Genomic DNA, 72089 nt, shown 5'->3' on the forward strand with positions numbered 1-72089 from the left:
AACAGACAGACTGCTTGTTCAAGTGGGTCCCTGACCCCTGAGTAGCCTAACTGGGAGACAACCCCCACTAGGTACAGACCGACACCTCACACCTCACTCAGCAGGTACACCCCTGAGATGAAGCTTCCAGAGGGAGAATCAGACAGCAACACTCGCTGTTCAGCAATATTCTATCTTCTGCAGCCTCCACTGCTGAAACCCAAGCAAACAGGGTCTGGAGTGGACCTCGAGCAAACTCAAACAGACCTACAGCTGAGGGTATTGACTATTAGAAGGAAAACTAACAAACAGAAAGGACACCTACACCAAAACCCCATGAGTACGTCACCATCACCAAGACCAAAGGCAGATAAAACCACAAAGATGGGGAAAAAGCAGTGCAGAAAACCTGGAAATTAAAAAAAAATCAGAACACATCTCCCCCTCCGAAGGAACACAGCTCATCATGAGCAACGGAACAAAGCTTCACAGAGAATGATTTTGACGAGTTGAGAGAAGGCTTCAGTCCATCAAACTTCTCAGAGCTAAAGGAGGAAATATGTAACCAGTGCAAAGAAACTAAAAACCTTGAAAAAAGAATGGAGGAATGAATAACTAGAATAATCAATGCAGAGAAGACCTTAAAAGAACGGATAGAGATGAAAACCATAACATGAGAAATATGTGACAAATGCACAAGCTTCAGTGACCGACTCGATCAACTGGAAGAAAGAGTATCAGCAATTGAAGATCAAATGAATGAAATGAAGCGAGAAGAGAAGTGTGGAGAAAAAAGAGTAAAAAGAAATGAACAAAGCCTCCAAGAAGTATGGGATTATGTGAAAAGACTGAATCTACGTCTGATTGATGTGCCTGAAAGTGATGAGGAAAATGGAACCAAGATGGAAAACACTCTGCAGGATATCATCCAGGAGAATTTCTGCAACCTGGTAAGGCAGGCCAACATTCAAATTCAGGAAATACAGATAATGCCACAAAGATACTCCTTGAGAAGAGCAACTCCAAGGCACGTAATTGTCAGATTCACCCAAGTTGAAATGAAGGAAAAAATGTTAAGGGCAGTCAGAGAGAAAGGTTGGGTTACACACAAAGGAAAGCCCATCAGACTAACAGCAGAACTCTCAGGAGAAACTCTCCAAGCTAGAAGACAGTGGGCGCCAATATTCAACATTCTTAAAGAAAATAATTTTCTACCTAGAATTTCATATCCAGCCAAACTACGTTTCATAAGTGAAGGAGACATAACATCCTTTACAGACAAACAAATGCTGAGAGATTTTGTCACCACCAGGCCTCCCTTACAAGAGATCTTGAAGGAAGCACTAAACAAGGAAAGGAACAACTGGTACCAGCCATTGCAAAAACATGCCAAAATGTAAAGTCCATCGATGCTAGGAAGAAACTGCATCAACTAGCAAGCAAAATAACCAGCTAATATCATAATGATAGGATCAAGTTCACACATGCAATATTAATCTTAAATTTAAAAGGACAAACTGGTCCAACTAAAAGACACAGACTGGTAAGTTGGATAAAGAGTCAAGACCCATCAGTTTGCTATATTCAAGAGATACATCTCACATGCAGTGACACACATAGGCTCAAAATAAAGGGATGGAGGAAGATCTACCAAGCAAATGGAAAACAAAAAAAGGCAGGGGTTACAATCCTAGTCTGATTGTAATAGGATAAAACAGACTTTAAAGATCAAAAGAGTCAAAGAAGGCCATTACATAATGGTAAAGGGCTCAATTCATCAGGAAGAGCTAACTATCCTAAATATATATGCACCCAATACAGGGGCACACAGATTCATAAAGCAAGTCCTAGTGACTTACAAGACACTTTGACTCCCATACAATAATAATGGGAGACTTTAATACCCCACTGTTAACATTAGACAGATCAATGAGACAGAAAGTTAACAAGGATATCCAGGAATTGAGCTCAACTCTGCACCAAGCAGACCTAATAGACATCTACAGAACTCTCCACCCCAAATCAATAGAATATGCATTCTTCTCAGCACCACATAGCACTTATTCCAAAAATGACTAGATAGTTGGAAGTAAAGCACTCCTCAGCAAATGGAAAAGAACAGAAATTATAACAAACTGTCTCTCAGACCACAGTGCAATTAAACTAGAACTCAGGACTAAGAAACTCAATCAAAATTGCTCAACCACATGGAAACTGAACAACCTGCTCCTAATGACTACTGGGTACACAACAAAATGAAGGCAGAAATAAAGATGTTCTTTGAAACCAATGAGAATAAAGATACAACATACCAGAATCTTTGGGACACAATTAAACCAGTGTGTAGAAGGAAATTTATAGCACTAAATGCCCACAAGAGAAAGCAGGAAAGATCTAAAATTGACACCCTAACATCACAATTAAAAGAACTAGAGAAGCAAGAGCAAACACATTCAAAAGCTAGAAGAAGGCAAGAAATGACTAAGATCACAGCAGAACTGAAGAAGATAAAGACACAAAAAACTCTCCAAAAAATCAATGAATCCAGAAGCTGGTTTTTTGAAAAGATTGACAAAATCAATAGACCTCTAGCAAGACTAATAAAGAAGAAAAGAGAGAAGAATCAAATAGACGCAATAAAAAATGATAAAGGCAATATCACTACCAACCCCACAGAAATAAAAACTACCATCAGAGAATACTATAAATACCTCTACGCAAATAAACTAGAAAACCTAGAAGAAATGGATAATTTCCTGGACACTTACATTCTCCCAAGACTAAACCAGGAAGAAGTTGAATCTCTGAATAGACCAATAGCAGGCTCTGAAATTGAGTCAATAATTAATAGCCTACCAACCAAAAAAAGTCCAGGACCAGACGGATTCAAAGCCGAATTCTACCACAGCTACAAGGAGGAGTCGGTACCGTTCCTTCTGAAACTATTCCGATCAATAGAAAAAGAGGGAATCCTTCCTAACTCATTTTATGAGGCCAACATCATCCTGATACCAAAGCCTGACAGAGATACAACCAAAAAAGAATATTTTAGACCAATATCCCTGAAGAACATCAATGCAAAAATCCTCAAGAAAATACTGGCAAACTGAATCCAGCAGCACATCAAAAAGCTTATCCACCATGATCAAGTGGGCTTCATCCCTGGGATGCTAGGCGGGTTCAACATACACAAATCAATAAATATAATCCAGCATATAAACAGAACCAAAGACAAAAACCACGTGATTATCTCAATAGATGCAGAAAAGGCCTCTGAAAAAATTCATCAGCCGTTCATGTTAAAAACTCTCAATAAATTCGGTATTGATGGAACTTATATCAAAATAATAAGAGCTATTCATGACAAACCCACAGCCAATATCATACTGACTGGACAAAAACTGGAAGCATTCACTTTGAAAACTGGCACAAGACAGGGATGCCCTCTCTCACCACTCCTATTCAACATAGTGTTGGAAGTTCTGACCAGGAAAATCAGGCAAGAGAAAGAAATCAAGGGTATTCAGTTAGGAAAAGAAGAAGTCAAATTGTCCCTATTTGCAGATGACATGATTGTATATTTAGAAATCCCCATTGTCTCAGCCCAAAATATCCTTAAGCTGATAAGCAACTTCAGCAAAATCTCAGGATACAAAATCAATGTGCAAAAATCACAAGCATTCTTATACGTCAGTAACAGACAAACAGAGAGCCAAATCATGAATGAACTCCCATTCACAACACCTTCAAAGAGAATAAAATACCTAGGAATCCAACTTACAAGGGATGTGAAGGACCTCTTCGAGAACTAGAAACCACTGCTCAGTGAAATAAAAGAGGACACAAACAAATGGAAGAACATACAATGGATAGGAAGAATCAATATTGTGAAAATGGCCACACTGCCCAAGGTAATTTATAGACTCAATGTCATCCTCATTAAGCTAACAATGACATTCTTCACATAATTGGAAAAAACTGCTTTAAAGTTCATATGGAACCAAAAAAGAGCCCGCATTGCCAAGACAATCCTCAGCCAAAAGAACAAAGCTGGAGGCATCACGATACCTGACTTCAAACTATATACTACAAGGCTACAGTAACCAAAACAGCATGGTACTGGTACCAAAACAGAGATATAGACCAATGGAACCGAACAGAGCCCTCAGAAATAATACCACACATCTACAGCCATCTGATCTTTGACAAACCTGACACAAACAAGAAATGGGGAAAGGATTCCCTATTTAATAAATGGTGCTGGGAAAATTGGCTAGCCATAAGTAGAAAGCTGAAACTGGATCCTCCCCTTATTCCTTATATGAAAATTAATTCAAGATGGATTAGAGACTTAAATGTTAGACCTAAAACCATAAAAACCCTAGAAGAAAACCTAGGTAATATCATTCAGGACATAGGCATGGGCAAGGACTTCATGTCTAAAACACCATAAGCAATGGCAACAAAAGCCAAAATTGACAAATGGGATCTCATTAAACTAAAGAGCTTCTGCACAGCAAAAGAAACTACCATCAGCGTGAACAGGCAACCTACAGAATGGGAGAAAATTTTTGTAATCTACTCATCTGACAAAAGGCTAATATCCAGAGCCTATAAAGAACTCAATCAAATTTACAAGAAAAAAACAAACAACCCCATCAAAAAGTGGGAAAGGATATGAATAGACACTTCTCAAAAGAATACATTCATACAGCCAACAGACACATGAAAAAATGCTCATCATCACTCACCATCAGAGAAATGTAAATCAAAACCACAATGAGATACTATCTCACACCAGTTAGAATGGTGATCATTAAATAGTCAGGAAACAACAGGTGCTGGAAAGACTGTAGAGAACTAGGAACATTTTTACACTGTTGGTGGGACTGTAAACAAGTTCAACCATTGTGGAAGTCAGTTTGGCGATTCCTCAAGGATCTAGAACTAGAAATACCATTTGACCCAGCCATCCCATTACTGGGCATATACTCAGAGGATTATAAACCATGCGGCTATAAAGACACATGCACACCTATGTTTATTGCAGAACTATTCACAATAGCAAAGATTTGGAATCAACCCAAATGTCCATCAGTGACAGACTGGATTAAGAAAATGTGGCACATATACACCATAGAATACTATGCAGCCATAAAAAAGGATGAGGTCGTGTCCTTTATAGGGACATGGACGCAGCTGGAAACCATCATTCTCAGCAAACTATCACAAGAACGGAAAACCAAATACCACATGTTCTCACTCATAGGTGGGAATTGAATAATGAGATCACCTGGACACAGGAAGGGAAGCATCACACACTGGGTCCTATTATGGGGAGCGGGTGTGGGTAGGGATAGCATTAGGAGATATACCTAATGTAAATGATGAGTTAATGGATGCAGCACACCAACATGGTACATGTATATATTTGTTACAAACCTGCACGTTGTGCACATGTACCCTAGAACTTAAAGTATAAATAAATAAATAAATATATATATATATATGAAAAGAAAAGAAAATATAGTTGTACGACTTACGCTTCCTAATTTCCAAACTGGCTACAAAATGACAATAATAAAAACAGTGTGATACTGGTGTAAGGACAGGGTTATAGGTGAATACAGTAAAAATCAGAGTCTAGAAATGAGCTCTGACATCTGTGATGAGCTGATTTTCACAAAGATGAGAAAACCATTTGATGCAGGAAAGAGTAGCCTTAAACAAAACAAAGCAAAGAGTATCCAGAAACAAACAAATATCAACAATCAAAGTATAAAGTTGGATCCTACCAAATTAATTTAAGATGGTTCAAAGTTATAAATGCAAGAACTAAAATTATGGAATTTTTAGAGAAATAAATCATCGTAAATCATCATGTACTAGGATTAGCCAGTGGCTTCTAACATATGACATCAAAACGTACAAATGCAAAATAAAAACTGGGTATGTTGAATTAAAAACTTTTACAGAGCAATGGATACCATGAAGAAAATAAAAATGAAAGTCAGAGAATAAGAGAAAGTATTTGCAAACTATGTCTACCAAGGGATTTATATCAGAATGTATAAGGAAACCTTAAGTGTCAATAGAAAAAGACCAACTCAAATATTAAAAAGGTAAAAGATTTGAATAGGCATTTTCCCAAAGAAGATATGTAAATGACCAATAATCACCTAAAATGATACTTGATGTCATTAACGTACAAGGAAATGTACATCAAAACTACAATATACATACAATTATGATTTTGTCAATTAAAATAACGATTATTAAATGTAAAGCTACAATAAGATACACTCAGTGAAATGGTTAATCCAACAGAGTGGTAAAAACAAGTATGGTGAAGATGTTGAGAAATTAGAATCGTTATATGTTGCTAGTAGGCATATAATGTTGTGCCGCTGCTGTGGAAAACGTCTGTCAGTGCTTCAAACAAATTAAACATCAAATTACTACATGATCCAGCAATTCCAAACAATTCAAAATAGATACTCAAATACTTGCACATGAATGTTCAAAGCACCACTATATAAAATAGCCAACAAGTGGAAACAACTCAATTGTTGATGGAAAAGTAAACAAAATGTAAATCCAATCAATGGAATATTAGAGCTGCAAAGTAAATGAAGTCCAGTTGTTCCGTGGTATGCAGGGAGATTGGTTCCAGGAACCCCTGTGCACGAGATACCAAAATATATGTTTGCTCATGTCCCTGATACAAATGTGTGGACTGGGTAACATGGCGAAAACCTGTGTCTACCAAAAAGGTACAAAAATTAGCCTGCCATTATCGTGAGCTTGTAGTCCAAGCCACACGGTGAGGCGGAAGGATTGCTCGAGCATCAGAAACAGAGGTGGCAGTGAGCCAAGAATGTATCATCGCACTCATCATAGGTGACAGGGTCAGGCCCTGTCCTTCCCATCCCCCGACAAAAACGTGTAGTATTTGCACATAACCTATGCGCCTCCTCCTGTGTGTGTGTGTATATATATAAATACAATTTTTTTTTCTTATGACGGAGTCTCGCTCTGTCGCCCAGGCTGGAGTGCAGTGACGGGATCTAGGTTCACCGCAAGCTCCGCCTCCCCTCACTGCAAGCTCCGCCTCGCCGGTTCACGCAGTTCTCCTGCCTCAGCCTCCCGAGTAGCTGGGACTACAGGTGCCTCCCGCCACGCCCGGCTAATTTTTTTTTTTTTTTTTTTTTTTTTTTTTTTTGTATTTTTAGAAGAGACTGGGTTTCACCGTGTTAGCGAGGATGGTCTGGATCTCCTGACCTCGTGATCCGCCCGCCTCGGCCTCCGAAAGTGCTGGGATTACAGGCGTAAGCCACCGCGTCCGGCCCCTCCTGTACATTTTAAATCACTTATATATTACTTATAATATCTAATACAAAGCACATGCTATGTAAGTAGTTGCTATATTGCTTAGGGGATAAGGACAAGAAAAAAGTCTGTACATATTTGGCGCAGATACAACCATTCATTTATTTTTCCCGAATATTTTTGATCTGTGGTTGGTTGAATCTACAGATGTCTAGGGATTCAGAACCCACTAATAAGAAGGGCTAACTGTATTGATGTTATACTACGACCTTGGAAACAAAACTGTTATTTTAAGCAAAAGAAGCTAGCCACTAGCCACAAATACCACTCACATCAGGATTACATATATATATATATATGAAAAATTAGTAAGTTGTACATTTAAAAACAAGGCAATGCATAGTATATGAATTACCTGATCTCCCAAGTTTTGGTGACTGGGAGTAATTGCATCTAAAAGAAGCAGGTGATATTTTTCAGGGAATTCCCCCTCGTCTCCACTGCCAACCGTTCATATCAAGGAAAATAAGTGGACTTAACAAACGTAAAAATGAAAGGAAGAAATGGATAGCGGAGAAAGTGGAGTCCATTTAACATGTACTAGGTGAAAACTGTTGCGGAGAGTTGTTCCAGGCCCGTGTGGGTCAGCGGGGAACAGTACCTGGTCCCCATTGCACTGGACAGGCTGGAGTCTGGGTGGGCATCGCAGCTTAAAAACTGATATTCTGAAAGCCAATGCACCCACACTTTAAAGTCATATACTTTTTATCCCTACATCATTGATGACTAGGAACAGCAGGTGACGTCCTTATAAGATTAAGCAATAAGAAAATAGACTTCATGTGTACTATCACTTGTCCTTAATTTCGTACATTCTGTAACAGAAGAATACGGTTGGAATAAAAATCGAAACCTTTCCAGCACGGTAATGAGTACCTTACCACACGGGAAACACCAGCCTGGGAACTACAAATCCCAGTTGGCCACACACAGAAGACATACTCTCTTTCCTAGAATGCTGCATTACACTCCAATCCCGAGCAGTTCCAGAGAGCCGCGCAGCCTGCTGGGACTTGTAGTTCTTTAACAGGCGTAGGTTCTCGCGGCCACTTTGCGCTCTTTCCGCCAGAAGCCGAGACCAGGATTTAATGTTCCCCACCCTCTGGCACTCCCCAAGATAGGTTGGTAGTGTTAGGATGAGTGGATGTCGGAGGTCAACCTCCTCCGGTCACGTGGGGTACTTGGCATGTAGAGATTGGTCACCAGAGTTATAGGGCCAGGCTTTAAGCCCAAGAGCTTCCGTGATGCTACTCTGCCAGTTTTGCCGCTGAAGTCACCTCGTGCGAAGTAGGGAAAGAGGTAATACCCAGAAGAGGCAACGGCGGCGGCGCCAAGACGATTGGTGCCAAACAGGGCTGAAAGCAACTCAGCTTTGGGGTGGGTTCCGGTCCAGAGGGGTGGAGAAGAATGGCTGAGGGCTCACCCTGGTCTCAGCGGGAAGGGATGCAACCCCGAGGGCGAGCTAGGTATGAAAGCCACGAGTGACCGGCACCACGGGGACCCACGCACCAGGTGTTCCCTTTCCTGTCCCTGCCGTCACCCTACTCCTGGTACCGGTCACCACCGTCTAGGGCTTACTTGGTTCACAGGCTAGTTCTCTTCTCAAGCTGGTGACAGAAAGTATTGAGGTGCGCTACGCCAGTTGAGGTGAAACTGTTACGCAGTATGAAAGCCAGGCTTTGTAGCTGGATCTGCGCTTTGCACCCCTAGCTACGCTGTCTCCTTTCCCTCTCAGCCACAGGACCGGATGGCAAGTGGTCGCAGCCAGTAGGTGAGACCGATTGGGCTCTGGGGCTTCAGTACTTGGCGCTACCTGCACAGCTACATCTCCAGCCAAGGATGAGAAGTGATGCCAGAGGACCTCGATCTAAATTGGGCACCATTATTGTATGACAACTTCTCTTGCAAAACCTCTCTCTCTCTCTCTCTCTCTCCCCCCCCCCCCCCTTTCCTCTCTCTCCGCTCTCTTTTCGTTTCTCCCTTCTTTGTTTCATTGCTGTTTCTCTGTGCTGTGCACGCCAGAGAAGAAACTTAAGTGCGGCGTCTTTGATCTCTCAATCCTGGAGACACAAGAACATTTTCCTTCCTTTACTCAAATCGTTTCCATTAAATACCGCAAAATTAAGACGGCGTTTAAAACAGTTGAAATCCCTTTTCTTCTGGGGTTTGGTGCCTAAAGATTAGGAAAGTTTGCACAAGGAGGGCGCTGTAGCATATACAGCTTTCAGGACCCTGAAATATAGAACTGCAAAGAAATGGACTAAAATGGTTCAACCCCCTTTATTTTTCTTTCATTTTAGACATGTTCAAATGTTCAACGTCCTACCTTACCACTTACTTCATTATGCATTTCAGTACTCAAAAAATCATTCCTTTGTGAAATGTTGAAATAATTTCTAATCTGTTTCATGAGCTTCAAAAAGGAGGAAAAAAGATTCATTTTACATTTCAGCAAAATGTCTCTTTTTAAAGCGGATTTACAGTACATTTACACTTGAGCAAAGTTAGGTTTTGAAGACTTGCTTAGGGTCAGATGTATTTATTTATTTATTTTTGGTCTGCGCAGGAAGATGTTACTGCTCAATTATCTTTCTCTCTCTGTCTCTCCCCTCTTCTCTCCTTGTATTCTAACAGAAAGGTTCAGAACGTGCATAATTAAGAAAGAAACTGTTGCCTGAACTTACTGGGGGAGTCAACATTGTCACTTTGGACATGACACTTATTTTCAGTATTTGCTTCTCCCACGAGAGAACTGTAATAATAAAACATTGCAATTTAATACATAAGCTCAGTAAGTTCTTGTTTATGCTCCTTGGGATGAAACAAAAAGTCCTTCAATTAGAAACAAAGGTTTAATCAACTAGCATTTTTAATGACCATGTTAAAACTAAAGTTAATGTCCTTTGAAGAGCGGAGCTCTAGTTAACAGCTAGCTGTGAATATGCAGAATTTACTTCTATCTCTGTCTTACTTTTCTGTACTTACCTCATACTCTTTTCTTCTTTGCTCATGTTTTTGGCCATCTTTTTGCGTTGGGTTACTTTCTTTCGTTATTCAACTGAGATGGGATTGAAATACATAGCTAATTTTTTTTTATTATTTTTAAAAATTGTTGAATATTTTGTATATACAAATTCACTTTTTGGTTACTTGCTTATCACCTTTATTTTTTATTTCCTCTATGTCACTGACTGGGAAATAAAAATTACTTAATTTTAGCTAAACATCTGCCCCTCTTTTCCAGGATGCAGAAATAATATTTGTCTTGTTTTAAAAAAATCTTAAGTGAATTAAAAAGAAAAGTGACTCTGTCATTCTTTGGTAAGTTACAATACAAGTCAGAAACTAGAGAAGATGGGTTTTTTTTAAGTTTTGTTATTCTCGTGCTGCCTTTCTGTCCCTTAAGTTTTGTCTGTTTTTGCTTAATATGTTTTGGGCTTAAGTGAATATAAATTAATATTTGTTAAATCTACTTGGTGGATTACCCTTTTATTAATGGATAGCATCCTTTGTCTCTTTAAAAATATTATGTCTTAAGGTTTATTTTGTTTACGTAATATTAGCGTAATTGTCTTAGTTCTCTTTTGCTTATTATTTTGATGAAATATCTTTTTCTCTTACGACTTATGGTCAAGTGTATAATAAAGTAGTTTGAATTGGTTTATTGTTTATGATAAACTAGTTTGAATCTTAGATTCAGTGGTGTACAGAAACTTTGCTCCTTTATAGTTTTGCACTCTGCCTTCTGATTGTCACATGTTACATCTTTATACCGTGTGTGTCAATATCATTTTGTTTTATAAATTTCTTTTTTAAATCATATACAAAAAAACTTACAATCCCCAAGTTTAATAATGCTGACTTTTATATTTACCTACATATTTATCTCTACCACTGTTCTTTATTTCTCTATATATGTTTGAATTATTGCCTATTGTCCTTTTATTTCTGACTACAGGGCCCTCTTTTGCATTGTTTTTGTAGGGCAGATTTATTAGTAGTATATTCTTTCAGCTTTTGTGTATCTGGGAATATTTCAGTTTCTCTTTTATTTTGAAGGATAGTGTTTGAGTTTTTCCTACTTGACAGATCCTGGAGCTTCTTGGATGTGCAAATTAATGATTTTCATCAAATGTGAATTTGGTTTTGGCTATTCTGCAGATATCCTTTCCCACCCCTTTCTTTGCCTCCTCTTCCTGTTGTGTGTAGTAGGCATGTCTCTGTATGTTGGAGAGTATCAAAGGTCTTTTAAGCTCTGTTGATTTTTATTTATCCTTTGTTTTCTGTTCCTCAGACTGTATAATTTCAGTTGACTTAGCTTCCAGTTTGTTGATTCTTCTGCCTGCTCAAATCTGGTGTTGAGCCCATCTAGTAAAATGTTCATTTTGTTGTACTTTTCAGCTTGGGAATTTAATTTGGTTGCTTATGTATTATTTTGTTCACTTACTGTTTTCCTGATTTTCTTTAGCTCTTTGTTCATGGTTTCCCACTTAGCTCTTTGAATATATTTATGACCATTGGTTTATAAACCATTAATAAGTCTAAAACCTGGGCTGCCTCCAGTATGTTTTCTTTTAATTTTTTTTTTTTTTATTTCTGTACGTTGCCCATACTTTCCTGTTTTTTTTTTTTTGTTGTTGTTGTTGTTGTTGTTGTTGTTTTGTTTTTTTTGCATGACTTATAATTTTTTTTTGAAACCAAAGGCTTTGAGTATTACCATATGGTAACTGTCAAATAAATTCAGATTTAGACATTAAAGAAATTGTTCTACTAAAGAGAACACTGAATTCAGGAAGCTTAAACATCTTAAAATCAACCAAATATTTTTCTTTCATAGGGAGGGATAAGCAGGATTAGTAGAAATTTAAGGACAAATTCAACAAGCAAATAGGGAGAACAGAGAGCAGGAAATGTATCTCACATGATAAACCAGTTCTTCAGATGAACTGTTAAAGAGAGTCTGTGCTCTATTTTAGTGCATGACCAATGGTAAGACAAAATTTGAGGTCTGTAGATGAGAGAAAAGCCTGAATATTCTTAGGTCAAAAGAAAGCATAGATACCCTTTGGCCCTGTCTTGAAGTGGCATTGGAGAATACTTGGTCATAACACTGGAAATCAGATTCTGTCTACTCACCAGGGTTTGTGGTTCCTGGGTTTTTTTTTTTTTTTTTTTTTTTTTAGTGAATTTTGGGGTTTGTTTAGTGACCAGACTACTTTTGTGAAGACTGTTTGTTATGTGTGTGTTTCAGAAGTCTCTACATTAGTTTGTGGTCAGCTAGTGAGTTAAATTTTATGAAAAGCCTGGAACAAACAAAAACAGCAGTAAAAACTTCCAGTCTTTGTAGATTGGCTGCCTTCAGCCAGTTGATTGGCTGGGCAATTTAAAACTTATCTTAAGTACCACAGTTGGCCCTTTGTGTCTGTGAGTTTCACTTTTGTAGATTCAACCAACTGTGGATTGAAAATATTTGCAAAATTAAAAATAGATGGTTTCATTTGTACTGAACACGTACACTTTTACACTTTTTTCTTGTAATTTCTCTTAAACCATACAGCATAACAGCTCTTTACATAGCATTTACATGGTATTAGGTATTCTGAGTACTCGAGAGTTAAAGTATATGGGAGGCTGTGGGTAGTTAATCCTGAGTACTCGAGAGTTAAAGTATATGGGAGGCTGTGGGTAAAGTATATGGGAGGCTGTGGAAATACTATAACATTTTATATAAGGGAATTGAGTGTTCTTAGATTTTGATATTTGCAGGTGGTGTGGGATGGGGGTCTGCCTGGAACCAAGGAATTCCTCAAAGGAGGATGGTGCCTTGTGTGCATCCTGACGGTCAGCCAGAGGAGAAAACATAGGGTTTTCTAAGTGTGCATCCTGCTTTGGACATACATGTATCCTTGTAGGTCCCATGGTATTTTTCAATCCTTTATAAAACCTTAACTTTTTTTGTGTATTTATTTTCCAGCCTCTTAATTGAAGGGGTGGCCTGCCCCTCCACACCTGTGGGTGTTTCTTGTTAGGTGGAATGAGAGACTTGAGAAAAGAAATGAGACACAGAGACAAAGTATAGAGAAAGAAAAAGTGGGCCCAGGGGACTGGTGCTTAGCATACAGAGGACCCACGCCGGCACCGGTCTCTGAGTTCCCTTAGTATTTATTGATAATTATCTTTACCATCTTAGAAAAAGGGAAGTGACAGGATAATAGGATCATCGTAGGGAGAAGGTCAGCAGTAAGACATATGAATAAAGATCTCTGTGACATGAATAAGTTTAAGGAAAGGTGCTGTGCCCTGATATCAAACATCTTCATAAACCTTTTTAGTGCATAAAGAGCAGCATTGCGCTAGCAACTCCCACCTTTCGCCCTAAGGCGGTTTTCTCCTTTCTCAGTAAACAGAACATACAATTGGGTTTGATACCGAGATGTTCCATTGCCCAGGGACGAGCAGGAGACAGATGCTTTTCTCTATCTCAACTGCCAAGAGGCCTTCTTTCCTCTATACTAGACCTCCTTAGCACAGACCCTTCACGGGTGTCAGGCTGGGGGACGATCAGGTCTTTCTCTTCCCACGAGGCCATATTTCAGACCATCACATGGGGAGAAACCTTGGACAATACCTAGCTTTTCTAGGCAGAGGTCCCTGCAAACTTTGGCAGTGTACGTGTCCCTGGGTACTTGAAATTAAGAGAATGGTGATGACTTTTAACCAGCAAGCTGCCTTCAGGCACTTGTTTAACAAAGCACATCCTGCACAGCTCAAAATCCATTAAACCTTGAGTCACCACAGCACATGTCTCTTGCAAGGACAAGGTTGGGGATAGGGTCACAGATTAACAGCATCTCAAATACAGAACAAAATGGAGTCTCTTATGTCTACTTCTTTCTATATAGACACAGTAACAGTCTGATCTCTCTCTCTTTTCCCCACACTTACTTTCCCTTCAGGCTTTTTAGCCTACGTACTACTTTTTTCCTCTGTTTACTCCTTACTTCTAGTGACTGTCTTCAATAAATCTCACCAGCAGGCCACAACAGCCCTGAGAAGTTTCTGTGGCCTTCCCCTGGGGAACCACTAGACAAGTCAACCCCACCACCGTAGCTCGGTTTTTAAGAGCAATGTTTATATTCCCTACTGTGGCACCAGCAGTTCACACCAGGAATACTAGCTGCTTTCCTAATAGTTGCCCTCAAGGTAGAGATTAGGGATGGTAGGCAGGTAAATTAAAATGCTACAGATCTCTTTCTGAAATGTATCTTCTTTTTTTAAATCAAGTATTCCCCTGGTTATTGTAAGTTCTGATTAGATTCTGGAGTTTCAAAGTACTTTATTTAGACAATTTTTGCTTATATAAAGTTAAGTTTTAACCTGATGTCTAAATTAAATCCCTTTGTCTCTTTTCTCTGTCTCTTCCCAGTTCTTTTTTCCTTTATCTTAATGTGATGTACAAAGTAACTTTTAGATGCTATAGTATCTGTGACCGCATTTAGACATATAAAGTATTATATAAATTTAATATACTGTTCAAAGAAGTGCATGTGAACTGTGTTAAAATTTTACCAGGTAGTATATTCAAAAGAAAAAAAAGATGTTAGTTGACCTCAGTATCCACTCAGACCCTGAGATTATGTTTTTATGATTCAGCCCATTTCCTAGTTGAATTTATGTTGGTACTTAAAACTGTGAGTTTTATGAGTTGATGATGAGTTGATGGGACAGATTTATAAAATATCCCGTGTTGTCTCTCTGTGCCACCAAGATAATTTTGTTAATCTTCATTGCCTTGGATTTTTTTTAGAATGTAACAATTCCAAAATGGCCTTCAATGATCCTCACTCCAGTACACAACTCCCCCTTTAATATGTCATGATAATATTTGCTAGAGAAGATGATACATTTTGTGTTCTCACACAAGGCAGTATTGTTTGGTGGAGAGCTGATTCTAGAAGTTGTGCTATTAGTTTGGAAGAGAGTTTCTCTTTTAAGAATTGAAGTGTGAACCACATTAAAGGCAATAACATATATGTGGTGGATAGAATAATATGTCCCAACTGGTCAAATAATATTTATGTCCTGATCTCTGGTACCTGTGAATATGTTGCCCTGCTTGGCAAAGCTTGATTTGCACATGTCACAAAGTAGGATCCTGAGATAGGAAGATTATCTTGGATTATATTGGACGAGTGTAATCAATCACAGTTCTTTTACGAGGAGGGCAGGAAGATCAGTCAGAAAAAGAGGTGTCCCAGGAATATATGTTTTATTTGTTTTTAAAATATTTTAAAATAAGAAAGAAGATTAAAAGGAGAATTTATAGCTCCCACTGCCCCCACCAAAAAAAGTAAGGAGATGTCAGAGAGACACAGAAAAAGAGAGAAAAGAGAGAGAGTGAGAGAGAGGTCTGAGGATGTTTTGCTGTTGATTTTAAAGATGGAGGCAGGAATATAAACCAAATAATGGAGACAACCTCTGTAAACTGAAAAAGACAAAACAGATTATCCTCTGTGAAATAATAAATATATTTGGTCCTTGCCCCCTTTTCCTAACATACAGCTCCTAAAACCCTTGTTGTTGGGACGCTAAGATAATTTTTTCTTCTAATATGTAGTCTTTGACCTCCAGTTCCTGACACAAGCTCTTATGACCTTCCTAATTTCATGAGTAATAGGAGCATTTGACAAATAGCTCCTAAATCCCTTGGAATTTCCTGGTGATAGGAGAATCTTTTTCTAATGAAGTGACTGTTGGTGTGTTCTTAGCCCCAGAATGGGAGCCAGTTGCCAGAGAAACTAACCTTGTGATTAGAAGATTGGGACTTTCAGTCTTATCCCAAACTCTTCAGGGATGGCACCAGGGGCTGAAGGTTTAGTTGATCACCAGCCACCAGTAATGTAGTCAGTTATGCCTATGCACTGAAGCCTCGTAAAAACCTAGTGAATGAGGTAACTTCCAGATAGCTTGATGTGTGAAGGGTCCAAGAGGTTCCTGGAACAGGGAAGCCTCATGCTCCTTCCCACATACTTCACTATTTGCATCTCTTCTGTCTAGCTCTTCATTTGTATCCTTTGTAATATTCATTATAATAACCCTGTAAGTGTAAGCGTTTCTCTAACTTCTGTGAGCAACTCTAGCAAATTAATTGAACCTAAGGCGGAGGTTGAGGGCAGCATAGTTTACAAAATGAGCCCTGTGGCTGACATCTGAAATGGGGGCAGTCTAGTGGGACTGACGTCTTAAATTGTAGAGATTTTCATTCTTTCTAGGTTACTAGTGACCAGAATTAAATTGAATCCTAGGCTGCCCATTTGTTGTCTGCTGAAGAATTGCTAAGAATGGAGAGAAATCCTCACATATTGGTGACCAGAGATGAAATATTCTGTATTGAGAGTTTAGAAGAGCACACTTAGAAGAGATTTAGTGTTTTGTTTTTCCTATCAGTCTTGCAATAGTGTCAACATATGTTAAAATGATCTGTGTAAAAATAAAAGGCTTGATGTCTCTTAACTTATTATTATTGGTTTAATTGGAGCTGGGGAAGTGTAGCTTCATAAAATTGTGACCAAGTAGTTCCATTTAGGTAATCTATAAAAGTAGAGAACCATTGGAAATCTAGAAATGTATGACTTGACGATGCTAATTGAGTGACCCAGTTGTTGGCCTTTTCCAAAACAGGTAAAGCAAAAGCATATTTCACCATCTTTGGGCATTACAGTCTTTGGTTTTGGATTTCCTGATTCTTTTGCTGCCAAGGTTAGCATTTAGATTCATAGAGATATCTCCACTTGCAAATAATCACAGTGTTAGAGTTTTAGAACTAGTTGTAACCCCTTTCAGTTTTGTAGATAAAATAGTCATAAGTATTAAGTGTAAATACAATGCAGTTGTGCATGCTTTAAAAGACAAACAATATACGTGATCTAAGATAGAGGATTACTTTATGAGAACCTACTAGTATTATAGAAATTATGAAACTAAACATAACTATAATAATTTACCCTTTCTGAAACTCTTTTACGAATTCTAGACTTCTTTTGGTTTCCTCATTCCTAAATTTAGTAATGACTATTTCTCTTCTAATTTACCTGTGAGTAGTTCTGTGTATTCGTTTGTGTACCACAGCAATCACTGCAGGTACTTTCGCTGTTAGAGGTGGTACTTGTACTAACTCCTAGGATGTTACTTTGTTGGAGTTTTATATTCTCCATCAGAACTCCATGTTTACTCTGCTCTTGAAAGACCATACTCTTTGGAATGTTGTAGTTATTGATAATCATTTATTCTTATGTTTCCATGTCTTTGATTCATATCCCTGGACAAACTGTAATTGGCTCATCCTGAGATTATCTGTTTATCATACCTGCCTATAAGTTATTTCTCTAGATTAAATGAAAAAGTAGATTAAATGCTGTTACAACTGGCTTCATGACAGTGAGCCAAACAATGAAGGACAAGGGAAAATGCTTTATATGAATTCTCTGTCACCACTCATTTGCATTAATTGATATGCCAAGCACTTAGCAATTTGAGACCTATATCTTACGTATAGTTGGCTAAGAAGAAAGTGAAACTTTTCACATTTCCCTGGATTTGCCTAACAATAGGTGCCAACATCTGGACTTCACTAGACGATGTCTTTCCTTTGATTCTTTATATATCCCTGCTGTACTTAGGTAGCACTTCTCAAACTTTTTGGCCTAGGATACTTTTAGTTAAAAATTACTGTCTGAGTGCAGTGGCTCATGCCTGTAATCTGGGCACTTTGGGAGACTGAGGCAGGTGGATCATTAGGTCAGGAGATTGAGACCATCCCATCTAACGTGGTGAAACCCCGTCTCTACTAAAAAATACAAAAAATTAGCCAGGAGTGGTGGCGGGCACCTGTAGTCCCAGCTACTTGGGAGGCTGAGACAGGAGAATGGCGTGAACCTGGGAAGTGGAGCTTGCAGTGAGCCAAGATTGCCCCACTGCACTGCAGCCTGGGTGACAAAGTGAGACTCCATCTCAGAAAAAAAAAAAAAAAAAAATTTAAGACCGTAATGTGGATTCAGTGAACTCTTTTCTGTGTTATATTAAACTTCAGTAATCTTTTTTTATGTTTTAAGTGAATTTTATGCCTTTCAGTAATTTTGTAATGTTTGTCATTTGGAAACACTGGTTCACTGAGTTGTATAGATCTTTCAGATGGTTTACAATACTAGAAAATGAGATTTGTCAATATTAGTTACTACCCTTATCGGAAAAGTCTTCAAAGAGTGGGAAACTGCCAGACTAATGCAGATTGGAACTTTCCAAAATTCTAATTTTCACTAGAAAGCTTGATTTTTATCATTGCAATGAATAACTATATTGTTTATCCTCCCATACTTATTTGGTTCATTTTCTGTAAAATGTCTGACCTTAGGATAACCATAGTAATAAGAACTATTACACTATCATATATTATGTACTATTATTATTATAAAAACCTGTATGTTTATTGAGACACTATTCACAATAGCAAAGATGTGGACCTAACCCACATGCCCATCAATGACAGACTGGATAAAGAAAACGTAACACATAGCCACTATGGAATACTATGCAGCCATAAAAAAGGGATGACTTCATGTCCTTTGCAGGGACATGGATGAAGTTGGAAAGCATCATTCTCAGCAAACTAACACAAGAACAGAAAACCGAACACTGCATGTTCTCACTCATAGGTGAAAGTTGAAGAATGAGAACACATGGATACAGAGAGGGAAACATCACACACCAGGGCCTGTCAGGGGTGTGATCCTAGGGGAGGGATAACATTACGAGAAATACCTAATGTAGATGATGGGTTGATGGGTGCAGCAAACTACCATGGCATGTGTATACCTATGTGTACACATGTATAAACCTGCACGTTCTGCACAAGTACCCCAGAACATAAACTATAATAATAAAAAAAGAAGTATGAAGGATCAGAAATTGTATTTGCAAATTAATAAGATTGCCATAGTTTGTGGATATTGACAGAGCTATTGAAACAATACTTTCTTTTTTTTTTTTTTTTTCTTGTGATGGAGTCTCGCTCTGTCGCTGGCAAATACAGGTGCAGAATGGGGATGGGGACCCAGCTACCTGTTTTCCCCTGTGACTGACCTAGTTCTGGATCACAAGGATACTGACCAAAAAGTCTCCCTATGATGGGCCACCCTTTGATGGCCCACACAAGCAAGAGAGGAGAACATAATGGAACTCTGAAAGGTTTATAGATAATCTCATCCCATTAGCATCTCACATTTCTGAACAAACCATGTACTGTGAGTAGGGGATGACTGAATGGAAGTCAAAGTTATAGTTACTAGAAATCCAGACTGTGGCCGTAGAAAAACCTACGCACAAGGGAAGTACAATATTAACCCCTCCAGGCTGGAGGGCAGTGACGCGATCTCGGCTCACTGCAAGCTCTGCGTCTGGGGTTCATGCTATTTTCCTGCCTCAGACTACTGAGTAGCTCGGAGTACAGGCACCCACCACCAGGCCTAGATAATATTTTTTGGTATTTTTTAATAGAATTGGAGTTTTACTCTGTTAGCCAGGATGGTCTCCATCTCCTGACCTCGTGATCCGCCCACCTCAGCCTCCTAAGTACTGAGATTACAGGTGTGAGCCACTTCGTCCAGCTGAAACAATAGTTTTTCACAATGGCATCTACCACTGTGTCCACATTTGCACCTCTGTCCTGAACCTCAATTTCCTATAAGTTGATGTGTTGCGAACCAAACAATATTTACAAAATAGAAGACAAATCATGAGCTTACAGAACCTGAAACTTTTTATACTGTGCAATGTGGTAGACAGAATACTGACTGCCCAAAGACGACCATGTTTTAAGTCCTGAAAGCTGTGAATTATCATATTGGGAAAAGGTGCTATTGTAGACGTTGTTTAAAGTTAGGATTTTGAGAGAGGAAAATTATGTAGGGCTATCTGGCTGCGCCCAATGAAATCACAAGAATCTTTTTAAATGAAAAAAGAAGGCAGAAGAGTCAACCAGAGGGATGGCGTTATGCATAGCACTGGACTTGTCATTACTAGTTTTGAAGATAGAGGAATCAGAGATCTAAGAAATGCAGGCAGCCTCTAACTAATATTTAAAAATCTAATTTTCTAATATTGTTAGTCTGTGGGAGAGGCTAGGGCACATATGCTCCCGTAGAGTCTCCAGAAGAAATGTAAGGTAATGAGATAAGCTGCTAAACTTATTGTAATCTTTTTTTAAATTAATTTATTATTATGATTATACTTTAAGTTCTAGGGTACATGTGCATAACGTGCAGGTTTGTTACATATGTATACTTGTGCCATGTTGGTGTGCTGCACCCATCAAATCGTCAGCACCCATCAGCTCGTCATTTACATCAGGTATAACTCCCAATGCATCCCTCCCCCTTCCCCCCTCCCCATGATAGGCCCTGATGTGTGGTGTCCCCCTTCCCGAGTCCAAGTGATCTCATTGTTCAGTTCCCACCAATGAGTGAGATAATGCGGTGTTTGGTTTTCTGTACTTGTGATAGTTTGCTAAGAATGATGGTTTCCAGTTGCATCCATGTCCCTACAAAGGACACAAACTCATCCTTTTTGATGGCTGCATAGTATTCCATGGTGTATATGTGCCACATTTTCTTAATCCAGTCTGTCACTGATGGACATTTGGGTTGATTCCAAGTCTTTGCTATTGTGAATAGTGCCGCAATAAACATACGTGTGCATGTGTCTTTATAACAGCATGATTTATAATCCTTTGGGTATATACCCAGTAATGGGATGGCTGGGTCATATGGTACATCTAGTTCTAGATCCTTGAGGAATCGCCATACTGTTTTCCATAATGGTTGAACTAGTTTACAATCCCACCAACAGTGTAAAAGTGTTCCTATTTCTCCGCATCCTCTCCAGCCCCTGTTGTTTCCGGACTTTTTAATGATCGCCATTCTAACTGGTGTGAGATGGTATCTCATTGTGGTTTTGATTTACATTTCTCTGATGGCCAGTGATTATGAGCATTTTTTTCATGTGTCTGTTGGCTGTATGAATGTCTTCTTTTGAGAAATGTCCGTTCATATCCTTTGCCCACTTTTTGATGGGGTTGTTTTTTTCTTCTAAATTTGTTTGAGTTCTTTGTAGGTTCTGGATATTAGCCCTTTGTCAGATGAGTAGATTACAAAAATTTTCTCCCATTCTGTAGGTTGCCGGTTCACGCTGATGGTAGTTTCTTTTGCTGTGCAGAAGCTCTTTAGTTTAATGAGATCCCATTTGTCAATTTTGGCTTTTGCTGCCATTGCTATTGGTGTCTTAGACATGAAGTCTTTGCCCATGCCTATGTCCTGAATGGTACTACCTAGATTTTCTTCTAGGGTTTTTATGGTATTAGGTCTAACATTTAAGTCTCTAATCCATCTTGAATTAATTTTCGTATAAGGAGTAAGGAAAGGATCCAGTTTCAGCTTTCTACTTATGGCTAGCCAATTTTCCCAGCACCATTTATTAAATAGGGAATCCTTTCCCTATTTCTTGTTTCTCTCAGGTTTGTCAAAGATCAGATGGCTGTAGATGTGTGGTATTATTTCTGAGGGCTCTGTTCGGTTCCATTGGTCTATATCTCTGTTTTGGTACCAGTACCATGCTGTTTTGGTTACTGTAGCCTTATAGTATAGTTTGAAGTCAGGTAGCGTGATGCCTCCAGCTTTGTTCTTTTGACTTAGGATTGTCTTGGCAATGTGGTCTCTTTTTTGGTTCCATATGAACTTTAAAGCAGTTTTTTTCCAATTCTGTGAAGAAACTCATTGGTAGCTTGATGGGGATGGCATTGAATCTATAGATAACCTTGGGCAGTATGGCCATTTTCACGATACTGATTCTTCCTCTCCATGAGCATGGTATGTTCTTCCATTTGTTTGTGTCCTCTTTTATTTCACTGAGCAGTGGTTTGTAGTTCTCCTTGAAGAGGTCCTTTACATCCCTTGTCAGTTGGATTCCTAGGTATTTTATTCTCTTTGAAGCAATTGTGAATGAAAATTCATTCATGATTTGGCTCTCTGTTTGTCTGTTACTGGTGTATAAGAATGCTTGTGATTTTTGCACATTAATTTTGTATCCTGAGACTTTGCTGAAGTTGCTTATCAGCAACTTAAGGAGATTTTGGGCTGAGACAATGGGGTTTTCTAAATATACAATCATGTCATCTGCAAAGAGGGACAATTTGACTTCTTCTTTTCCTAACTGAATACCCTTGATTTCTTTCTCTTACCTGATTGTCCTAGCCAGAACTTCCAACACTATGTTGAATAGGAGTGGTGAGAGAGGGCATCCCTGTCTTGTGCCAGTTTTCTAAGGGAATTTTTCCAGTTTTTGCCCATTCAGTATGATATTGGCCGTGGGTTTGTCATAAATAGCTCTTATTATTTTGAGGTACGTTCCATCAATACCGAATTTATTGAGCGTTTTTAGCATGAAGAGCTGTTGAATTTTGTCAAAAGCCTTTTCTGCATCTATTGAGATAATCATGTGGTTCTTGTCTTTGGTTCTGTTTATATGCTGGATTATGTTTATTGATTTGCATATGTTGAACCAGCCTTGCATCCCAGCGATGAAGCCCAGTTGATCATGGTGGATAAGCTTTTTGATGTGCTGCTGAATCTGGTTTGCCAGTATTTTCTTGAGGATTTTTGCATCGATGTTCATCAGGGATATTGGTCTAAAATTCTCTTTTTTTGTTGTGTCTCTGCCAGGCTTTGGTATCAGGATGATGTTGGCCTCATAAAATGAGTTAGGGAGGATTCCCTCTTTTTCTATTGATTGGAATAGTTTCAGAAGGAATGGTACCAGCTCCTCCTCGTACCTCTGGTAGAATTCAGCTGTGAATCCGTCTGGTCCTGGACTTTTTTTCGTTGGTAGGCTATTAATTATTGCCTCAATTTCAGAGCCTGCTCTTGGTCTCTTCAGGGATTCAACTTCTTCCTGGTTTAGTCTTGGAAGAGTGTAAGTGTCCAGGAAATTATCCATTTCTTCTCGATTTTCTAGTTTATTTGCATAGAGGTATTTATAGTATTCTCTGATGGTAGTTTTTATTTCTGTGGGGTCGGTGGTGATATCCCCTTTATCATTTTTTATTGCGTCTATTTGATTCTTCTCTCTTTTCTTCTTTATTAGTCTTGCTAGCGGTCTGTCAATTTTGTTGATCTTTTCAAAAAACCAACTCCTGGATTCATTGATTTGTTGGAGGGTTTTTTGTGTCTCTATCTCCTTCAGTTCTGCTCTGATCTTAGTTATTTCTTGCCTTCTGCTAGCTTTCGAATGTGTTTGCTCTTGTTTCTCCAGTTCTTTTTAATTGTGATGTTGGAGTGTCAATTTTAGATCTTTCCTGCTTTCTCTTGTGGGCATTTAGTGCTATAAATTTCCCTCTACACACTGCTTTAAATGTGTCCCAGAGATTCTGGTTTGTTGTATCTTTGTTCTCATTAGTTTCAAAGAACATCTTTATTTCTGCCTTCATTTCGTTATGTACCCATAGTCATTCAGGAGCAGGTTGTTCAGTTTCCATGTAGTTGAGTGGTTTTGATTGAGTTTCTTAGTCCTGAGTTCTAGTTTGATTGCACTGTGGTCTGAGAGACATTTTGTTATAATTTCTGTTCTTGTACATTTGCTGAGGAGTGCTTTACTTCCAATTATGTGCTCAATTTTGGAATAAGTGCGATGTGGTGCTGAGAAGAATGTATATTCTGTTGATTTGGGGTGGAGAGTTCTGTAGATGTCTATTAGGTCTGCTTGGTGCAGAGTTGAGTTCAATTCCTGGATATCCTTGTTAACTTTCTGTCTCGTTGATCTGTCTAATGTTGACAGTGGAGTGTTGAAGTCTCCCATTATTATTGTATGGGAGTCTAAGTCTCTTTGTAAGTCTCTAAGGACTTGCTTTATGAATCTGGGTGCTCCTGTATTGGGTGCATATATATTTAGGATAGTTAGCTCTTCCTGTTGAATTGATCCCTTTACCATCAGGTAATGGTCCTCTTTGTCTCTTTTGATCTTTGATGGTTTAAAGTCTGTTTTATCAGAGACTACTATTGCAACCCCTGCTTTTTTTTGTTCTCCATTTGTTTGGTAGATCTTCCTCCATCCCTTTATTTTGAGCCTATGTATGTCTCTGCATGTGAGATGGGTCTCCTGAATACAGCAGACTGATGGATCTTGACTCTTTATCCAGTTTGCCAGTCTGTGTCTTTTAATTGGAGCATTTAGTCCATTTACATTTAAGGTTAATATTGTTATGTGTGAACTTGATCCTGCCGTCATGATATTAACTGGTAATTTTGCTCGTTAGTTGATGCAGTTTCTTCCTAGCCCCGATGGTCTTTACATTTTGACATGTTTTTGCAATGGCTGGTACTGGTTGTTCCTTTCCATGTTTAATGCTTCCTTGAGGGTCTCTTGTAAGGCAGGCCTGGTGGTGACAAAATCTCTAAGCATTTGCTTATCTGTAAAGCATTTTATTTCTCCTTCACTTATGAAGCTTATTTTGGCTGGATATGAAATTCTGGGTTGAAAATTCTTTTCTTAAAGAATGTTGAATATTGGCCCCCTCTCTCTTCTGGCTTGTAGAGTTTCTGCCGAGAGATCTTCTGTTAGTCTGATGGGCATCCCTTTGTGTGTAACCCGACCTTTCTCTCTGGCTGCCCTTAAGATTTTTTCCTTCATTTCAACTTTGGTGAATCTGGCAATTATGTGTCTTGGAGTTGCTCTTCTCGAGGAGTATCTTTGTGGCGTTCTCTGTATTTCCTGGATTTGAATGTTGGCCTGCCGTACTAGGTTGGGGAAGTTCTCCTGGATGATATCCTGAAGAGTGTTTTCCAACTTGGTTCCATCTTCCCCCTCACTTTCAGGCACCCCAATCAGACGTAGATTTGGTCTTTTTACATAATCCCATACTTCTTGCAGGCTTTGTTCATTTCTTTTTCTTTTTTCTCTTGGTTTCTCTTCTCGCTTCATTTCGTTCATTTGATCCTCAATCGCTGATACTCTTTCTTCCAGTTGATCGCGTCAGTTACTGAAGCTTGTGTATTTGTCACGTATTTCTCGTGTCATGGTTTTCATCTCTGTCATTTCGTTTATGACCTTCTCTGCATTAAGTACTCTAGCTATCAATTCTTCCACTCTTTTTTCAAAATTTTTAGTTTCTTTGCGCTGGGTACGTAATTCCTCCTTTAGCTCTGAGAAGTTTGATGGACTGAAGCCTTCTTCTCTCATCTCGTCAAAGTCATTCTCCGTCAAGCTTTGATCCGTTGCTAGCGATGAGCTGCACTCCTTTGCACTTTAGCTCTGAGAAGTTTGATGGACTGAAGCTTTCTTCTCTCATCTCGTCAAAGTCATTCTCCGTCAAGCTTTGATCCGTTGCTAGCGATGAGCTGCACTCCTTTGCCGAGGGAGATGCGCTCTTATTTTTTGAATTTCCAGCTTTTCTACCCTGCTTTTTCCCATCTCTTTTGGTTTTATCTGCCTCTGTTCTTTGATGATGGTGACGTACTGATGGGGTTTTGGTGTAGGTGTCCTTCCTGTTTGATAGTTTTCCTTCTAACAGTCAGGACCCTCAGCTGTAGGTCTGTTGGAGATTGCTTGAGGTCCACTCCAGACCCTGTTTGCCTGGGTGTCAGCAGCAGAGGCTGCAGAAGATAGAATATTGCTGAACAGCAAGTGTACCTGTCTGATTCTTGCTTTGCAGGCTTCCTCTCAGGGGTGTACTCCACCCTGTGAGGTGTGGGGTGTCAGACTGCCCCTAGTGGGGGATGTCTCCCAGTTAGGCTACTCAGGGGTCAGGGACCCACTTGAGCAGGCAGTCTGTCCCTTCTCAGATCTCAGCCTCCGTGTTGGGAGATCTACTGCTCTCTTCAAAGCTGTCAGACAGAGTCGTTTGAGTCTGCAGAGGTTTCTGCTGCTTTTTGTTGTTGTTGTTGTTTAGCTGTGCCCTATCCCCAGAGGTGGAGTCTATAGAGACAGGCAGGTTTCCCTGAGTTGCTGTGAGCTCCACCCAGTTCGAGCTTCCCAGAGGCTTTGTTTACCTACTTAAGCCTCAGCAATGGTGGGCGTCCCTCCCCCAGCCTTGCTGCTGCCTTGCGGTTAGATCGCAGACTGCTGTGCTAGCAATGAGGGAGGCTCCGTGGGCGTGGGACCCTCCCGGCCATGTGTGGCATATAATCTCCTGGTGTGCCCGTTTACTTAAAGCGAAGTATTGGGGTGGGAGTTACCCGATTTTCCAGGTGTTTTGTATCTCAGTCCCCTGGCTAAGAAAAGGGATTCCCTTCCCCCTTGGGCTTCTCAGGTGAGGCGATGCCTCGCCCTGCTTCAGCTCTTGCTGGTGGGGCTGCAGCAGCTGACCAGCAGCGGTTGTCCGGCACTCCCTAGTGAGATGAACCCAGTACCTCAGTTGAAACTGCAGAAATCACCGGTCTTCAATTTTGCTCGCGCTGGAAATTGGAGACTGGAGCTGTTTCTATTCGGCCATCTTGCTCCGCGGAGATTTATTCCTGAGGTTCGTTGTCTCACACCAAGGAAATCCAGGGCTCAGACACACCAGAAATGAGGTTAAGAGTGGAGGTTTGATGGGCAAAAAAAAAGAGAAAATTTTCTCTTGAAGAGCGAGGAATCCCAGAGAAAATGGGTAACCAGTTCCCTGGTGAAATGCCACTTATTGTAATCTTACACAGGTAGTAAGCAAACCTACTCTTTGCTTATAGATGTAATAGCATTTTTATTTTTTTCTAAGGCTGCTTGGTATACAGGAATCCTTGAAAAAATAGTATGGAACAAAAGTGCTCTGTATCTCTGCGCCTAAAATAGCAGAAACACCATACTGACTTCTGTTCAATTTTCCTTTGATTATATAACTTCATTGGCAATGGTATTTAATCTGACCATCATAGGCTAAGACCAGATCTGTTCAGTTTATCTCATAAGTTTAGTAGTTAAATCTCAGACATATTATACTTTTGTGACTGAGTGACTCCCATTGTAGGGATAAGTACTTCAGTGTGCATGTAAATGAGTCAATTGTCCCTTTTGGGGGCTTCAACAAATAAGCAACGATAACCTCATTGTGGAGAGCACTTCACAGTTGTTTTTAGGGTTACATAATCTACTTTGTATCCTTAAACACTTGAAGATCTGTTATAACTACATATGACGTAGTAGTCATAGTGTTTTCTAATATTAATACCTGTCTTCCACCTGGGAGGCATGTGTGGTGTGTCTGCAAATAACATGTTTATGATTATTGAGGTCCCCTATGCTGGACCTATGTCTGTGTTCAAGTGACCACAGGGTTACTGTGCTTTAGCATGGCTCCTTGGCTGGCTAAGTGAATAATTATTAAGTGAATAATTAAAGTGAGTCTTTTTTGCAGGAGCTAACTTAGACCAATCAGTCACTTTCCCTTTCTCTATGTAACACAAGCTGGATGGCATTTGTCTCTCCGTAGAATGACTAAATAATGATTGCAGGAGTCGGGGAAGACATCCAGCGATAATTAATTGGGAAGGTTTGGGAGCTGGGACATCCATTGAATGGCAATCAAATCATCTGAGTTGACTAGCTAGGAAAGCAAATTTAGCAGGCTTACTGTCTTTGGGAGAGACACACAAGAGTGTTAGTTTTCCTTCTAACAGTCAGCACCCTCAGCTGCATGTCTGTTGGAGTTTGCCAGAGGTCCACTCCAGACCTTGTTTGCCTGGGTATCACCCGCGGAGGCTGCAGAACAGCAAATGTGTAAGGGCTGATGTTGCTGCCTGATCTTCCTTGGGAAGCTTTGTCTCAGGGACACATGGCTGTATGAGGTGTCAGTCAGCCCCTACTGGAGGTGTCTACCAGTTAGTCTGCTCTGGGGTCAGGGACCCACTTGAGGATGCAGTCTGTTTTTTCTCTGATCTCAAACTTGTGCTGGGAGAACCATTACTCTCTTCGAGGCTGTCAGACAGGGATGTTTAAATCTGCAGAAGTTTCTTCTGCCTTTTGTTTAGCTATGCCCTGCCCGCAGAAGTGGAGTCAATAGAGGCAGGCAGGCCTCCTTGAGCTATGGTGAGCTCCACCCAGTTTGAACTTCCCAGCCACTTTGTTTACCTACTCAAGCCTCAGCAATGGCAGACCCTCCTCCTGCCTCGCTGCTGCCTTGCAGTTCGAACTCAGACTGCTGTGCTAGCAGTGAGCGAAGTTTCATGGGTGTGGGACCCTCCGAGCCAGGCATGGGATATAATCTCCTGGTGTACAAGTTTGCTAAGGCCGTTGGAAAAGCACAGTATTAGGGTGAGAGTGTCCCAATTTTTTAGGTACCTTCTGTCACAGCTTCCCTTTGCTAGGAAAGGGAATTATCCGACCCCTTGCCCTTCCCGGATGAGGCGATGTCCCGCCCTGCCCGGTGGGCTGCACCCACTCTCTGACAAGCCCCAGTGAGATGAATCTGCTATCTCAGTTGGAAATGCGGAAATCACCTGTCTTTTGTGTCGCTCATGCTGGGCGTGTCAGACTGGATCTGTTCCTATTCGTCCATCTTCAACCTCCTAATTTTAATATCTTTATACTTTGCAGTTAGGTCACCTCTTTGTGAAATTAGAAACTACCATATTTACTTTAGATTGTTAGGAAGTAGTGTTACTTGGCTGGGCATGGTGGCTCACGCCTGTAATCCCAGCACTTTGGGAGGCTAGGCAGGCGGATCACGAGGTTAGGAGATTGAGAGCATCCTGGCTAATATGGTGAAACCCCGTCTCTACTAAAAATACAAAAAATTAGCCAGGCTTGATGGCAGGCACTTGTAGTCCCAGCTAGAGGGGAGGCTGAGGTAGGAGAATGGTGTGAACCTGGGAGGCAGAGCTTTCATTGAGCCAAGATCAGGCCACTGTACTCCAGCTTGGGTGACAGAGTGAGACTCCATCTCAAAAAAAAAAAAAAAAAAAAAAAAAAAGTAGTAGTGTTACTTTACAAACCTCTATGAAAAGCAAAAAAAAACCTGTTAATCTTTATGACCTGCTTGTTGATTGTCAGATATACAAAATGTACAAAAGCATAGAGGTATGGAAAATTGAACTTTTTAGCACTGTTTGGTTTTCTTTGCTTGATAACATTTAACTCTTTCTTCAACTTTTTTGCTTACTCTCCTTCCCTCTAGTTTGTGAATAGCATAATGGAAGAAGCTGGAATTTGTGGGCTAAGAGAGAAAGCAGATATGTTGTGTAACTCTGAATCAAATGATATTCTTCAACATCAAGACTCAAATTACAGTGCCACAAGTAATAAGCATTTGTTGGAAGACAGAGAAGGCAGTGACTTTATAACAAAGAACAGGAGTTGGGTGAGCCCAGTGCACTGCACTCAAGAGTCAAGAAAGGAGCTTCCTGAGCAAGAAGTAGCCCCTCCCCGTGGTCAACAAGATTTACAATGCAGCAGGAACAAAGAAAAAGTCTTAGGTAACGATCTCTGGTCTATGATTGGATGTTGTCACATACTAGTCTTTTTGTTTTACATTTTCTGCAGCATGAGTGATTATGAACTTGGCCTGTTTGGAGGTAAATGTTGCCTAGTAAACTTGTTTCTTCAGTTGGTTTAGTCCACCTATCATCTCCAGTTGTCCGTAGGGAACAAAAATAGCAAAATAAGCCCATTTATAAGAAACTTAGTTATTTCTCTGTATAACAGGAACTTATGTTTTAAGAAACTTTGAGGCCAATTTGATGTCAATGCAATTGATGTCATTGCAATTTTTATTCTTAATCCATTTTCTGTTACCCGGGAAAACTAAAAAATGTATAGTAATATATAAAGTAATTGTAATTCCTTGAAAATAAGACAGATATCTTCAAAACTGATAGTCCCAAATATATGTGTAAAATATATAGCTTGATTTACCTTGCTTTTTGTATCTTTGAAAATGACCTAATAATTAGTGTGAAAACAATATGTATGCATATTTTGCTTAAAAGATTATTCACTGAAATTTAGAGAGGACATAATGCTATCTGTAGTTTAGAAACAGTTAAATAAGACTGATTTTTAGAATTTATTTTATATCTTTCACTCTGTTAGCTTGATGATTAGGATTAAGAATATGATATGTCAAATTTCATGACAGAAATCTGAAATACCTTAATAGTTGTCATCAGTATTTCATCCTTATTATACTAACATATACACTGATAAGTGTCTTATATATATGACTGAAACTTGCAATTTTTATTCTTAATCCATTTTCTGTTACCCGGGAAAACTAAAAAATGTATAGTAATATATAAAGTAATTGTAATTCCTTGAAAATAAGACAGATATCTTCAAAACTGATAGCCCCAAATATATGTGTAAAATATATAGCTTGAAGTTAAAATTGTTTAAAAAGCTTTAAATGAAAATCTTTATGAAAATGCCAGTTATGTTATAGTTGTTTTTTACGCATACACAATCAATAACAATGTTTATTTATTCTTTTTTCTAGAGAGACAGGGTCTTTCTCTATCACCCAGGCTGGAGTACAGCGGTACGATCATGGCTCATGGCAGCCTTAAACTCCTGGGCTCGTGATCCTCTCACTTCAGACTAGAGTAGCTGGAACAACAGGCATACAACACCACTCATGGCTAAATTTTTATTTTTATTTTGTTGTAGAGATGGGCTGTCATTCTGTTGCTCAGGCTGGTCTTGGTATACTGTCCTGTAGCAGTGTATGTTGGCTACGTATACTGGCCTTGGCTTGTTCAAGTGTCAGGATTACAAGTGTGAGCTACTATACCCTGCCCAGCATTTCTTTCTTAGTTGACTTTGCTGTGAATGAGAAAATAATTTAGTACTAAAATTTTATGTGCATACAAAAGTATTATTTGAAGTCAGCCTGTTTTCCCTCAACCTACAGTACTCTGTAAAGCATACTAAAAGTCAAGGTTTTCTGAAGATTATTTTTTTAAAGAACTGTGTTATATATGAGAGAGAACAAATCAAAAGGTACCTATCTCCATCTTTACCAGTAGAACCTTATTATGTATTTTGAAGCACCATTTGACTGAATTTCAGCTACTTGCTTGTCCCTTCCAAAATTATTATAGTACTCTTTTAAGACGTTTCCTCAAGGGAAGAGCCATTTTGACTTCCTTTTCTTTGATCTAAACCTAACACCCAGAATATGCTTAGTAGATCATCCCAAAACTATCATAACTTGTTTAAGTTGTTTATAGCAAAAGTTACATATTACAAAGAGTTATGAGCATCTTAGGCAGTGAATAGTAACTGAATATCCTTCTATAGTTGCCCTTCCCTAGCAGGAAGCCTTATTCCTTGCCCTTTTACATATCTTAACCTAAATACTGGTTAGGCAAGAGTAGTTCTTAAACTTGCAGTAATTACCTTTCACTACGTTTAAGGGCTAAATGGCTAGTAGTGGTACTTGGTAAATTAAGAAATTGTTAAGGCTAGAGGAAGTACCTGCTAAATTTTCAGAAGTTCCCTGAATTTAATAGGTCAGTCTGTTTTTAATTAGAACTATAACATTTTACTTTGAATGTCTTAACATAGAAGTTTACATAAAATTTACAGATTGGATTGATTTCAACCTTCTTCTGGTACTTTTTAAAATCTTATTAATCATCAGGAAAAGAAGTGTTATTACTGATGCAAGCCCTAAACACTCTTTCGACTCCAGAGGAGAAGTTGGCAGCTCTTTGTAAGAAATATGCTGATCTTGTGAGTATTTATTCAATGGAGAAAGGACCACAGAAAATAAAATATATGTGTGCTTGATAAGATTTTTAAATATTATTTTGATGTAACTTTAAATGTAAAATGATATTTTATCACAAAATTGAAGAAAACAATCTCCTTTCTTTAGTATTTATGATTGGCGTGTGTGACTTCATCTTATGAAACGATATATAGAACATTATAATACTTTTTAAAATGTGAAACAAATTTCCTAAAAGTCAGCCTTAGTATTCTAGATCAGCAGTTGTTTTTTTGTTGTTGTTGTTTTTTGTATGCTTAAGATTCCTGACAATTGGGAGGAAGTGGTTTCTGTATTTAACGTTTCCCAAGGGAATTCTGCAGATTCAAGCTCTAAACCATTCTTGATTAAAATTGTGAGTGAGATAAAATTGTTTAGTAAAATTGTACTGTGGCTCAGGAAATATTTATTTAATATCTACTATATGCCAAGCATTGTTCTGTTTTCCATTTTCCAGGAAAATTCACCTCTTCTATAGAAGAGTTATTTTGACCTATATGATTTGAAACAAAATTCTTTTTTCAGAGACTGTAGAAACATTCTCAACAGGGAAACCCTACCAGCCTTTGTAAAGCAAATAATGAAAAAGATACAGAACTTTTTGAAGAATCATGGGAAATTTTTTATAATTAATGTAAATGCTAAAATTCTGTTTTGTGAAACATTTATGGAAATTATCACTGTCAGTTTTTGTACATTTTCAAATGATGTTAAAGCAGCAACTCCATATCGTAAATGCACAAAACAAATATTTAGTTAATCAACTCCAAGAATAAAGCTGTAACAATAACAATAATAGTTACTATTCTCTCATGTGGTTCATAGTTACTTCCACTTAGCTGGCATCTTCAAGTGCCACCTACTTAGCAGCCTGGCACTTTCTGATATATAGAGAAGCAGGAATCCCTGAAAATAAACGTGAATAGCTTAGAACTGTCCAAAAGCAAAGAGAGTAGAAAATAAAATTGTTGATTGCTCTGTTCAGGAAGGGAATGCTTCCATTGGATATGGAAGCCAGTCTCAGTTGTTACATCAGCCTGAGGTAAATCATGTGAGAAATGCCAGAAAAAGAAGACAGCAACAAAGAAAATAAAAGAAAGACTGACAAAAGAATTGAATTTCTGGTAGAAAAAGCACTGCACTAGAAGGTTAGATTTCCTAGCAGTCAGCCATGAAAGGGTTAGGGAAGAAAGAGCAAATTGACTGCATAGTGTAGCTTGGTCATCTAAGGTGGTTCTCAAACACATAGAAATCACACAAGGATTGTCAAATTGAAGATTCTGATTTAGTAGATCTGAAAATGCACTTTGTAAAATTGGCCACGGTAGGGGTGAAAGTGACTAAAATACTGCATTATTTATTTATTTATTTATTTTATTTGTTTTATTTTAGTCAGAGTCTTGCACTGTCACTCAGGCTAGTATGCCATGGTTCAGTCACAGTTCCCTACAGCCTTGAACACCTAGGCTCAAGCAATTCTCCGGCATTAGCTTGCTGAGTACCTGGCACTACAGGCATGCACCAGCATGCATGGCTAATTTTGAGAAATTTTTTGTAGAGATGGAGTTTTGGTATTTTGCCCAGGCTGGTCGTGAACTCCTGGGCTCAAGTGATCCTCCCACCTCTACTTCCCAAAGTGTTGAGTGAGATTACAGTCTTGAGCCAGCATCCCTGGCCAAGAAAGATGTTTATAATAGCTATAAGAATATTGCCTGCAAGGATGTTTGATAGGTTTCTTGATATGTCATTCTCTTTTGAAATGTTTGCCTTGTCAATGTTTTATTTTTCATAAAAACTTTACTCAAGAATCAGGATGACCACTATGTTACCTAGTAATGTAATTTGGAATCATTTATTATAAATCTGAAACTGACTGGACTGATGAATCTTGAGCACTGCTTATTGTGTTTTAATTTTAGTAGCTGTTTCAATAAAATAGCTCTTGTAGAATAGGAAAACTATATCATTTTTCATCTGAAATAAGCTTTTGATTAAAAGATTAGTTTTTCCTATTAAAAAATGGAGATTAAGATTGCTTTTCTTGCTACACAAAATTATTTACATACTTTCCTGTCACTAGAAAAGAGGGGAGTATAAAGTGTTCCATGGCTGTAATTGCAGTGCATAGAACTAAAACTCAGATTACTATACTTCCTAAATGTAAAGTGGTTATTAATTTTAGCTGGAGGAAAGCAGGAATGTTCAGAGGCAAATGAAGATTCTGCAGAATAAGCAAGCTCAGATTGTGAAAGAGAAAGTTCACTTGCAGAGTGAACACAGCAAGACCATCTTGGCAAGAAGCAAGCTAGAGTCTCTTTGCAGGGAACTTCAGCGTCAAAATAAGACATTAAAGGTTAGTTGGTTTATTTTACTGTGTTTCAGGAAGTATATAGGCTGCTTATATAATCACCTTGTATCTACTTAAAATAAATTCTTGCTCTATATCTTTTAATGGGAATTAGTTGCTATAATGGCTACTCGTTAACTGGCTCAGGTACACTTGTGCTGGCAGATCAGATTCCTAAGCAGAGGACTTTGTAAACATCTTAACACAGAGATACCTTGCTTTTTGCTTTGCTTGAGCTGATGCTGCTTGTGAGATAACTCTAAATTTAAGACTCACTCTATGTGAATTTTGGTTTCAGATTCAAGGGTAAGCTCTACCTTAATCTAGTGTATACTTGATCACAGGGAATCTAGATGGCATTGGTTTTTATGTTCACAGCTCTTCTGCTTAAAAAGCTCAGAGTTGCCAGACTTTTTTTGTTGGTCTCTGGTGTAGTTGGTTACCATGTCCTCTTTTGGTAATGAGTGAAAAACTTAGCTGAAATGAGAAACCAGTAGCCATAGTCAGTGTGAGTTTGAGAAAGAAAAACACATTGTAGAGCTCTACTATAAAAGTTAATAGGATACATTTCTAAACTACATTCTGCCATCCTTGGCTATTTGGTTGCTAAATACTTTTAGAATATTACTTACAACTAGGCTGATTATAACAGAATAAAGATTAAGTATGACACCTTGTCTCAATAACAAGTAAAAAGCAGAGATCCTGGAAAGAAGCTGCCATCCATCAGAGGAATTTGTCTGACTTTGTGGTATTGCCAGGGGGTGTATAGTTGGAGTATTATTTTGATGGTGTGGGATCACCCTCATCACAGTAAACTCTCAAGAACATAGGACAGCTTGTGAAATCGGTTCTTACTTGTAAGGTTTGTGTTTATTTTTCTTGCTTTTGAAATATTGGATTTAAATATAATAAAAGTAGATAGCACTGTTAATATTTAGACTGTATTGATAACTGTGTAGGTAGAGGTCTTTTGACACTTGTATCCTAGTAAGATTTTGAAAGTAAACTTTGTAAAATAATGATTTAGTTTGTCCCTTCCCTGTTATAAAGTGGAAAGTGTGACTCAGAATGTAGGCTGCAAGATCTTCAGGCTGATGTAGGATGATATACTGCCTAACCAGTGAGGATGACATTTGGGAAAATAATGTGGCAAAAACTGTGTGGAGCAGCACCTCATTTATGTGTAATTATAATATAGTGAATATCTGGATCAACAGAGAATACTTATTTTATAGTAGGGCATTTACTATTCTCTAATTATCTACTTAGAAAAAGCTGCTTGCTTTTAAAGGAGAGATTTCTGGTCATAAATAAAGGGGAGGAATTATAGTTTGAAAGCAACACATCATGGGAACAATAAATGAATACACATAGCAATTACTTCTTTTTTAAGAGTTTTACCTATAGATTTACACCTTTAACTTACATTATTTTGGATAATAAGGAAGAATATATGCAGCAGAAAAAAGAGGAGGAAGAAGGTCTTAAAGAAATAACTGCACATTTCCAAATTACTTTAACTGAAATTCAAGCCCAGCTGGAACAGCACGAAATACACAATGCCAAAGTGCAGCAGGAGAATGTGGAAATGGAAGAGAAACTAAAGAAGCTCACTGACCAATATGCACTGAGGGAAGAGGTAAACGGCATTTGGTTTGTTTCTAGACAGCTGCTCACCAGTAGCAAAAGCTACACCCTACCCAAAAGTAAAAACTCTTTCACAGGACAGTATTTTAGAACTTCTGTGTATGCACAGTGGAAATTACATGTTTCTTTGGAAAAGAGTAGACACCTGTAAACAGAATGACTAAATTGGAGCATCACTTGGCCCAAGTGTCAGTGGAGTTGGATAAGTGAAGTGATTTCTAGGAGATGTGTACCACTTGTCTCCCATATGATGCCACTGGATTGTCATTATAGCATACAGATATTTTTCTCTTATGCAGTCTAATAATATAGATTTGGTCCCCAGATACTCTGTATCAAATTTCTGTGACAATCTGAACAATATAGATAGGAGAATTGTGCTATTTGTGAGAATAAGGAACCTACTAATAACCCATCACCTAGTCATATTGTTTATGTAATCAATGAAGTAAAAAGTTTGTGGAGGACTCATAATTGTTGAACCTGGTCATTGGAGTTATTTTATACATTGATGTGGAAGTTGTATGATGTCTAAATCAAAAGCAAAAGGTGATTCCCTGCTTATTTGTTTTAATTTTTTCTTTACTTTTAGAGGTCAAATATATAGGGTAAGATTTCCATTTTCAAAGGATTAATCCCCTTTATTATGCTTTAAGCTAGCAAGATATATATTGAAATCCTTACTTAGTAAATTAAAATTGAAAATAGAAAGTGACAATTTAAAATTAATAAACAGTAAATATTATTTTATGCATATCAAAATGTTAATTTACACCTTTTCATGCTACTTTTGAAAACATTTTTCTCAAAGATTTTGAATATCTTTTAAAACCATTTTCCTCTGTTTCAGGAACGTTTCAAACTTATTATGGAAGTTGCAGACTTACAGTAGAATATATCACTTAGCTTTAGCAGTTATTTACTTTTGTTTCTAGCAACTCTTGTTTCCATCTATTTTTAAACAAATCCAAGATGTTATATCATTTTATTTATTACTGTTCGAATGTGCATCATGAAATAAGATTCTTTTTAAGCCATAACCACTGCACTATTTTTAGACCAAAAGGTTAAACAATTACTATGTAATCGCATACCTTGTCACTCTACTGCTTAAATATCTGTTACTTCTCTTTTTCTTCGGATTGTTTACATCAAGATCAAAATAAGGTTTATACATTTTATTGTTTTAATATGTCTCAACTCTTTTTAGGATGTAAGCTTCCCCCCCTTTTTTTTTCCTTGGAGTGTATTTATTAAATAAATTTTTTAGGCCTGTATAGTGAACTTTTAAAAATTTGGTTTATTTTATAAAGCATGTTGTGAATGTCATCAGTTTTTTTTAAAAGGACCCTTTAAATTCCATTGTTTTAAATAATGGTATTAAAAATGATTAATTTTATTTTATTTTTTATTAGTTTACTATTTAGGATTTATATTATTTTAACTGTATTAAACTCTCCAAATTTGCTATAGAAGTAGCAGATTGAGAGGGTACATATGTTCAAATTGTACTACTTGTAAGTCTTGTTTAGATATTATAGTCTTTTTCTTTTATTAGAAAATAATTGAATAATGATAAAATCAGTTGCAGATTAAGACAGATTATCTGTTGCAGTGTCCTCAAAACTTAATTTAAGTACATTGTTTTCACCTAGCATTTCTTCCTTCACAGAATCCCATGTGTGAAGGGAATTCCTAACGAGTTTATTGCATATATGTAAGCACTTAACAATGTAGCTTTTAATTAATAACATGATTTTACCAAATGTTTAATATGTGCCAGACATCAAGCACCTTATACAGTTTAATTATTGCATAGATTTGGACAGCAACTCTGCAAGTTAGGTATGGTCATCCACCTTTGAAGATAAGGAAACTGTTTCACAAGGAGAAGAGCTTGTCCTGGATCATACAATAAGCTAGGATTTGCTCCAGACCATTTTTTTCATTTTATCAGGCTACCTACAATTAAGGAATTTCAGAAGGTTTTGTGAACAAAAAAATGTCCAGAAATTATGTGTGTAATGAATGATTTTGATCTCCTCATCCATCTTTTTCTTGATAAAGTATCAGCTTTTTTTTTCAGTGTAGGGCAGAAGCAGGAAGCACAAATATTGTGATGGAAACAGTCTACCTCTGATAGGGTGGGGCATGGGGCAGCAGTTAGAGGGTTGTGCTCTTTCCAGTGTGGGATAGTTTGCAAGATATCTTGTAGCCACTTCTGCAGTGACAGGGACAGAGGGAGTCAGTATTCTTAGCTACAGTGGTAGCAACAGAAAAGAAGAGTAAGCAGGGTTCTAGAAATTTGTGTTATGTTTTCTCCCCACTGTTTTTCTTTCTTTGGTTAGTGATGGAAGAAATTCTGTTTTCCTGTAGCAAATTAATAAAGCGTTCAAACATAAGGAATTACAACAACAGCTTGTAGATGCCAGACTTCAACAAACAGCACAGCTGATAAAAGAAGCTGATGAAAGACATCAGAGAGAGAGAGTGTTTGTAAGTTCTACTTCTTGAAAAAAAAAAAAAAGATTGCCAAAATTGTAACCAAAGCCATTTAAAACAAACCCCTCACTTAACATAGTACCAGCAATGCAATTTTGTTTCTTACTGTCTGGATTTGGGATATGTGAGAGAGAGAGAGAGAGAGAGAGAGAGAGAGTGACTGTGTGTGTGTGTGTGTGTGTGTGTGTGTGTGTGTGTGTGAATATATTAAGCTTTCTGTTTCTGATGAAATTTTCATATGAAATTTACTGGAGATAAGATTAAATTAGTGGAAAAACAAAATAATATTGCTTTCTATGTGGTGGTCACCAAGTTAAAGAATTGTGCCAGTTATTAGGCAAGTTAGGCCTTGAGAGTTAGGTACAGTTAACTTAGTGAACTTAGCGAATATGAGACTTCTACCTAGTATTACATTTCATTTTTAAATAAGCAACTTAAAAATTGGTAAATGATTTGTTTACTTTGATTGATTATATTCTGGTATAATTTTCTGACAAAATTATCTGTGTCTTAGTCATCATTGTTGCTAGAATATGTATTCAGATTTTGTCTGTCCATAATTGAGAACACAGAAAAAATCTCATTTGAGTATATGCATTTACCCCATGGAAATGAAACTATATTCTATGAATGAAAAATTTGACAAATGATTTTCATAATGTGGTGTATTACATTTTCTTCCTTCAAGTAATGTAAGCCCTGAGTAGCCCTGTAAGCATATTGTGAATATTTAGTTCCTTCATGTTTTTCTCATTCAAACCTCTCATATTGAATGAGTCTAGGGTTCGGAGAGATGTTTCACACAGCATGTCTCTTCAGTGCAAGCTGACAGGTATCAGTGCACAACTAAACTTAATTGCACCTTTCAATTTGGAATATACATTTTGTATATATCTATGTATATCTATGTGTACATTTTAAGATATGTTTAAGGCTTATTTACATAATATGTGACATTTTACCTCAGAAATTCAGTGACTGAATTTCATAGCTGCTTACTATGCGTCTTTATTATCTGTTTCTGAAAAACTCAAATATTAATTAATCTCTTTTCTTCCTTTAGCTGTTCCTTGCCTGTGGTTTTAAAAAAGTGACCAGAAACTAGGTCTCTATTTTCATTGCTTTGCTGCATATTCTTTTAACCTGCTCTTGTCTTTTACAGAGTTGAGGGGCTTTCTAAATAACCTAGATAACGTCAAGATTCTTAGCTGCATTTTCTGTCTGTATGTGTAGATGTCCAGTTATTTTCATGTAAAACATAATATTTCAACCCTAAGTATTACAAACTTTATTATGCTTCTAGGCTACTTTTTCTCCTTAATTATTTTCTCCAATTATTCCTTCATTCCTAAGTGTTCACCAGTGGGGCAGATAAGAGATACAAGTAGTTGGAAATTGAGATAATTGGGTTGACCTGTCATTATTGCTAGGATAATTACTGGAAGATTAAACCTATCTGTTTGATATTTTGACCGTGTTTATAATTGTTGTTAGTATTCTGTCAGAATGTTTCTGTTTTCTAGTTGTTAAAAGAAGCAACAGAATCGAGGCACAAATACGAAGAAATGAAGCAAGAAGAAGCACAACTGAAAGAGCAGGTAACTTAACAACAGAGAATAGCAGAATTTATGTTTCTTTCTTCCCAGCTACAGACTAGAACAGAGGATTTGATCTCTTGTCCTCTTGGAAACTTTCTCTTCTTTTAGGGTGACCAATTCATTCTGATTTGCCTTGATTCTTTTTTTTGTTTGTTTGGCACCATAAATGAGTTTTATTCATTTTGGCACCCCTACTTCCAGGTTGATTGTGATGGCTGATTGTGATGGCTGATTGTGATGGCTATTTTGAAGGTCAGCTTTCCTCTGTTCCAGATACTTTTCTAAAACCTTTAGAATTTTGTCTTATGGGTAGCTACATGTAATCTTAAAATATTACAAATGGCCAGACAGTCCTGCTTCACCAAAATATTTTGTGTGTGTATGTACGCTTTCTAAAAAAATATTGGGGCTGTCTCCAGTTTTCAGTCTAGACACCCATAGTGTCCCATTCTAGTCTTTGCGTGCTTTTATTGTTTGAGGTAAAGGAAACAGATACTTTCTAAGGAAAAGTATCAGAAATGTTGTGCAGAAAAAGCGTAGATATGTGTGATTTTCCAGAATATTGCAATGGAACATCTGCATTTTGTGTACTTGATGTGAAAGCTCTTGATTTAGGATACTGCAATAATAAGACTATTGTTAGTCTTAAATTGAATAAAATGAAGAGATTTTGGAGCAAAGTTGGAACAGTAAGCACCAGATCTATCTCAGAAGACAGCAGTATTAACAACCAGTCACAGAGTTAAAGTAACCAAGTGAAGAAATCAAAGCCATAGGATAAAAAAAGGATATTATCAAGAAACTTACCATTAACTGGCCTGATCTAAAAGTGAAAAAAAAAAAGAAAAAAAAACTTTTCTCTCATTTTGTTATGGCTTAAAGCTTTCAATTTCATAAAACAAAATAAATTCCATAAAAAAAAATGTTGTGGTTCTCACCTCTGAAAGTTTACTAATACCAACCTAGTCTTCATAGACAAGAGTAGTTAGGTGTTTCTTTGTATAATCATCCTTGTAATGCTAAAATACACTAACATTGAGACTGACATACATCTTCATATGTACCCCTTGGAACGATGTTTATCTTTGGGAACAGTTTATCATGTAGCCATATTATGTGAAGCAGCCAGTTGATAGTGAAAATTTAGGAGACATTGAATATCAGAAGTCTGTTGAACTTTCTATTATGTAGAAATTTTAAGCCCTTTTTATATCCCTACAGTTGTCCATATAAATAGAGATGAAAATTAATGTGGAGAACTTATAAATTCCCCAGCTGGCTTTGGAAGATGTTCCTGAATGTAAGAGTCATTGATAATGCTGTAAAAGAAGTCACCAGAGGACTCTTACTAAATTCCCTGCCAGCTCTGTTTCTCTCATTAATAAAGCTTCTATTTTTTCTATTTCTGTTAGTCAAGAGGATTCTGTGATTTGTACCTTGAAATCACAGAATGTTCTTGTTTAGCTACAATTTTTTTCCTTTGCTGAACCTCTTTTTGTGGTACCTAAACGGGGCTGTCTTTCCCAAGAGTGTCTTATTTTCTGCTGTTAAAACATGTCTTTTCCCAGGATTTGCTAGTGATAGTCAGTCTTTGTATTGCCTTGATGCACTGTTTAATAATCTAGCCATGGAGGCAGCCAGATATGATGGTAGTTGCCACTTACTGGCTATCCACTCTGGGCTACCCACTTGAACTTTCAGATGCGACAACCTTTACCTGGATGTTTCATCTTTATAAAATGGACCATAACCAAACTGCTAATTTCTAATGGCCAACCACCACAAGAACAGCTCCCTCACTCTGCCTGAACCACTACTATTGCCGCCACCTCTAGGCAGATAGACTCAGAGGCTCTGTCAGTGTCTGCTAACAAATTATGGGTATTCTCCAGTTTGCTCTACATTTCTTATTTTTATTTGATAAATATTAGATGTACATATTTTGGGGGTACCTATGATATTTTGTACCTGAATACAACATGGGTGAAAATGGGCAGACATTAAGTGAAATAAAACAGACACAAGATGACAAATATCATACATTCTTATAAGTAGGAGCTTAAAAATGATCACAGGAAGGTAGAGTACAGAATGAAACTGAAGATTGGAATGGTAATAGAGAAAGGGAATGAAGAGAGGTTGGCTAATGGATGCAGCTATACGAATAGATAGGAGGAATAAGTTCTAATGTTCACTAGCAGAGTAGAGTGATTGTGTTTAACAACAATGTAATATTTGTTTCAACATAACAAGAAGAAAGAACTTGAAATGCTGCCAACATGTAGAAATGATAATATTCAAGATGATGGACATACTGTTAATGGTTATTTGATCATTAAACATTGTATACAAGTTCCCCTACATTTCTGTGCCTGCTGTTTCTTTTTATCCTGGTCTATGCCCTTATCTTTCTATAAGCATGGTTTGGCTGCCATATAGCTCTCTCTTCTAGTTTAATATCATTGGTAACTTTGTTTGCTATCTTCAGCACCCCTTAATCGCCGCCCCCCTTACCCTTTCACACGCACACACACAGCATGCTTCTAAGTACCTTCTTTATGGTTATTCCCTCTGACTGTGAGTGGGCTAGGTGCTGTCATTCTCTCCTTTATCTTATTTAGGTGGCTCTGTTTAATATCCTTAATACAGCATTGGTGAAAGTTGAAAGGCAATGTTTGTGAATATTCTTTTATTCTATTTTACTTTTCTTGGGCAAAATACTTTATTCTTCTGGGCCTGTTTCCTGAAGATAATGTAATTACATTAAGGTCTCTAAAGGATTTCTTTCTGGTCTAAAATGAAATCATTCAGCTCACTTTTGAAGCCTAAGTCAGACATTATGTATATGAAGCTTTCCCTAAAATGTGGATTTCTTTGAAGTCCACTGTATTGACTCCTAATATGCTTTCACCCCTACTTTGCTGAACCTTCTATTTTAAGTATGAAAAAAGGTAACTAAATGTAACATTCTGCTTGGTTTTCTGCCGTTATTCTCCGACTTAAAATGTCTATGATGATGGGTTTAAAAGAAAATTGCTTTTTCAACCTCTTTTAGGTTTTTTTCTTAACTGTACTCCTACTAATTTTCTCCCCCATCGAACTGTTCAGCTTTTGGTTTATTTTTCTGCATACATAAAGGAAAGAGTTAGCCTTAATATTAAAGTAAGAACTAGTTGCCTTCAAGTAAGCTAAATACTCTAAAGGGATGCTCTTTTTATAAGAAAAGTTTTTCAAATGTAAGGAGACTTGGTAATACCCAAAGCATTATGGTTATATGAAATTCACAGCTATAGCACTATACTTCAGTTTGTATTACATTTGATGGAGTAGAGCTAATAAGTGATTTTACCTTTTGTTTGCTTGTTTGTTTTGTTTTGTTTTTGTGAGACAGAGACTGCTCTGTTGCCCAGGCTGGAGTGCAGTCGTGCAATCTCGGCTCACTGCAACCTCCACCTTCCGGGTTCAGGCGATTCCCCTACCTTAACCTCCCAAATAGCTGGAACTATAGGCAATTGGCACCATACCTGGCTAATTTTTGTGTTTTTTAGTAGAGATGTGGTTTCACCATATTGGCCAGGCTGGTCTGTAACTCCTGACATCTTGATCCACCCGACTTGGGCTCCCAAAGTGCTGGGATTACAGGTGTGAGCCTCCGCACCTAACCGTACATTTTAACATTTACAGTTAATATGATTAAGACAGTGAAGTTTCAGTGCATTCCAGTGGGTTATAAAAATTTCAGGGATATATTCTGCAGTCCAGGGATTGAGTGCGTGCTTCTGTTGTTTTTCAGTCATTTATCAAACCTAATGTTTATTTATATTAAATTTTTTGAAAGTTATTATGTTATTTTAAAATATTTTGGGGTTTTAAATTGCTTTTCTGAAACTCTGAATATTTGATCATTTTTTTTCTATAGCTTTTCCTTTATATGGATAAGTTTGAAGAATTCCAGACTACCATGGCAAAAACCAATGAACTTTTTACAGCCTTCAAGCAGGAAACGGAAAAGGTATCTACATATTTTTAATAGAATATTATGTAAAAAGTAATTGATATTAGAGGCTATTTTAAACATAACTGTGGCCAAGCATGGTGACTCACACCTATAATCCCAGCGTTTTCGGAGGCCAAGATAGGAGGATTGCTTGAGGAGAGGAGTTCGAGACCAGCCTGGGTACCATATTGCTACAAAAGTAGAAAAAAAAAAAGGTCGGCAGACGTGGTGGTGTGCAGTGGCAGTCCCAGCTACTCGGGAGTCCCAGGAAGAAGGATTATTTAAGGCCAGGAGGTTGAGACTAGAGTGAGCCATGATCATGTCACCTTTTAGCCAGGGTGACAGAGGGAGACCCTGACTCTGAAAGAAAAACCAAAAAAAGCATAATTGCTACTTATGTGAGTTTATATTAATCTTTTTTTTTTTTCTTTCACCAGCTTATTCAGGCATTTTGCCCTCAAGTTGCCCCAGAATATTAATTATCATGACATTCTGAGACTTCTATTATAATTAAAGAGAATTCTTCCATTAAGGACAGTTTATTTGTAGATCATTTTTGTTTAGTCACCTCTTTTAATTACTCAGTTCTTTCACATACCCTTATGTAAACTATAAATTTTATATAAAATTATTTTAAAAATCCAGGCCACGGAAAGTAGTGATACATCTTGGTAGGAATAGCTTTATTTCTCAGGACCTAGCTAAACCTGAAATGTCTTTACTCTGAAATTTAAACTCTCTCTCTCTATATATATATATATTCACACAGTATACAAGATGTATTCTTAATACAAAATTTAAACTGGTTTTTAAAATTAGGTGTAGAAAAATGTTCTGGATTATTCCAGTTCAGAATACAGGCTAAAATAGCAATTTTAAAGAGCAGAATTATCTGTCGCCCTAAATAAACAGATAGCACTATGGTTTGGAACATGAACTCTGAAACTGATATCTCTAACTTGCACTTTATGACTTCCTTAGGGTGAGTCATTTACCTTGGCATTTCCCTATTTAAGTTGAGATTTTTAAAAAATGTGCTGATTGGGAATAGTACAGTAGTTATGTCTGGGAAATTCATAGGCATTCAATATATGTTAGTCTTGATTATTATTAGATCTTATGTAGTTGAGTTTAGTCAGATTTGAGCTAATACTTTCAGTGCTATAGATGATCCTATAACAAGTTATTTCCATAACACATCTTTCCATGTCTTTCTTTTCTCATGGTTAAAAATAAAAAGAGCAAAAACATCTAATATACTTCAGTCAATGCTTGGTTGTATAAAATACTCAAATTACTATCTTCATTACCTTTTAGACTTACTAATTTGGAGAATTCATTGAGTTACAGATTAGTTCTACCTGCCTATCCTTTCAGTTGTGACTCCAGTGGAAGTGGAACTGTTAGGCACAGTGAAAATGTTAGATGGACTATAGCATATGCTCACTGTTGAAGCAGAATAGAGTTTAAGTCCTTTCCTTAATGGTTGTAAAGATCAGTGTAGTTCAGCACCTAAAGCTCTTCCCATGGGTTTTGTACGAGTTTGACTTGTGATAAAGTTTTGTGTGTTAACCAAAGCGCAGGACATTTGTTCTATCTTAACCTTATTCTTCTTAACATTACCTGTATTTCGAATAAAGCTGGTTGAAGGATATACCTAAAGTTTATCCTGAGTTTTTGGGGATTTGGTTCTTATAGTATAGGTTCTTCCTCCCCTTATTTTTGGACCATTTTGGTCTTTAGCAAAATGTGAAATAAAGCAATCTTGTGAATTGAAAGGATAAATGAAACTAAGGATTCAGAAATGTTAATATCTCTTTCCTGATTACTTACCTGAATTATGCTACCTCTAGTTCTTACCCTGATTTGCTTTCAGATTCTTGAGCTACTTTGGGGCTGAGAGTATATAAAATAGTCTGATAGATAGTTTATCATTTCTCCAGAAAACTCATGGACATTTTTTCGTATATGTTGGGAGTAGGAGGTCTCAACTCTACTGTTCACAGCTGAGCTAAACTATACACTATTGTTAACTGAGAGAGTTCAGCTACCATGTGCTCATTCCTGTGAAATTAAGGACAACAAATTTGTTTTATTTTAATGTGAAACTTCTGCTTTGGTTACTGCTGCTTTTACCATAGGAGCCTCTGAGATAAGCTTTACTAACAAAAGACAAATACCACTTAAACTCTTATAAAGACAACACAGATGTCAGCTGGTTGAGAAGAGTATAGTGATGGAGGAAGGGAAGAACATTGTAAAGTTATTTCTGTGGTGGATCAGGAAATGAAACTTAGAATTTAAATTTATGATTATGTTGATTCACAGCTGACAAAGAAAATTAAAAAACTGGAAAGAGAAATGGTAATATGGTGTACCAAATGGGAAAATAATAATAAAATACTTCTGCAAATGGCTGAAGAGGTAAGAAGGTGTTACATGACAAAATAATGGGTACTTACTTACTTCAGTATGAAGACTAAGTCATTATTTAGCCTTAACTAAATAACCTCTGAAAGTATGTCTTTACCTTCAGAATTGTACCTAACAACTACAAGTTTTATTTATATACTTTCATGCAGCGAGTTAGATTTTCTTGCATATGATTAACTTCTTTGCCTCAACAAAGTTATTATCTCAGAGTTTTGTTGTAGAAAACTTTATTGTATCAAGATTTTGCTTTCCTATATAGCAAAGTTGAGGTTACACAAACTCAGCCTTATCAAACTGACTTCCCTGTAATGAAATTTTTTGCTTCATTAGTTTCTAGTGTTGCCCAGGAATTTGCATTTCTAGATATTCAAGCAATGCTGATATTCTTAGTTCAGATTCTATGACTTTGACAGTCACTTGCTCTACATTTAGAAAAGATAGCTTTATTCAGATTTTCCCCTGAGAGCATTAATTAGTACCTCATTTGCTTTTCTACCTTGATTTATTCATTTCCAAAAGGCAACTAAGTACATTTTTCCAAGTTTGCTTTAAATATATCTGAGATGCATACCATTTGCAGTCACTTAAGTTTTATTTTGTAAACTTAATTGGACTAATTATAACATTTCATAAAAAAATGTTGGAACATGCTTTTCTCAAAAATGGTAGAAAGGAAGAAAAACCCATGTAAAAATAACTTTAATGAACTCTTACTGCTGGCATTTTTTAAACATTTTCCCAAGTTATTTTTATTATACCAGTGATAATATTTATAGCAATAATTATCATTTAATGGTAGGTATTATAATGTATAATGAGTTGATTCAGTTAGATTTCACAATTTACAGTCTACTCAGTCATCCTATTAGACTTCAGTAATGACATAAAATGGCTAAAACTATTTATATTTGGGTAGAAAAACTGCAAGCAGATAAAAATAGCATCTTCCCTTAATAGTTGGATATGATTTTGTTTTATGGTCTTTATATATATATATATTTTAGCTCTTTACTAAATAGCTTATTAGATGATAGAAAAAGTATAATATAGCTTATTTTAATATCCTAGTTAAAATTGACAGTTATCACTTTGAAATTTTTTTTCAGAAAGCAGCTGTGCATTCCCTTGGTGAGTTATTTTATATAAAAAGGAAATTAACAATTATAACATTATCTTTGCTTCTATAGGAAAACTTATGCTCGCATTTTTGATGAATAGCTTTAATTTTCTTCATACTTCACTAAGTCAACTTAATACTTAAAGTCAAAAGGTCCATTCTGGTTACTTCACAGAAAATAACAGAGATAATTTTTATTGCATTGCATAAGGATAATTTTAAATATTTAACATAGCACTATATAGTGAGGTTTAAGATGTGAATACAAAGCAACTTTTTTTATTATGGCTCAATTTACTGAATTTTGGATACAGTAACCTAATGATATTTAGTGAGGCTACATCTTTTTTTCTTACAGAAAACTATTCGTGATAGAAATTATAAAGTTTTTCAAATAAAATTGGAGCGATTAGAGAAGCTGTACAAGGCTCTTCAAATAGAAAGAAATGAGCTCAGTGAGAAAGTGGAAGTTCTGAAAGGGCAGGCCTCTGTGAAAGTAGCAGATGCAGATTTAGCAGTGCCTGTGATGCATTCCTGTGCTGACCTGGATTCTTCCAATATGCTGACCACTTCCTCTAAAAGAGCGCCAGGAGTCCGCTTGGAGGCTGACCCCAAAGGAATGAATGAGGCGAAATGCTATTCAAAAGGCCCTCTCCACGGGATCTCTAGGCATTGATTAAGATGAAGTATGATCATTGTATTGATGGATATATTTTGTGTACATATTTCTCTTTTAGTTGTAACTATTGGTTTTGTATGAAAATTTCCTCTACTTTTTCTATCATATCTGTATTTTTTTAGAACTACTGGACTGTATGGTACAGAAAGCTTCTTACCAATTTCCCCAACTATGTTGCACATCAGCCTTATTTTCCCCCTTTATTGGAACGCATGTTTTCATTGCCTTGTACTTTCAAAATGTATGTTTGTGTATTCATTACCTTAATTTGAGACTTTTTTATAATGGTTTCCTAATGTGAAATCAAATACTAATTTAAACTCTGGAGCCCATAATATATATATAAAAGAAAATATGAACTGATTAATATTGTCACATCATTTAAATGACAAGTAAAACTCCAATGGATTAAGAAACAAGCATGGCATATTTGATTCAGATCAGGTTTTTAACAATATTTATATGAATTGCCAAATTGATGTGACTGTAAACCTTGAATTCCTCAAAATTGGCAGAATATATTTTATATATATATATATATATCATTTAAATGTACATGATGTTAAGAAAAACCAAAACAGTAGCATATGCAGAAGTTACTGGACCAATAGGCTTAATGTTTATGAAACTGAAAATTGTTCTGCTTTATTTCAGGTTATCAATATCTAGATCTCTGCACTTGGCATGGAAAATTCTGAACTATTTATTCCTTAATTTTTCTTTTATTTCAGTTGCTCATGTAGCTAAATAGTTTTACGTATATTCTCTCATCAGATTTGTGGTCTAATAGAGGTAGAAAATGGAAATTTTCCCAGTACTTAGAAATATGGCACTTAGGAAGAAGTCTGGCATGTGAGTTACATATACAATTACCCTAGTGACTATGATAATCAAGGGGGCAGATAGCAGAGGAAAATAAGTTAACATTAAATTTGACAGATTTTATTATTTTGCCACAATTAGCAAAACAAAAATACCTTCCCCCGCTTATCCCCCAGCTTTTTATAAATATTCCATTCAGGTACAAAACAAAATACTGGACCCACTTCTTTCAGGAGATGAAGATACCTTATATACTCTAAGGTTAATACCAGCAGTCATAGTTTATCAGAACTCTGCTTGATGTAAGCTCTTAATGTTATACTAAGGCAATTTCTTAGGCTGTGAAACTTCTTTGTGGTACTTGTTTTGTGTGAAAGGTAAATTTTGGGGAGAAAGCAGTGTAATTGACAGAACTTGGTCTGTTGTTTTTGGCATACTGTTTCTGTTAGATATCCTGTGTTATAACACAATATTAAGAAGATCTGGATTGTATTTTGGAATTTGGTTTCCTTTCAGAATTATTCCTCTGGCTAGCAGTGGAAACAACAACAACAAAACCCAAAGGAACCCTTTGCAGAAGATTCCTTTGTAAATGGCCCTGTGGCATGCCCAGTATCTGCAGTGTTCTAGAATAGGAGTTGTCAAAACTCTCTGTTTGCTTAGGCTGCAGAGTTGAACATGTCCATAAATGTATAGAATCTGACCCTGTTTTTCAGCCTTGTTTCTGGACACTGTAGCTGACCAAGAAAATGTTTAAATGTTGAGATAACTTAAATTGTTTTGTTATATCATTCTGGAGTTGTAATATGTATAGTGGCAGGGAATTCCAAGCTATAGAAAAAACATGAGTATAGAATAACAGAGTGTGTCATCTTCAGATGTGTTTTAATATATTTCTTGATAATGAGACTAGTATTTCTAAGTTAATGGAACTGTTTTATTACACCTGATAATCACAGTTCACTTGTCTATTGCAGAATTATCTACCTCTTTCAAACTGTAAATGAAAATAACTGTGAAAAAAAGGATACAGTACTGATAAACACACTGCTTTGTTTTTATCTCACCTCTTTTTTAAGGATATGATTTTATAAGAGGCAGTTAGTTCTCTTTTGCTTTTCAGGACTTCTGTAGAGTATTTTTTTTTAACCTAGTATGAATTTTATTTTACCTACTCAACTTCGTTCAGCTTAACTAAAGATATAATGGTTAATAATAGTCTCTGTGTATTCTTTATTATGAATGTCACCTTGACTGTTTAACAGTCAAGGTCAAAAAGAACTGTTGGAAAAAGTTGCTATTTCTCACACCTTAAAATGTAGTTAATAGCACAATTTAAATATGCATTACCATGTGGTTAGTTGGCAAAAATAATTTCATTCAGTCAAATCTCTGTTAGCATGGCCACTCCCAAACTGCCCTTTATAGTAGGTAACTTTAAGATTTCTATAGTTTAACTTCTGGCAAGACTTTTAAGAATCACAATACCCAAGAATTTTTCTACTATCAGTAAACCTTAGTCTATCCAAATTTACTTGGAACTGAATAGATATAAGCAGCAGGTGATACTTGTACAAAGAATTTCAGTGTCTTATTATTAAATTAGTCATGAGTGAGTAAAAGTTAATATAACATTATGTAAACAATTAAATAGCTTTTACTTTCTAGACCAGGGATTCCAAACCCCCAACTGGTAGTGATGCACAGCAGGAGGTGAGCAGCAAGTGAGCAAGTGAAGCTTCATCCCTGCTGCCAGAAAAGTTGGGGACTGCTGTTCTAGACAACCCTGAAGGAAAGCAAGTTGAGGCACTTTTAAAAGAGATCAAGAAGTAATGTCATGGAAAATAGAAATAGGGAGAGCTAAGAATCAGTTTCATTGAAACAGCCATTAAATAGGCAAAAACTTCAACTCTTTTGAACTCTGGAATCTAATACAAACAGAGACCCCAGGGTACCACTTAGTTTAGAATGGAGAGACTGCTAAAGCCCTCTAAGGATTGTGGCATTTGACTATCTGCCTACTATCCCACGTCGTCCACCTTGGCAATAGTTGTGGAGACAGCAGCGCCACATTACTGGTGTAGCTTACTGGCTTTAACAACATGAATGAAATATGAACATAACTTGAGGTTAATTTAAAAAAGAACAAGACAACAAAATTTGCTAGTGTAGTAAAAGGAAAGAGCAATAAATATTTGTAAATACATTATAAGATGAGAAAGATCTTCAATTAATAACATGTTCACACCTTAAGAAAAAAGGAAAAAGCAAACTACTAGCTACTAGAGGAAGGAAATAAATATTAGGGTATAGATACATAAAGCAGATAATATAAAAATAAAAGCATCTATGAAATCAATGGTTCCTTCTTGGAAAAACATCGAAGCTGTCAAACCTTTAACTGAACTTCCCTGAAATGAAAGAAGATGTAAATAAGTAAAATTAGAAATGAACGTGGGGACATTACTACTCCACAATAAAAATGGCTTTAAGAAAATACTATCGAGCCAGGTGTGGTGGCTCACACCTGTAATCCTAGCACTTTGGAATGCTGAGGCTAGTGGATCACTTGAGTTCAGGAGTTCAAGACCAGCCTGGGTAAAATGGCAAATCCCTGTCTCTACAAAAAATAAAAAATTAGCCATTGGTGATGGATGCCTGTAGTCCCTGGGTGGCTGAGGCAGGATCCCCTGAGCCCAGGATTTGGAGGCTACAGTGAATTGTGATCCTGATAGTGCACTTCAGCGGGGGGCAAGAGGGAGATACTGTCTCAAAACAGAAAATACTTTGAACAATCGTATGCCAACAAATTAGATAACTTACATGAAATGTATACATTCTTTTTTTATATATTTTAAGTTGTAGGGTACATGTGCAGAATGTGCAGGTTTGTTACGTAGGTATACACGTGGCATAGTGGTTTCTTGCACCCATCAACCTACATCAACATTAGGTATTTCTCATAATACTATCCCTCCCCTAGCCCCCCATACCCCGACAGGCTCTGGAGTGTGATGTTCCTCTCCCTGTCCATGTGTTCTCATTTTTCAACTCCCACTTATGAGTGAGAACCCCTTCCCTTTCCTCTTCCTTTTTCCCTTCCCCTTCCCTTCCCTCCCTTTTTATCTGAGGTGGGAGTCTCACTGTGTCACTAGGCATTCAGCGGCACGATCTCAGCTCACTGCAGACTCTGCTGAAGTTCAAACAATTACTCTTGTCTCAGCCTCCCTAGTGGCTGGGACTAGAGGGTCCGCATCACGATGCACAGCTAATTTCTGTATTTTTAGTAGAGACAGGGCTTCACCATGTTGATTAGGATGGTCTCGATCTCTTGACCACAGGTGATGCACCTGCCTCAGCCTCCCCAAGTGCTGGAATTACAGGCATGAGCCACTGTGCCTGGCCTTGGTTTTCTGTTGTTGTGCTGGTTTGCTGAGGATAATGGTTTCCAGCTTCATCCATGTCCCTACAAAGGACATGAACTCATTCTTTTTCATGGCTGCATAGTATTCCAGGTTATATATGTGCCACATTTTCTTTATCCAGTCTATCACTGATGGGCATTTGGGTTGGTTCCAAGGCTTTGCTATTGTAAATAGGGCTGCAGTAAATGTAAGTGTGCATGTGTCTTTATAGCAGAATGATTTATGATCCTTTGGATACCACCCAGTAATAGGGATTGCTGGGTCAAATGGTATTTCTGCATCTAGATCCTTGAGAAATTGCCACACTGTCTTCCACAATGGTTGAACTAATTTACACTCGCACCAACGGCATAAAAGTATTTCTATTTTTCCGCAGCCTTGCCAGCATCTGCTGTTTCCTGACTTTTTAATATTTACCATTCTAAACGTGAGATGGTATCTCATTGTGTTTTTGATTTTCCTTTCTTTAATCACCAGTGATGATGAACTTTTTTTTCATGTTTTTTGGCTGAATAAATGTCTTCTTTTGAGAAATGTCTGTTTATATCATTTGCCTACTTTTTGATGGGGTTGTTTGGGTATTCTTTACCTGTAAATTTGTTTAAGTTTCTTGTAGGTTCTAGATATTAGACTTTTGTCAGATGGGTAGCTTGCAAAAATTTTCTCCCATTCTGTACATTGCTTGTTCACTCTTATGATAGTTTCTTTCACTGTGCAGAAGTTCTGTAGTTGAATTAGATTCCATTTGACAATTTTGGCTTTTGTTGCCATTGCTTTTGGTGTTTTAGACATGAAGTCTTTGCCCATACCTATGTCCAAATTTTCTTTATCCAGTCTATAATTGATGGGCACTTGGGTTGGTTCCAAGTATTTGCTATTGTGAACAGTGCCACAATAAACATGTGTGCATGGGTCTTTATTGTAGCATAATTTATAATCTTTTGGTTATATACCCAGTAATGGGGATTGCTGGATCAAATGGTACTTCTAGTTCTAGATCCTTGAGGAATCACCACACAGTCTAGCACAGAAAATCTGGAACAGAGCTATAGGAGACAGACTGAATCAGTAATCAAAATACTGACACTTCTGGGCCCCATGGCTCATGTTTATAATCCCTGCCCTTTGTGAGGCTGAGGCAGGTGGATCTCTTCAGCGTGGGAGAATGAGGCTGCAGTGTGCTGAGATGACACCACTGCACTCCAGCCTGGGTGGAGTGAGACCCTTTCTCACAAAAACACACACAAAGAAACAAAAAATACACCTTACACAAACTAAGACCAGGTAGCTTCAATGTCCAAAAAATGGAAAAGGAGTGAACACTTCCAACCTCATTCTATAAAACATTACTATAAAAACAAATAAACTTCATGATCATATAGATTGATACAGAAAAATCATTTTAAAGTGCTATCCTTCCATGACTAAAAACACTCAAAAACTAGCAGTAAAGGGAACATAGGAACTTTCTTAACATGATAAAGGACTTCCTCAACATGCCTCACTGCAGCCTTGATCTCCTGGGCTCAAAGAATCCTCCTGCCCAGCCTCTCATGTAACTGGGAATCCATTCATGCACCACCATGACTGGCTCTCATTTTTGTTGCCCAGGTTTGTCTCAAAACTACTGTAATCAAGTGATAATCCTACCTCAGCCTCCCCAAATCCTGGGATTGTAGACCTGAGCCATCATGCTTGGCCAAGAGCATTTATAAAACACAGTTAACATTTAAGTTATAATGAACTATAGACACCCTGTGAATTGCATGCCTATATGAACACATCTCATGTACCCCATAAATATACACACCTACTGTGTAGTAACAATTTTTTAAAAATGTAAAAACCACAATTAACATATTGAACAACAGTCTTCCCCTGAGGTTAAGAACAAGAAAAATCTATTTTTTGAGTATTTTACTGATTTTCAAGTTTTTAAAAATTACACAAACACTACATTCTTTTTATAAGAATTACCATTAGTGCAATAAATGAAAATTTAACTAGCAAAATTGTTATCATTCTCCTGCCCTCTCCCTCTCAGTCTCCAGAGGAGCCTCTTGTAAAGGACACCCATTTTTACTTTTTACAAGACATACAAGTATTTTACAAGACACACAAGCCTTAGGGGTTAGGCCAGAAAAAGATATGACATTACCATATAACAGGTATTTCTGTCTTTATATACTAGCAATGAAATTTGTGAAAATTTTCAAAATTGAAAATTTAGAAAATAATCCTAATTACAATGTGGTTTTTTTTATTTTTATTTATTATTATTATTATTATACTTTAAGTTCTAGGATACATGCGCATAACATGCAGGTTTGTTACATATGTATACATGTGCCATGTTGCTGTGCTGCACCCATCAACTCGTCAGCACCCATCAACTCGTCATTTACATCAGGTATAACTTCCAATGCAATCCCTCCCCCATCCCCTCGCCATGATAGGCCCCGGTGTGTGATGTCCCCCTTCCCGAGTCCATGTGATCTCATTGTTCAGTTCCCACCTATGAGTGAGAACATGCGGTGTTTGGTTTTCTGTTCTTGTGATAGTTTGCTAAGAATGATAGTTTCCAGCTGCATCCATGTCCCTGCAAAGGACACAAACTCATCCTTTTTGATGGCTGCATAGTATTCCATGGTGTATATGTGCCACATTTTCTTAATCCAGTCTGTCACTGATGGGCATTTGGGTTGATTCCAAGTCTTTGCTCTTGTGAATAGTGCCGCAGTAAACATACGTGTGCATGTGTCTTTATAGCAGCATGATTTATAATCCTTTGGGTATATACCCAGTAATGGAATGGCTGGGTCATATGGTACTTCTAGTTCTAGATCCTTGAGGAATCGCCGTACTGTTTTCCATAATGGTTGAACTAGTTTACAATACCACCAACAGTGAAAAAGTGTTCCTATTTCTCCACATGCTCTCCAGCACTTGTTGATTCCTGACTTTTTAATGATCGCCATTCTAACTGGTGTGAGATGGTATCTCATTGTGGTTTTGATTTGCATTTCTCTGATGGCCAGTGATGATGAGCATTTTTTCATGTGTCTGTTGGCTGTATGAACGTCTTCTTTTGAGAAATGTCTGTTCATATCCTTTGCCCACTTTTTGATGGGGTTGTTTTTTTCTTGTAAATTTGTTTGAGTTCTTTGTAGGTTCTGGATATTAGCCCTTTGTCAGATGAGTAGATTGCAAAAATTTTCTCCCATTCTGTAGGTTGCCTGTTCACTCTGATGGCAGTTTCTTTTGCTGTGCAGAACCTCTTTAGTTTAATGAGATCCCATTTGTCAATTTTGGATTTTGCTGCCATTGCTTTTGGTGTTTTAGTCATGAAGTATTTGCCCATGCCTATGTCCTGAATGGTACTACCTAGGTTTTTCTCTAGGATTTTTATGGTATTAGGTCTAACGTTTAAGTCTCTAATCCATCTTGAATTAATTTTCGTATAAGGAGTAAGGAAAGGATCCAGTTTCAGCTTTCTACTTATGGCTAGCCAATTTTCCCAGCACCATTTATTAAATAGGGAATCCTTTCCCCATTTCTTGTTTCTCTCAGGTTTGTCAAAGATCAGATGGCTGTAGATGTGTGGTATTATTTCTGAGGATTCTGTTCAGTTCCATTGGTCTATATCTCTGTTTTGGTACCACTACCATGCTGTTTTGGTTACTGTAGCCTTGTAGTATACTTTGAAGTCAGGTAGCGTGATGCCTCCAGCTTTGTTCTTTTGACTTAGGATTGTCTTGGAGATGCGGGCTCTTTTTTGGTTCCATATGAACTTTAAAGCAGTTTTTTTCCAATTCTGTGAAGAAACTCATTGGTAGCTTGATGGGAATGGCATTGAATCTATAAATAACCTTGGGCAGTTTGGCCATTTTCACGATATTGATTCTTCCTGTCCATGAGCATGGTATGTTCTTCCATTTGCTTGTGTCCTCTTTTATTTCACTGAGCAGTGGTTTGTAGTTCTCCTTGAAGAGGTCCTTTACATCCCTTGTCAGTTGGATACCTAGGTATTTTATTCTCTTTGAAGCAATTGTGAATGGAAGTTCATTCCTGATTTGGCTCTCTGTTTGTCTGTTACTGGTGTATAAGAATGCTTGTGATTTTTGCACATTAATTTTGTATCCTGAGACTTTGCTGAAGTTGCTTATCAGCTTAAGGAGATTTTGGGCTGAGACAATGGGGTTTTCTAAATATACAATCATGTCATCTGCAAAGAGGGACAATTTGACTTCTTCTTTTCCTAACTGAATACCCTTGATTTCTTTCTCTTACCTGATTGCCCTAGCCAGAACTTCTAACACTATGTTGAAAAGGAGTGGTGAGAGAGGGCATCCCTGTCTTGTGCCAGTTTTCAAAGGGAATGCGTCCAGTTTTTGCCCATTCAGTATGATATTGGCTGTGGGTTTGTCATAAATAGCTCTTATTATTTTGAGGTACGTTCCATCAATACCGAATTTATTGAGCGTTTTTAGCATGAAGGGCTGTTGAATTTTGTCAAAAGCTTTTTCTGCATCTATTGAGATAATCATGTGGTTCTTGTCTTTGGTTCTGTTTATATGCTGGATTATGTTTATTGATTTGCATATGTTGAACCAGCCTTGCATCCCAGCGATGAAGCCCAGTTGATCATGGTGGATAAGCTTTTTGATGTGCTGCTGAATCTGGTTTGCCAGTATTTTCTTGAGGATTTTTGCATCGATGTTCATCAGGGATATTGGTCTAAAATTCTCTTTTTTTGTTGTGTCTCTGCCAGGCTTTGGTATCAGGATGATGTTGGCCTCATAAAATGAGTTAGGGAGGATTCCCTCTTTTTCTATTGATTGGAATAGTTTCAGAAGGAATGGTACCAGCTCCTCCTCGTACCTCTGGTAGAATTCAGCTGTGAATCCGTCTGGTCCTGGACTTTTTTTTCGTTGGCAGGCTATTAATTATTGCCTCAATTTCAGAGCCTGCTCTTGGTCTATTCAGGGATTCAACTTCTTCCTGGTTTAGTCTTGGAAGAGTGTAAGTGTCCAGGAAATTATCCATTTCTTCTCGATTTTCTAGTTTATTTGCATAGAGGTGTTTATAGTATTCTCTGATGGTAGTTTTTATTTCTGTGGGGTCGGTGGTGATATCCCCTTTATCATTTTTTATTGCGTCTATTTGATTCTTCTCTCTTTTCTTCTTTATTAGTCTTGCTAGCGGTCTGTCAATTTTGTTGATCTTTTCAAAAAACCAACTCCTGGATTCATTGATTTGTTGGAGGGTTTTTTGTGTCTCTATCTCCTTCAGTTCTGCTCTGATCTTAGTTATTTCTTGCCTTCTGCTAGCTTTCGAATGTGTTTGCTCTTGCTTCTCTAGTTCTTTTAATTGTGATGTTAAAGTTCAATTTTAGATCTTTCCTGCTTTCTCTTGTGGGCATTTAGTGCTATAAATTTCCCTCTACACACTGCTTTAAATGTGTCCCAGAGATTCTGGTATGTAGTATCTTTGTTCTCATTAGTTTCAAAGAACATCTTTATTTCTGCCTTCATTTCGTTATGTACCCATAGTCATTCAGGAGCAGGTTGTTCAGTTTCCATGTAGTTGAGCGGTTTTGATTGAGTTTCTTAGTCCTGAGTTCTAGTTTGATTGCACTGTGGTCTGAGAAACAGTTTGTTATAATTTCTGTTCTTTTCTATTTGCTGAGGAGTGCTTTACTTCCAATTATGTGTCAATTTTGGAATAAGTGCGATGTGGTGCTGAGAAGAATGTATATTCTGTTGATTTGGGGTGGAGAGTTCTATAGATGTCTATTAGGTCTGCTTGCTGCAGAGACGAATTCAATTCCTGGATACCCTTGTTAACTTTCTGTCTCGTTGATCTGTCTAATGTTGACAGTGGAGTGTTGAAGTCTCCCATTATTATTGTATGGGAGTCTAAGTCTCTTTGTAAGTCTCTAAGGACTTGCTTTATGAATCTGGGTGCTCCTGTATTGGGTGCATATATATTTAGAATAGTTAGCTCTTCCTGTTGAATTGATCCCATTACCATTAGGTAATGGCCTTCTTTGTCTCTTTTGATCTTTGATGGTTTAAAGTCTGTTTTATCAGAGACTAGTATTGCAACCCCTGCTTTTTTTTGTTCTCCATTTGCTTGGTAGATCTTCCTCCATCCCTTTATTTTGAGCCTATGTATGTCTCTGCATGTGAGATGGGTCTCCTGAATACAGCAGACTGATGGGTCTTGACTCTTTATCCAGTTTGCCAGTCTGTGTCTTTTAATTGGAGCATTTAGTCCATTTACATTTAAGGTTAAGATTGTTATGTGTGAACTTGATCCTACCATTATGATATTAACTGGTTATTTTGCTCATTAGTTGATGCAGTTTCTTCCTAGCCCCAATGGTCTTTACATTTTGGCATGTTTTTGCAATGGCTGGTACCGGTTGTTCCTTTCCATGTTTAGTGCTTCCTTGAGGGTCTCATGTAAGGCAGGCCTGGTGGTGACAAAATCTCTAAGCATTTGCTTATCTGTAAAGGATTTTATTTCTCCTTCACTTGTGAAGCTTAGTTTGGCTGGATATGAAATTCTGGGTTGAAAATTCTTTTCTTTAAGAATGTTGAATATTGGCCCCCACTCTCTTCTGGCTTGTAGAGTTTCTGCCGAGAGATCTTCTGTTAGTCTGATGGGCGTCCCTTTGTGTGTAACCCGACCTTTCTCTCTGGCTGCCCTTAAGATTTTTTCCTTCATTTCAACTTTGGTGAATCTGGCAATTACGTGTCTTGGAGTTGCTCTTCTTGTGGAGTATCTTTGTGGCGTTCTCTGTATTTCCTGGATTTGAATGTTGGCCTGCCCTACTAGGTTGGGGAAGTTCTCCTGGATGATAACCTGAAGAGTGTTTTCCAACTTGGTTCCATTTTCCCCCTCACTTTCAGGCACCCCAACCAGACGTAGATTTGGTCTCTTTACATAATCCCATACTTCTTGCAGGCTTTGTTCATTTCTTTTTCTTCTTTTTTCTTTTGGTTTCTCTTCTCGCTTCATTTCGTTCATTTGATCCTCAATCGCTGATACTCTTTCTTCCAGTTGATCGAGTTGGTTACTGAAGCATGTGCTTTTGTCATGTATTTCTCGTGTCATGGTTTTCATCTCTGTCATTTCGTTTATGACCTTCTCTGCATTAATTACTCTAGCCCTCAATTCTTCCACTGTTTTTTCAGAATTTTTAGTTTCTTTGCACTGGGTATGTAATTCCTCCTTTAGCTGTGAGAAGTTTGATGGACTGAAGCCTTCTTCTCTCATCTCGTCAAAGTCATTCTCCGTCAAGCTTTGATCTATTGCTGGTTATGAGCTGCAATCCTTTGCCAGGGGAGATGCGCTCTTATTTTTTGCATTTCCAGCTTTTCTACCCTGCTTTTTCCCCATCTTTGTGGTTTTATCTGCCTCTGGTCTTTGATGATGATGGTGACGTACTGATGGGGTTTTGGTGTAGGTGTCCTTCCTGTTTGATAGTTTTCCTTCTAACAGTCAGGACCCTCAGCTGTAGGTCTGTTGGAGATTGCTTGAGGTCCACTCCAGACCCTGTTTGCCTGGGTATCAGCAGCAGAGGCTGCAGAAGATAGAATATTACTGAACAGCAAGTGTACCTGTCTGATTCTTGCTTTGGAAGCTTCCTCTCAGGGGTGTACTCCACCCTGTGAGGTGTGGGGTGTCAGACTGCCCCTAGTGGGGGATGTCTCCCAGTTAGGCTACTCAGGGGTCAGGGACCCACTTGAGCAGGCAGTCTGTCCCTTCTCAGATCTCAACCTCCGTGTTGGGAGATCCACTGCTCTCTTCAAAGCTGTCAGACAGAGTCATTTGCATCTGCAGAGGTTTCTGCTGCTTTTTGTTGTTGTTGTTGTTTATCTGTGCCCTGTCCCCAGAGGTGGAGTCTACAGAGACAGGCAGGTTTCCTTGAGTTGCTGTGAGCTCCACCCAGTTCCAGCTTCCCAGCGGCTTTGTTTAGCTACTTAAGCCTCAGCAATGGTGGGCGCCCCTCCCCCAGCCTCGCTGCTGCATTGGGGTTAGATCGCAGACTGCTGTGCTAGCAATGAGGGAGGCTCCGTGGGCGTGGGACCCTCCCGGCCAGGTGTGGGATATAATCTCCTGTTGTGCCTGTTTGCTTAAAGCACAGTATTGGGGTGGGAGTTACCCGATTTTCCAGGTGTTATGTGTCTCAGTTCCCCTGGCTAGGAAAAGGGATTCCCTTTCCCCTTGTGCTTCCCAGGTGAGGGGATGCCTCACACTGCTTTGGGGATGCCTCGCCCTGCTTCAGCTCTCACTGGTCAGGCTGCAGCAGCTGACCAGCACCGATTGTCCGGCACTCCCTAGTGAGATGAACACAGTACCTCAGTTGAAAATGCAGAAATCACCGGTCTTCTGTGTCGCTCGCGCTGGGAGTTGGAGACTGGAGATGAATGGCCATCTTGCTCTGCCCCCCTCACAATGTTTTGAGAATAACATATACTCAAATAAATTTCACAGAGGTTAATGACTTGTACACTGAAAACCACAAACAGTGCTGATAAAAAGAAGTCCTTAAGTAAATAGAAAGGTCTCCCATATTCATAAAATATGTTATTAAAAATCTAAAGGGTTTTAATGTAGAAATGGAAAAGCCCATCCTCAGAATTATATAGAATTTCAAGGAATCCCAAATAATCAAGTTGAAAGCCTCACACTGCTTGATTTCAACACCTACTACAAGCCAGTAATTGAAATAGTGCAATAGAATAAAAATAGTCATATAAATCAATTTAATAGAATTGATAATGCAGGACAAACTTGTCTCTCTATGCCTAATTGATTTTCAACAAAGGTGCCTAAGATAATTTGATTGAACATTGGCACTTCTAGAAATGGTGCTGGAAGAAAATAACTTTATGTAAAAGAATGACATCATACCTGTTTCTTATATAATTAAGGTGGCTCAAAAACCTAGATGTAACAGCTAAAACTTTACTATTTAGAATTAAACATAGGATAATATATGAAGAATAAAATCTTTACGTCATTGAGTTTGGCATTAAATTATTAGTTATGACAGCAAAAGCATGAGCAAATAATAATAAAATTAAACCTCAAAATTAAAAACTACTGCATCAAAAAAATTACAAAGTAAGTAGATAAATATTTGGAAATATTTTGTCTCACTTGATAGATTTATGTCTCATAAAATATTTATGTCTCCTCTATAAAATGAGACAAAATATTTCCATGTTGTGTCTCTAATAATATGGTATACAGACTATATAAAAAACACAAAATAATAAACTTAAATTGGGAAAAATAACTTGAAAGAATTCTGCAAAGATGACATGCAATAGGTTAGCAAACACGTGAAAAGATGTTCAACATTAGTAATCGTTAGGAAAATGCAAATGAAAATAGCTACTTTTATTAATACTTTGTTTCTCGCAAAGACAGTCAACAACTGCTCAAGAGAACAAACAAAGTTATTCTTGAATATTTGCAAACAAGAATTTTAAGAAAATAAGGACATTAATGGTTAATTTAATGGGAATTGCCTGCTACTTGCATTTTTAAGATAGATATATTTCTTAAGCAACATTTGTTCCTTAATAACTAAAATATTATATAATAAAGTAGCTCATTTAAAAGTGCTGGAATTAGGGGATAATAAATGGTATGCCTTAATTCTCACTTGCATTTTGCACTTGATAAATCAAGCTTTCATGTTGAATAACATTCAATGGAAGATATTTTAAAAGTAGTCCCCAACTCTGCAATAATATTTTCAAGGAATTCAAGCCATTCCAAGCACTGAGAAATAATTCCTTGTACTTTTAGGTTTAAGATAGTTGATATCCTGGTTCCAATCCTCCGATGTCGGGCTCTTCATCTTTGTAAATATTTTCAACCTAGAGAAAATAAAATGAATTCAAGAGTAATACTTGTGGTTTGAGTGTCCAGATGAAATACAGCATATAACAATTGTGTATAATCATATTTTTGATTAATTGTTCCAAAATTATTTGGTTCATTATTCACTAAAATTGATTCAAAAATGATGCTAGCATTGGAAATTTGATTTGGACTTGTGGACTTGTTTGGAGGGCAATATATTTACTTATTTCACTCTTCTGTTTTTCTCCCAGCACTTTAATAACTTAATGAGAAAAAGGCAAGACAGGCATCTTCAAAAGTTATTTGCAAGTGTATACTAAAATATGTAACAGCAACCTATGCACTACTTTCATTTATTATTCATACAACATTTTGAAAAACATTTTGAAGCATCATTGAGAAGAAGGTTTAGCTCTGATGTAAATGAATGTGTAGGTTGTCAACTAAACCCCTTAGACTGTAAAATATTTAGTGCTCATTATTAGAGATGCAGCATCATTTGAATGTCCTCTTCTGTTATCTGTGGCACAGTACAGATACTGGACAAGTGCAGCCATGCCAAGACATCAGTTGAAAAATACTATCACAATATTAAAAACTGAAGCAGAAACTACATATTTATCTATGTCTTTATATAGATGTGCATAAAGATTTATCACAATCTTCTATGTGATAAAAATAATGAATACAATTCTAGTATTGAAGTAAGAATTGTCTTAAAAATGGAAAAAATTCTTTCAAACTGTTTTCTTTCTGTAAATATTGTCATCTGAATATTTGAAATATTTCCATTCCTACGACCATCAAAACTTTTCTTTTAAAGACAGTCATTCAGAAAACACAAATGCACACAAACACACACATATTTTTTAAAAGCTCACCTCTGGCCATATATATATGAAGTTATCCTCAGACACTTAGCAAATAACTCAAGATACATTATGACTCCAACTAAAAACTATTATCTTGGCATTAAATTCTCCATGAATAGACTGTTAATGAAAATGATCAAAAAAAGATCAGATTAGTACTCTGTCATATTAATGTTGACATACGTATTTAAAAACTTAAAAATTAGTTTTTGAGCATCAGTCTTTTATTTTGGGAATGTTGTTCTGCAGTTTGAAGACAGGAAAGTACAGGCTCATGTATTTGTCAAACACCATGAAAACTTAAACTTCATTATAGGTGATAGACAAGTACAATGAATGAGCACTTCTACACTCTTCATTTATATTCCCTAAATGTTAATATTTTGCTACATATTTTTTCTTATTTCTATATGTATAGTCACACAATCACATAAACACACATGTGAGGCCGGGTGCTGTGACTCACACTTGTAGTCTCAGCACTTTGGAAGGCCAAGGTGGGTGGATTACCTGAGGTCAGGAGTTCAACACTAGCCTTACCAACCTGGAGAAACCCTCTCTTTACTAAAAACACAAAAATTAGCTGGGCATGGTGGTGGGATACCTGTAATCCCACTGGGAGGCTGAGGGAGGAAAATCGTTTGAATGTGGGAGGCAGAGGTTGCAGAGAGCCTAGATCACACCCTTGCACTCCAGCCTGGGTGGCAGAGCGAGACTCCATCACAAACAACAACAAAACAACAACACCACACATGTAAACCACTGGAAAATTGGCTATTGATACTTCAATCTTAAGTACTTCAGCCTGCATTCCCTAAGAAAAAGGGGATATTTTTCTACACAACTTCATTTATATAAGGAATAAAATTGTTATTAATTCAGTACTGCTATATAATATATATTAATTCTGATTTTTATTTGCATAGTTGGTGAGGAGACACACTCTGCATTATATAGTGGCTGAACACAGGACACACAACATTTAACTAATGAGATTAACAGAAGTTTATTTGTCACATACAGTCATATCCATGGGAGGAGGACATCACATGATATCCAGGCTCACTTGAGGTGGCACCTAGAAGCAGAATGAACCAGCAAGGACTTTGAAGGAAAGCTGTGTTATAACAAGCAGGTGCAGTGACCTGAATAGTAAGGTGAAACCTTTTAGGTTGAACAACTGTTGGGATGCAGCTGGTCTAGCTGATGAAGAAGCTATCAAGTGAGGGACCTTTCATGTCGGTTAGGGGTTCCTGGCAAAACCAAGAGCTCATGCTAAGCTTTGGATCCCTGTGAGGTGACAGATATTAAAGCAGCACTTGAAATTTAAGTTCTTAAAATACAAATATGTGGAAATACTTAATGTAATAAATCTTAATTATAATATGTTATACACACCTTCCTAGAATTTGCCTACTTCAGAAGTTTCCTAATTCCTTTATAAGTCCATTACAAGTTCTTCTTTTCCTTCGTTCCTAAAAGAAACACATATCTTTTGTGATCTGAGAGATGAAGCTGGATTCCTTTTATAACTCAGAGATCAAACTAGATTCCCTAACTCAGGCTGTGGTGAAATAGGAAGTGAGACTTGACTCTTGAGGCAAGGCTCAGAAACTGGACCAAATTGAGCACTAGCTAAAACAGGAGTAGGGTGAATACAGATTTTCATAAAGATATGCTCACCAATGTGCCATGTCAGTTTACCATTGCTATGGCAACACCTGGGGGTCACTGTCCCTTTCCATGGCAATTACCTGATGACACAAAAGTTATGACACTTTTCCTAGAAATTTCTGCATAAACCACTGCTTAATCTGCATGTAAGTAAAAGCAGGTATAAACATGACTTCAGAATTGCTTCTGGGATCCTATTCAGCACACTGTGTTTGGGGTAACCCTGCTTTTTGGGACGTATCATGTGCTGTAACACTGCTGCTTCATTAAAGCTGTTTTTCCCTACCATTGGTTCACTCTTGAATTCCTTTCTGGGCAAAGCAAAGAACACTCCCAGACTAAGCCCCGATTTGGGGCTTACCTGCCTTGTATCAGTTTGGTGTCCAACATGTGACAAAAAGAGAGGATGACAGTATGAGAGATGGTGACAAAAGTGGTAATCGGCAGTCAGTGAGGTGACGGCAAGAGAAAGCAAATTGGTGAGACTAAGGCAATCAGTGAGACTATGAGTAGAAAGACAGTGAGATAGGTGGAAGTAGTTGGTGATTGAGTCTCCAAAAGCTTTAACACCCAAGAGCTGATAACACTTAAAACCTGTAACACCAACCAAAGGCTCTTTTTAGAACAATCATTTTCCCTGGCAGGCAGCAGAACCAAGTGGACAGGCATAGTGCTGCTGCCTCTTGTGAGACAGGAAATATGCTGCTACCTCATGTGGGACCCACTGCTCTGACTGGCAGGCTGCTGGGTTACCAGTCCCCATACTGGACCCTCCCTCAGTGGCACCTGTTCCCATTCAGTTTTTTATTTAGAAAACTCCCAGACTTCATTATTGGTGACCTATAATGAAGCTGAAGGAGAGACCTTAACCCAGGTTCCACATGGATCAGTCAGTACCATCTTGGCTTCTACATGCCACCCCCTCCATAGTATCAAAAGAACTACAGAATAAAAGCTTTTGGTTAAGTGGTCAGTTAGAAGTTCCTCATCATTAGAGTGCCCCAGAGTATACCCTTGTCACCTCTTCCCCATGATCCTTTCTTCTCTGACTCCATTTTATTGTTTCCTTAGACATTTTATTTTCAGTTCTAAAATGGATATTTTCTTTGCAATGTTAAATTTGCTTTTGACATTCCGTTAACTGTTTGTGCAAGTGTCCAAGGCAGGACACTTGATTGTATGAGATCCCCTATTGTTTTGACTCTGGGATGCCAGAGTCATGTTGTTCAGTGACCGCAACTTGGTCTTGGGTTCACTGTTTGCTACCACACTGGTGCCTGAGAGTTCTTGGCATTTGGGGACCCTCCTTGACAGAAACTCAGGCTCTGTGTTTTCAGTTTTGATATTGGTTGCCCCCTCAGATGCCCTGGGGTTTTCAGCATTGACATTCCATGTAGGATTGTGAGTTACATAGACATTATTTGGGGGAATATTGATCTTGCCTTTTTCTTTCTGAAATTAGAAGTTATTTTTATAAAAGCCAGTTGCAGGCCCCTTTTTGTTTGCTTACTTACTGCTGTCTTTCTCAAACCCCTCTTGTTCAAAGGCATTGGGAGTTTCCAGGTCCCTTGCCTGATGGATGGTTACCTACAGTGGTATACAAGTGGCCATCTGAATATTTTTATGGTGTCTCTGCTACGGGTAGATTCACTGGCAAGTATGGGCCTTTGAGGTCTTCCCTTGGGCAACACTATTTACTCTTTCACTTCCTCCCTTCTTCAGTCACATTTGTTTAGCCAAGCTCTCTGCCCAACTCTTGCTCTTTGTGGAATTTAGGTTCAGCATCCAATTGCCCATTAGTAGCTCATAATCCCCTTTCATAATGCCTTGCTGTGTATATTTTATTGAAAGTGGAAATGTAAAAGGAAAAAGGAATGAAATATTTGCTAAAGCGAGGCTGACTAAAACCCCCTGTAGTTCCTTACAGATGATCTGTAAGAGACTTACTACACATAGGGTCAACAGTAACCATCCTGAAGAACTTGGCACTAGAGTGTTTTTTAGACAAATGGAGTACATACAAATTATTAGATAAGTTGAAGAAGAAAAATCCCATTTACTATTGCAACAATGTTTGGGTTCAATACAAAATGGCAATCCAACAAATTTGGCCTAGGCATGGTTCTTTATATTATAACGATATTGTACAATCAGATTTGCTTTGTAGAAAGGAGGAAAAATGGAAAGAACTTTCTTATGTGCAGGCTTTTTGGCCCTCTATCGGGATCTAAACCTAAGAGCTAACTATAGAATGTATCTGGCTTGTGATACTCTTCGACATTCAGAAGGTGCATCCGATGTGCTATAGGACCTCCTACTAGCTGCTCCCCTGGTATGCCTGTGATCTTGTCTTCAGAGTTTCCTCAGTCCCCTAGTTCTGAGGGAGCACACTAGTTATTACGTGCAGGATTTCACCACAAGGTCATAGGTCACCCCTTTGCCTTATCCAACAAGCCCTGGCTTATATCCTCTACTGTCTAAGGAAGTAAGTCCAACCAGTACTGCCAGGATTGAGGTCCCATGTTAGTCCCCAAACCCAAACTTGTGTCTATTGTGGGAGGTATCTCATAGAGATGGAGGAACAACTGAAGTATATGTACTATTTTTCATTTCTGGTTTTGCTGTATACAAGGAAGAAATTTCTGTTTTCAGAGCATTTAGGGAAGTTCATAGAGGAGTTTGTGAAGTTAACAATATCCTCTGATTTAACTTGGCTCAGCATGCAAATATTATTATTATTATTGTCATTATTTTATTATTATACTTCAAGTTCTAGGGTACATGTGCACAACATGCAGGTTTGTTACATATGTATGCATGTGCCATGTTGGTGTGCTACACCCATTAACTTGTCATTTACATTAGATATATCTCCTAATGCTATCCCTCCCCCTCACCCCTCCCCACAATAGGACCCGGTGTGTGATATTCCCCTTCCTGTGTCCAAGTGATCTCATTGTTCAATTCCCACCTATGAGTGAGAACATGTGGTGTTTTGTTGTCGGTTCTTGCAATAGTTTACTGAGAATGATGGTTTCCAGCTGCATCCATGTCCCTACAAAGGACACGAACCCATCCTTTTTTATGGCTGGCATGCAAATACTGTTATCTACTTGTACTATAGATGAATAATAAAGAATTCCAGGTACTACTTACAAGCACACATACAGAATGGCTGTGTGTAACCCAGACCATGCAATTTATCGTGTGGGAGGAGATGCAGTTCCAGATCTAGACCTCAGTGGGATTACCAGAAAAGGTCTCAAGATCTCAAATGTGGAAATCACATACTAACTTGTTTAGTTGTAAGACAATGTGTGTGATTACGTCAGTTAATTACGATAAAGTCAGAAAAATAACTCAAGGAAAAGAGGAAAATCCCACTCTAATTCAGGGCTTTTTGGTTGAGGCAATCAGGAAATACACTAATATATACCCTGACTCCCAGGAAGTGTGAGCTCTTCTGGGGGAGTATTTTATTACTCAGTCTTTCCCCTGACTTGGATAAAGCAAGAAATAGCAATTTTACCCTAACATCCCGGAGACACTCTTAGATATTGCCTTTGGGGTTTACAATAATAAGGACAGGGCAGAGGAAGAGGCAAAAATCAAAAGAACTGTCTAGAAAGCACAATTGTTAGTGGCAACTTTAGGCCCACTCCTGCTTCTGAGTTACCCTCCTCAAAGAAATGTGTGACATTGGCATCTAGGGTGCTCAGATGAGCATCCCTCACTTACCAGCCGCCTCAGTCAAAATCAGCACTTGTCTTCTGTATGCAAGAAGGTCACTGGAATGATTGCACCAGGATTAAAAGAGAGTTTGAGATATTCGGACTTATAATGGCCAAAAAAGTAAGAGGATGGATAAGGCCTAAGATTCTCTATATCTCCCACTGGACACCTTACCACCTCCACAGAGGAGCCTCAAGTAACCCTTGATATAGCAGACACAAATATTGAGTTCTTATTGGACACAGAAGATGCCTACTCAGTTTTAACCCATTTCCCAGGGCTCAGTTTTCCCTCTCTTGTACAGTAACAGGAATTGATGGTCAGTCAAAAATGAGGAGATTCACCTACCTACTTGGTTGCATTGTAAAACACCATATATTTTGCCAGAGGTTTTTAATATTATACCTGAGAGTTTTATCCTATTACAAGAGACTTGTTTTCCAAACTACACATCACAGCTCACTTTAAAGTGCCCTATGAGAGGGAAACAGGCCAGAAGGAACGCTTCTCCTATCTTCAAATACTTGCCTTTACACAGATAAGGAGAAGAACTGCCTTCCATGACATATTGCTTCTCTAGTAGACCCCTCTGTTTGAAATATGGAACTTTCTAGTAGAGCTGTTAATGTACCCCCAGTCCAGACTGTTCTAAAACCCAGTGTTAATTACCTGTGTGGGAAAAAAAGCCACAGTATCCTGTGAATCCTGAGGCTCAAAGAGACATTCATCCCTTAATAATGAGGGCCTAAAGGTATGACTATAATAGCTGTGTCACTGTCCATGTACACCCCATTCCACCTGTAAGGAAATCAATTGAGGAATATAAATTTATTTTGACTCTAAGGGGATTTAAATGGGACAGTAGTCTCAGTTCACCCATTAGTTCCTAATACTTGTACAATACTGACTGAAGTATCTGAAGATGCTCATTGATTCACATGGTTAGATTTAAAGGATGTTTTCTTTTATTTATCTTTACACCCATACTCCCAATATATTTTTGCTGTTGAATGGACTGATCCAGACCCTCATGCTGCATCTCAACTTACCTGAACAGTTCTTCTCCAGAATTTTAGATACATTCCCCGTCCCTTTGGCAATGCATTGGCCTAGGAGTTAAGGAAACTGTAGTTAACTAATGGGTCTCTCTTGCAATATGTAGATAACTTATAAATATCTAGATCTACCAGGGAATACTTTCCCAGGACCACAATTCATCTCCTTAATTTTCTAGAAAAGCAAGAATATAATGTACCCCCCACAAGGCCCAGATCTCTGTGAAAAGATTAAATATTTGGGGTATGTATTCACACTTGGGACAAGGACTTTGACCCCCAAAGTGAAAACATCAGGGGTCACAGTGACCCAAGTGAGACCCTCTTGGTCCTCCAACCCCCTCTGACTAAGAAACAGTTGAGAGCCCTTTTGGGAATGGCAAGTTTCTGTGAGATCTGGATTCCCTGGTTTGGTCTTACAGCAAAGTCACTCCATAAGCTCTAAAAGGGAGAGGTAATGAGCTTTTGAATTGGGATGGAACCTGCCAAAAGGCGTTCTTGACCCTAAAAGAAAACCTAAAACATCTCCTGCTTTTGGACTCTCTAACTTCAAAAAATCTTTACCCTCTATGTGCCCAAAAAACAAGGAATGGTTTGAATGTTCTACCTCAAAGGCCCAGGAAGAGCCCTAGACTTAGTGGCTTACCATTCTAAACAGCAAAATCAGATAACAGCTAGGTGGCCAGGATCCTTGGGTTCTGTGGAAGCCACTGCTCTATTAGTAGAAGAAGCCAGTAAGTTTACCTTGGGATAATAATTAGATGTCATAACCCCCACCAAGTACAGGGGGTTTTAGAAGCAAAAGGATATGAATGGTTAACAGGGGGTCACTTATTTAATAACAGGTTTTTCTTCTTGACACCCCAGATGTAACCCTTATAATGTGTTGAGTTTTAAATTCTGATATCCTGTTGCTACACTTCACATCGCAGTAAACAGACACCCAACTCACTTCCCTCCTGTGTGGAAACTATAGCAGGTCTGATCTGAAAGATTAGCCTCTGTCTATTCCTGATGAGTGGTTAACAGATAGGAGTAGCTTTATACATGAGAGAGTAAGAAAGGCAGGTTTTGTGGTATTTAGTCAACAAGAAGTCACTGAGGCAAAACTTTACTTCCCCAGGTTTCTGTTGAAGAAGCAGAATGAGTTGTTCTAATCAGGGCTCTCCAATTAGGAAAGACTTGAGAGTCAATATATTTCATGATTCCAAATACAGGTTTCTTATTCTCTGTGCTCATGCTGTTACATGAAAAGAAAGAGGAGTACTAAGACCTAAAGTATCCCCAATACAACATAACTGCGATTTGATGCTGTCCAGCTCCAAAAGAAAGTAGCAATTATTCACTGTAGGGGACATCAAAAAGGAAGTGCCTCTATTATTAAATAAAATGCTCTGGCAGAAACAGCAGCTAAGACTATGGCTAAAGAGACGCCAGTTTTATAGGTCACTGTCTAATGCCAGGTGCTGCACCCATGTTACGATCACCGCACTATATACCCCTGAGGAATTTAAATGGGCAGAATGGAAAGGTTTATACAGGGATTCATCAGGACGGTTACTAAAAAGCAACTAACTCTTGTACCCTGAGCCTGACCAATGCAAAATAATTAAGCATTTTCATGACTCCTCACATTTGGAGTGGTGTCAATTGAATTTTCACTATTCAATTGAATTTTCCAAATCTTCTCTGGAAACAAACTAGTCTAGACTGTAAAGAGGGTCACCAGGGCCTGTGAATTTTGTGACTGTCATGATCCAGGAAGCCACCTCATACCTCCACGTCTACTCAAATTTTAGAAACATTGAGGGACATAACCTGGGACAACTGGCAAATAGATTTTTCTCAGATACTACCTTATAGAGGATGAAAATATTTGCTAGCATTTATAGACACTTTCACCAAGCGGTTGAGATTTACCATACAAGGCATTAGAAGTGTCTAATTTTCACTTAAAGAGATGACTGTAAGGTTTGGATTATCTAAGTGTCTGCAGAGTGATGATGGACCTTTCTTCACACCTAAAGTGACCCAGCAGCTTTTCTTCATCCTTAAGCATTGCCTATCACCTTTACTCCTCCTGGAGTTCTCAATTCTCAGGTAAGATAGAAAAGCTAATCATGTTTTAAAAGGACATTAGAAAAGCCAT

The 72089-nt window shown here is 37.8% G+C and overlaps 2 protein-coding genes across 2 annotated transcripts; both read left to right on the forward strand.

The window, feature by feature from the left end:
* Window positions 1-8652: 8652 nt before the first annotated feature.
* On the forward strand, window positions 8653-32709 carry CYorf15A (chromosome Y open reading frame 15A). The gene is made up of 4 exons (NM_001145041.1): window positions 8653-8745; window positions 29558-29855; window positions 32021-32112; window positions 32607-32709. The coding sequence occupies exons 2-4, from the start codon at window positions 29573-29575 to the stop codon at window positions 32625-32627; spliced, it is 396 nt and encodes a 131-aa protein (NP_001138513.1). The 5' UTR covers window positions 8653-8745; window positions 29558-29572; the 3' UTR covers window positions 32628-32709.
* A 7246-nt stretch (window positions 32710-39955) lies between these two features.
* Window positions 39956-48623, forward strand: CYHYorf15B (chromosome Y open reading frame, human CYorf15B). The gene is made up of 4 exons (NM_001145535.1): window positions 39956-40246; window positions 44166-44258; window positions 46572-46667; window positions 48152-48623. Exons 1-4 carry the CDS (start codon window positions 40214-40216, stop codon window positions 48467-48469), a joined length of 540 nt encoding a protein of 179 aa, NP_001139007.1. The 5' UTR covers window positions 39956-40213; the 3' UTR covers window positions 48470-48623.
* Window positions 48624-72089: the final 23466 nt, after the last annotated feature.

This window comes from Macaca mulatta, chromosome Y (assembly GCF_049350105.2).
Source record: "Macaca mulatta isolate MMU2019108-1 chromosome Y, T2T-MMU8v2.0, whole genome shotgun sequence".
Taxonomy (NCBI): Eukaryota; Metazoa; Chordata; class Mammalia; order Primates; family Cercopithecidae; genus Macaca; species Macaca mulatta.

Bases quoted from the DNA above. Each gene is read 5' to 3' on its own strand.
- CYHYorf15B (NM_001145535.1), top strand. From the start codon at position 40,214: ATGAAGCAAGAAGAAGCACAACTGAAAGAGCAG. The intron at 40,247-44,165 runs GTAACTTAACAA...TTTTTTCTATAG, and splicing joins AAGCACAACTGAAAGAGCAG to CTTTTCCTTTATATGGATAA. The intron at 44,259-46,571 runs GTATCTACATAT...GTTGATTCACAG, and splicing joins TCAAGCAGGAAACGGAAAAG to CTGACAAAGAAAATTAAAAA.
- CYorf15A (NM_001145041.1), top strand. From the start codon at position 29,573: ATGGAAGAAGCTGGAATTTGTGGGCTAAGAGAGAAAGCAGATATGTTG. The intron at 29,856-32,020 runs GTAACGATCTCT...ATTAATCATCAG, and splicing joins GAACAAAGAAAAAGTCTTAG to GAAAAGAAGTGTTATTACTG. The intron at 32,113-32,606 runs GTGAGTATTTAT...TCCATTTTCCAG, and splicing joins GTAAGAAATATGCTGATCTT to GAAAATTCACCTCTTCTATA.